Consider the following 72,089-nt stretch of genomic DNA (forward strand, 5'->3'; position numbering starts at 1 on the left):
ATAATAAACACACTCTCTCATTTGGCTAATGACAGGCATATTGTTCTTGACACTGCCGCATGAATATTGACTCTGTTCCATCTTTGTATTTTGAACCCTTGCTCCTCTTTCACCGCGAGCTCGACCGGCGTCTCCCGTTTGCAATGGTTGGGTAGCTTTCTCTGTAGGAGGGGAAATGAGGACAGTTTGTCATTATCAGAGCGGGCTTGAGAGGAATTTAATCACAACTGCGCATTCAGCAAGTCTCTGACATTATTGAAAGGGAAAAAAAAATGTTTTAAAAAAAGAAAGCAGGAGAAATATTAATACGGAGAAGCTGACAGATCACTCTCATTAATCAGAGAGCAGTGTGCCTTCCTCCAAATGCATGCTGTGCACAGGCCTGTACTGCTGTTAGTGTCCTTCCCATTCAGCGAGGTGAGACCAGCCACATGAAAATAGCTTGTGGATTTAGGACTGCTGCCATCCTTGGACTTGTGACATATTCCCTGTTTCGGATAATGAATTGGATTCAATTTGTTCCAATTTACCGAGAACAGATCAAAAGGTGCACAGTAAGTAGGAGAATTAATAAATAAGGATGGATTCGTGAGAGGAAATGTGCATGCAGAGGGATGATATGTGACTCAGAGACAAAGATAAGCAGTTTTAGTCCTTATAATCATTTAACAGCAGCTGTTTAATAATGTTTGACTTTTTTTATCTGGATTTGATTTCAGGCAATTGCCTGGGCTTAAATGTGCTATCAAACTGGGACAAGCCCTTCCTTGTAGGAAGAATAGAGGATATTTCTAATGCCAGTAAATCCATCTTGAAGTGTTACTCTGCCACACCTTGTTCTTTTTTTTTTTTTTTTTTTTTTACTCAGAACGTGAGATACTGAAACACAGCGTTCTGATATTTTTATTTAATCTTTCTCTTCCTCTGAGTGTGAAGTAAGCATTAAATCCTCCAGTAGCTCCTCCAATCCATTACCTTCTATAAAAGCGATGTTCATGAGGTCAATGGGATGTGTTTCCAACATATAATTCAAAAGGATGTGTGTGCTACGTTCCTCATAACTACCTTAAGCCACTTTTACTTAGTAAGTCTTTTTTTTTTTATTAATAATCCTTATGAATGTGTCCTGAGTTCAAATGATAAATACTGGTATAGAACCTGTTATTACTGTCACTTAGGATGTTTTTTGACAGTGGCTTGTTGGTTGTTAGATATTCCTAATAATTACTGTATATTTACTCCCTAGTTTGGTCACTGACTCTCAAAAGCTTCTATTTTGTTAGTTTTGTTAATCCAAATGTATATAAGAAAGCTTATTTTGCTTCTGCATATTCTGTAACATCCTTCTGTATGCTCATTGGCCAATCCCTGTTCATGAGCCCCATCAAACAACAAAACAGGTGCAGTTGCACGGTGTACAGTGAAACATGAAATAGCAGCCAAGAATCCTGATCTAAACCTGATTGATGACAAAGTTAACCCACTACAGTCAGTGCCCCGAGGAAGAGACTAAAGAAGAGCTGATCAAGATCACAGCAAAGCAGTGGGAGAGACTACTGAGGTCCTGTGTCCATCAAATCAAGGGTCTGGATACTTACTTATTTCTGACTGCTGTAACTTTCAAAAAACAAATGAGCATTTTTCTTCATGCTAAAATCATTGCTGTTGTTTTATTTGGATCACTTTGTTTTCTACAGAAAAAAAGTTATTTGTAAGTCTATGGGTTATTTTTTAAACTTTTTTTCTGCATGCACGATACTGTACACTGTAGCCACAAGTAAAATTCTTTAAAATATTAAATGATGAAGATTTAATTTATTTAGTAAAAAATAAAGAACATTGTTTATGCATTATTTTCTGATTTTGATCACCGCTGAGGCCATATTTTACTTGAAGGGGGTGTTCATAAGGCTGCCATTGAAACCTTTATAATCATATGAAGAAGATTTGTTCTAATGATAAGTGCGGTTATTTCAAGTATTTTAAAGTTATTTCATGAACAAAGTTATTTCAAGAGGATCACGTGCTTATGATAGATCATGACTGGTCCCGCATCAGCTACACATATTGGGCAATCGGATGAATCCTAACTTAATATAAATAACCAGATTTTCTCACCTCAGTCATCTTCGTCTTAAAGAATACCCCCTTCCACCCCTACTTCTCCTCCCTTTTCCTAGACACAGTGGCCCAGTGGTTAGCACTGTTGCCTCACAGCAAGAACGTCCCTGGTTCGAGTCCTTACCAGGCCAGTCAACGTTTCTGAGTTAAAGATTTTTCCTGTGCTTTCTTGGGTTTCCCCTGGTTTCCTCCCACTGTCCAAAGACATGCATAATTGCTTACAAATCCACACCATCCAAAGTGGTACCATAGATGAACTCGTCACTTATCTCTCATAGCAATTCCTAACTCATTTTTCATAACAAGCAGGGGAGTTCTCGAGATCTACCTGAGCTCAAACTCTCCTCTCGCCCATCAAACGGGAGGTAGCCCCAGGCTCAAGGATCTTCTGTGCTCAGGGCTCTCTCCCGAGACAGCATGCCAAACATGCTTTATTATCAATGTGAAATCTCAAAGAGTCATTAAGTGTTATTTGCTCAGTTAAGCCCATTTAAATGTGAATGTGACATTGTTTTAAATGTCTTTGTTATGACAACTTGACATAAACAAATACATTATAAAACGTCTTTGTCATGGCAACTTGACATTATGAAGACAACTTAACAACAAAAAACCCTATAAATGTGTCATGTGTTTTATTATGAGTTATGCTGTCTTAATAATGTGAAGTTGCCATGACAAAGCCACTGACAGTTTATGATGCCAAAGATATCTCAAACCTGTGCATTTAAAATGAAAACTGAGCTAATGACTGTCAAGTCACAAGCATGCATATACAACCCAGGCTCATTCTAAAAACGTACCTCTATATACATTTCTGGAGAGCTCCAAATACATCCCAGGGGCTACGCTTATTTGCAGTTTTTGTTTTTGTGAATCCAACAGAGGCCACTGTGTAGGCTTTATGAAATCTCAAATTTCTCTCGCGAGTGCCATTCACACCTGCTCTTCTCGCGTAAACTTACCAGAGCCCGCTGTCGACTGACTAATTGACTGACTGAGCGATCGACTGACCCACCCTTCCCTAAACCTAACCAATTATATTCATTGACCCTTCCATAGGGAGGTAAGCATCAGCTGGGAAGCGTGAAAAGGAAGGCATCATACTGCCCTGTATCATTCATTTTAAAGACGGAATGCAGCCATACGTACATCTGGCTACATAATTCCTGATCTCCAGAAACATATATAGGGCTACACTTTCAGAATGAGCCTGTGTTGTGCATATAATATCCTTCATATTCATTACATGCCATGTCAAGTTTAAAAAGGAGTTATTGCCGTCTTATGAACACTCTTTCAAGTAAAGCATTACCATCCACAGTATATGTATGCATAGTTTGTTTTACAGCATAATTAGTTTAAAGTTTTAGTTAGCTAAAAATTCCTTGTGTACACTAATATGGCTTCTTATCAACAAATCAGACAGAATGTCTAATATTTTACAGCATTCTATGCAGTGTTAGGTCATGTTTATTTGCATTGCATTATCCTTATGAAAATACCAACGATGGCTTGAAGAACACATATACTGTAAACCATATGTTACTTGTTTCATCAGTTAAAACATTCCCATCTCGATTTCATTCAGCCACAATGATAAGATGGCCATTTTTATATGTAGGCTATATGGGAAATAAAGCCATAAAACATTAGTTATTGGTATCACGTGAACACTGGGTTAACTACATATGTCCTAGTCCCTTTTCTCAGAGGACTCACTGATCTCAGTCTGTGCTGTAGGACGACAGCTCTAAAGATGCAGCGTCTCTTCCATTGTGCTTCATTTGAGATGTATGGCTGAGGTGAATCGCGCAAACCATGTGCTGGGTCTCTCAGGAACCCCTGGTGCAGAACACTGTTGGATGGCTGCATTGAAAACAAGAAAATCTGTTGCGGAGGAGGATATTTTATAAGGAAAATCCAAACAGTCTCCAACAGTGTGTGTGTGTGTGTTTTTTTTACACTTGTGAAAGTGAATTAATGTCAGTTGCAGATGAAGGGACAGTGAACTCAGGATGACAAGCGGCAGACAAGCCTCACAAATTCTTTTTGCACAATTTCCAGGAACATGAAGGACCTGGTTTAATATTAATGGTTTAGGATTTGGGCTACCTGCATAAAAGCAGCTCAGACTCTCTAATTATAGCTGACACGGTTCCTGTGCTCATAATACACATGCGTGCTCGCCACACACACACACACACATACACACTCCTCCTGCATGAATATTCATTCCTGTGATATTATCATACTCTGAGCGGTGACTCATTGTGCTTCACATCTGACTGACATGAACAAGATTGAAAGTGAGGGGCCTCATGAATATTCATATGGCCCTAACAAAAAAGTAATTATGCATAATGTCAGAGGGAGTATTTCGTAAATTTGAATGTAAAACCAAGAGGAAAAAAAATGAAGTCATATTAACTTCAATTTGCTTCTCTAATGGTGGAGCACACTTACCTCTGAATAACTTTGTAACAAAAATGTACATAAACATGATTATAGACAACGTGTTTGCACATACTGTCACATACATTATCTGGACGTAAACAGGGCTAAGAATAAAAAGCTGTTGCCATGCTAACGCATCAAACAGTATGGCAATATCTGCAGTGCAGCATCTACCCTGCTGTATTAGATTTACAGCAACAGTGTCTGACGTGGAACATGGTGAGACTAGGAAATAACAGTGTTCCATCAAAGCTGTATCTTTGGGGTGCTTAAAAAGCATGTGCCTTACAGAGACCAAAAAAAATAAAAAATGGAGACAGCTTCTGCCCTCCTTTGCCTCGTTTTGTTCACTTTTCTTCTCCTCGTGTCTTTACTCTCTTCCGCATCTATTATTCAAGCAAGTTTTTTAGCTGTAATGATAAAGCCATTATCTGATACCCTGAACAAGCTTTTCAGTTTTGCCTTCAGTGTTTTCTTTATGAACTCTCTCTTTTTCATTCATTATGGATTGAATTTGAACTTTTCTGAGGACAAACAAATTCATTCACTCATGGCCTATTTAGTTGTAGCATAAATGTCTTTATGTTTGAGTGCATGCTAATATATATAGTGAATGCTTTTGATATATTAAAAGGAGTCCATTATCATCCATTGGTGCAACCATACTTTTTTGGATAAAAATCTGGTAATACTTTATTTTAAGGGTCTAAAATAATTAATTGGTTAAACATTAATTAATGGTTAGGTTGTTTACAATTAAGCATTAGTTAAAGGCAAAAGCATTAGTAATTTATGGTTACTAAACATTTATAGGTTCTAAATTATGCATCAGTTAATCTGTCATGCATTGTCAAAATTATATGATCAATTAGTCCTGGCAACTTATGTTTTTAGGTCATTGTAACTTATCTAACTAAGTTAATCATTTTGTAACTTAATTTTATAAGGTAACAAGCTGTTTTAAGTCAGTTTAACATAATATAAGTTCAATGGACTTATTAGGTTAATTGGATTCGGCTTAAAAAATTAAGGCAACCAAGATTTCTTTACAGTGTGGGATGTGACGCTGACAACAGAAATGCGGATCCAAATGCAAGTTTCAGGCAAGCAATACTCAACACGGGGCAATAGTTAGATACACAGGCAGATGATCGGAAGGCAGGCAGTAGACAGGGATAAACAGACGAACAAGACGAGGGTCAAAATATGGCAAAACAAGACAAAGGAAATGCGTTGTAATGTCACAAATAGTAACAAAGATTCAGCAACTAGAGTGTGTGTCTGTGCTGCTTAAATAGTCCATGTAATCAGCCTTTGACAATCCTCCGGCAGTGTGTATGCAATCAGTCAGGATGAGGAACATCTGTATGTGTGTGTGTGGTGCATGACTGGACCTTGTAGTCCCTGAAATGGATTTGTGGATTTGTAGTCCGTTAGCGATCAGTGTATATACCAGCGATATTCACAGGCTGAATTACTGGTGACTGTGACAGAAGCACGAGTAAACACATGATTTATGATTAACTGAACGTATAGTAAAGGCATTTTAACCGTTATTTATACTTGATAAGCCATGTTATTTCTTTGATTCATTGTGTAAGTTAACTAAACAACAAGCTAGTAATTATGTTGATTTACTGCTGATTTGCAATTATATATGGCTAAAACAGTGTAATAAACACAGTTTAACCTTGTGTCCTAAAGTTAAAGTTATGTCCATGTTTAGCACTTCAGTGATGTTCAGTTCATTGACTAGAACTAGTTGGTAGCTAATTAAGGCTTGAATGTCATTAATCCAGTCCTAATAAAAGAAATCTAACCCCCTATTCTAAAGTGAAAGTTATATCCACACTTTTCTGAAAACAACTCGGCAAATTTGAAGTCACATTTTTTTGATTGAAACAAATTTAATCAAATGAAAAAAGCTGTGATGTGTATATTGATGGAGGATTCTTAAAACTATGCAAGGCTCACGTGATATTTTTAATAGTTGTTCAATCTAAATAAGATATTTAACTAGTTTGCTGACTAGATATGGACCATTTGTCGACATTTATATGGTTTCCTTAAAGATCCTTCTTTTAAAATCAGAGATGTATGACTTTAATAATTAAATCTAAAATTATATAAATAAACCTCTACTCCAATTCACTGTAAACCTTAAAATGTTGCCTATCGAGTTAACTTAAGGTGTAGGATGAGGAGATAATGTGGTCATGCAGACAAATATAATCCATTATAATTTTGATTATAATATACTGTTCAGTGTTATTGCTGTATGCTGTTCATTACTATTTGTATGTACGATTACTCAAGAGATGACACAACACATTACAATGTTGTTTATGATGCATTGTGCAGGCATTGCAATACATTATAATACAGGTTTCGTAGAAAGTGTTACTGAAAGTCTTAGAGAAGTTAACCATTAGCCAGTCTTCTAACTCATTCTCTCAAATTTGGCAGCTTATAAGAAATGCATGCTCCAGCAGAAAACCAATATAAATCTGATCTGCTATTTCTGCATAATATGCAAATATTCATCTGTGTTGATGCTAATGGCAGGCAGTAGAATTTTGCTGCGCTTTATGTGGCTCATTAAAACTAAAACCAGCATGCCGCTAAAAATGTTTATCCATGAATGCTTGCTCAAATGTGGAATAGAGGGCGCCCTAACTTTCATGAATGATGACGTAGGACTGTTTGGGTAAAGTCAAGTTTATAGTCTTCAACAACCATATGAATTTACAGTTGTCACCTGAGTTACTGTGTGACTGGATTGCCATCCATTTGGAATGCTTCTCGGAAAGCATTTATACAGTTCTCAATACCTAGGTTACTTTTCCAGAGCATTAGACACAGTTTGTTCATACCAGCTTTTAAAAATCTAAAATTCAGAATGGACAAAAACACTTTATACATGCCTCAAATCAAATCATTTTATCATAAAACTTAAGGTTTAAACCAAACCAAAACAGTTTCTCAAATATAAGACATTTTCAACTGTAAAATTACTTAACCTTGCTGAAAAATCCAGCTTAAACCAGCTTGGCTGGTTAGCTGGTTGACCAGCCTGGTTTTAAAGGGGTTTTGGCCATTTTCAGGCTGGTAGAACGACCTAACCTTCTGTTTAAAATTCACTACAGTATATACAGTGGTCATAATTACCATGATTTTTAGTGATTTTGCCAACTTAACACGGCTTATATCCTTTGTAGAACTTGTAAACTGGAAATGTTTTAAAAGCTTAAGTTTGTATCATGTGACCACGGTAGCAATTTATGCCAAAGAAAAGCATTAAAGCAAAACCTAATGAGCTAAAAAGCACAAAAGCTAAAGCTAAGGCAATCTCTTGTGAATAGATGTCAATGAAGGAGAGGCTTCACTTTGTTCAATACACTGCTTTTGTTTCTTATTTTAGCAATTAACACCATTGTCTTCAATCCTCAACATGCTTGTCAACCTTATATATTTATCTATTTTTAGATTTTCATTTAAAAAGTCACCGTCACTTTGTTGACAGGCAGGATGAATGGCACTTCTCTTTTGTTTCTATAATCCTCCATTGGCCAGCTCTTGTTTTTCGGGCGCTGTATTTGATAATTGACAAGGTTTCCATAGTAATACACATTTCTAAGTTTGGGGACATGAATAGCTCCAAACTGAATGCCACGTGCTGTCATCTCAAAATTATGGTAATTACAACATGGAAAATTATGCTAAATGCAGCTCATCTTACATGCTCCAAGCTCACAGTACAGTGCAGCACAAAATTATACAAAACAGTCCCAATTTGTAAAGATAGAAATGAAACTGCGAGACAAACAGCTGTGTTCAGATATACCTTTGATACCATTTTTATTCTTTTAGATTGGAAATATGCTTCACAATACTGTATATTAAATATATATGGCACTTTTTCTAAAGCTAACCAGTGAGACAATTCTTGTAACCATTGTTTAAAAAATGTAAAGGTTTCAGTTTTTGAGGTGTTTGTGTTTGAGTGAGAAAACAAAAATAAATGCAATTTGAAAGATACAGCTGCTGAGGTTATTTTGAGTCAGATCAATGATAAATGATGCTGTTGTGCTCATTGTGTGTGGGACATGTTTTAAAAAAAAGTTGACTTAACTATTGAAAATCTGGGTCTAGTGATTGTAATCCTAATATATCTATCTATCTATCTATCTATCTATCTATCTATCTATCTATCTATCTATCTATCTATCTATCTATCTATCTATCTATCTATCTATCTATCTATCTATCTATCTATCTATCTATCTATCTATCTATATATATATATAAAGTTAGTAAGTATCATCAGCAGTACTCTTTCAGTTTTTAAAGACATACCTTAATAAAAATGATTTAGTTCATAAGTTTACAGTAATATGACTACAATATATGGACGGAAATCTTCCAAATCCACACAGCTCTCAGATCCGCTGTTAATGCTACTCTCTGAATCACTGTCTATGTCTCCTGCGTCTGTGTTTGTGATGCTGCTGTGAAACTCCCCTTTTCATGCAAACCCTTTCTTCTTTCACCACTCAACACTCCCACCTAAAGAAAGTTGGACTCACCCACTTTTCTGACTTTTTTTAAAACTAAGGGCATACTCACACTATCTGAACCTTGCCTAGGCCCGTTTCCTGGATCGTTTGAGAAGTGTGAGTGCTCTGAACCAGGCTCAGGCACAGTTCAGTTGGAAGAGGTTTGCCAGAGCGCGGTTCACTTGGGTTTAGGTGCGGTACGCTTGAAGCGTGAGTGCAAAGCGTGCCTGAGCCCGAAACTGAAGCAAGACGTGACTTTTAAGGGACTGTTTCATGTATGTTTATTAATCATTCATACTGTTCAATGAACGCAAACTGTCATAGATTATTAAAGATGCAAACCCCTTACTGCACGACAGCTGCACCTTCAGCAAATTTCCTAGTACCTGCAGCATAAAGACTTTATGATTGTTTATGAGCGTCAAAGGTGTCTGATCTGTTCACCGAAATATTTGACTGCCTGTTACTGCATCCCAGACGACTAAAACAATATAACTAAAGTAATCTCCACTGTGCTGAGTGAGAGCGCTTGTTTAACTGAACAGCGCATCATCAATGATGTAAGTGTGCTCAGGCGCAAATGCAATCTGAGTGCTACCGTCAGGGGAAACGGGAGGGGGACAAGCATGCTTCGGACCGGTTCAAGGCAACTGTAGAGTTAGTACGCCCTTAATGTGCCGTTTCAAAGAGCTAAAAAAAATTTTGTGTGGTATTTTGATCTGAAACTCAGCATATACACTGTAGAGACATCAGATACTTATTTTACATTCTGTAAAAAGGGGCATAATAGGTCCCCTTTAATGAAATTAGGTTAATACGTTATAATAAAGATCGAGTTGACAAATGAAATGTATGAAAAAACAAAGAACCACAGGCCCGTATAATAAACTGCTTGCAATAATTAAACAGATTATGGAAAGCCAATACGGGAAAAAAAAGTTAGATATAGAGCTTAAGAGAATGTATTTTGAATCATATTTAAAAAAATCTATTAATTGTTTGTGTGTGTGTGTGTGTGTGTGTGTGTGTGTGTGTGTGCGTGCGTGCGTGCGTGCGTGTGTGTGTGTGTGTGTGTGCATGCGTGTGTGTGTGTGCTAAGCACTAATAAATATAACCTAATCAACAATGTTAGATAACCAAATACAGTGTACTTTCATAATGAACATAAAGCAATGCAGATACTTAACAACCAAATCATGACTAGTGAAGAAAAACAATTGTCCTTCAAGATTTTTATTTACTGGAGTACTGATAAATGGCTCAATATGTTACGAGCATCAGGCTGGTTAAAAGCATCGTGACAGGCCAAATTATCAAATTCGTATTCATGTAAATCCAAAATCAACTCTATTTTCAGCCAGACTTTAATGAAAAGGTTTTGCTGAGGCAGATGCTGGCAGACTAAAACAGAAAACAAAGGCTGTTGTTAAAATAACTGTGCAAAGAGACGCCAGAAAAAATAGCTGCACACCCTGAAGTCTACCGAACATGCATCTAACAAGAAACCAATTTACAGTGTACTCCTCGCAGCCTCTCCAACAAAATATAGTCCAGGCTCTCTGCACTGTAAAGACAAGGATAAAGAGAATCCATAAACTTTATCATTGTCCAAACAATAAAGCAAGGTCTTTAAATGGCAATTAACTGTAAACAGCTATTAAATGAATGTATTCAATTTTCATAAAACAGATCGAATCTCAGATTTGTTCTGACAAAGTGAACAGCAAATAGTCTTCCACAAAAATTTGTACCATTTTATCTGCAAAATTCTATAAGAACATGGTAGCATTGTAGATTACAGCCTGCAAGCTACATAGTAAGTAAATCAAATCAGCATACTTTCATTTTCTAATTTTAACGTAGCATGTACATGTAAGTATGTGAAGTAAGAGAAGAATATAAAAGCATAGCTAAGTTTTCACATTTTTGCATGGGACGACCATTCAGTACCAACAATACATCTGATCCAGCTAATCAAGATCTGTGAGGATGCTTTCACACTAGCACTTTTGGTCCACAATCGGGTTTTTTTTGACATCAGAGTACGGTATATTTAGCTAGTTTGAACACTGTCTGAACTTTGGGGTGCCCCCACGAACCATACCCAAGTCTGTCTGAAAGAGGTGGCCTGAGGTACGGTTCATGCAAACTCAGGTACAGTTCACTTCTGATATGAATGCAATCGTACCAAATAACAGAAGTGAACCGCCAAGAGTTAAACAAACTTTCGTTTTCATAACATTTGTTCGTGTGTGAATGTCTGTGTATCACCTTAGTAACAATTTCTGCAGACATCACACAATGTTCTGAACATTTTTAATATATTTTTTGCAGCAGATAGAAGCAAGAGGCTCTCTGTATTTTGGTGTTGGTAAGCAGATGACCATGATATGCGGACGTCTCCATTTTGATGCTTTGCTTTCATAGCCGTCACCTAACAACAGCTGTACACAAAACAGCAGCTTGATAATACAAGCATACCAGGGTTCAGAAGGAAAAAAGACAGTGTGAACACAAACCAGATGAAAAGGTGGCAAGTGGGGACAATCGAGCTTGGACTCAGTCCAAACAGTTGAATTAAGTGTGAAAGCACCCTACTAGAAACATCCAAACAGGTGTGATATACATATACCTCTGGACAGAAATTTGCAACAACAAATTTTTTGACCACTAATGCAAACCTTCAACTCGTGCAATTCAAGATACTGCACAGAGTTCAATGGATATGCGGGACATTGATATTTGCTCAGAATGCAAAATGGGAGTCACAGACCACTATCTTCATGGCTTATGGTCACGTCAGCCCGTTTACTCTTTTCGATATCCATCACTCAAACACTTTTTTTCTATATTGGGCAGTAGAATCCCACTCTCAATCACTTTGCTTACTTGGTAACACCACAGACACTAACAATCGTCCAACCAAGCATAATAATCCACTCTCAATCTCCCTCTCTATTGCTAAGAATACAATTTTAATAAACTGGAAAAATAAAAATGGCATTCATATTCAGGGGTGCCATTGGCGGGTACGGGCCCTATATGGCCGTTTCCACTGTCAATAAGCGTACCGAACCAAACCGTACCGTAGCACTTTATCAGCACCCTTTCGAAAGGGTACCAAAAACGAGAAAGGGTACCAAAAGGTGGAGCTACTGTACATTTGCAGCCGAACACTGATTGGTTACAGAGATACGTCACAAGCTCGTGGAGCTGAACAGAATGTAAACAAAGGATCCGCCATGTTCTAATACACAGCCGAGAGATTACATGGATATGCTATATGCATAAAATAAAGAACCATGGATGACCCGAGCTCAAACAAACTGTGTCGTCGTCTTGATGAACAGACACAATGCAAAGAAGAGCAAAATCTGTTGTGTCTTTTTATTGCTTTATGAGCTCGTCTAAAAGTGCGAGTGGTATTCGCTTTCTTCAAGGAGTGTGTGATCACGTCTATATTTGATATAACAAACTTCTTCAGCTGATGATAATAACATGTACATGACTGTTGAAGTGTCTCCGTCATCTGATCCATTCAGAAAGAAAAGGACAAGCGCGAGAGTAAAGCGCAGAAAAAAAGGAGAAACCCTGCAAAACACAGGAGCAAAAGTGTTTAACAACCTGAATCATGAACAAACCGCCATGTTTATCTTTGCCTTTTGGACTATTATGAACTGGGAATGACAAAATTACTCTCTAACAGAGCTTACATGTGCTGGTGAAGATTACAGACACAGATGAGAGTTTTGCGCTGACTGTGGGCTATATTGCGAGTGTTTTTAAACTCAAATAAATACTAAATGTATGATGTGTGTAGTTTTTCTGTAATTCATAATATATCGCAGACCGTAAGGGGCTGTATGTGTTCATAAATGTTGCATTTATGTTTTTATTTTATATAATTACAGACGTTACAATAGCCTATTTTGCACTGTCATTGATCTGGAGTTATAATCAACTCCTGTCCATAGAAAAGTTAGTAATAAACATTTATAAACAAGTATTTATGTGTATAAAGCATCTGTTTTGTGAGAAGTGCTTCTCATATGATATGTAAGCGACCCGTACAGCCTTACTGTAGACATTTATTCGAGCGAGCATGATGTCGACTTAAACTTCATGTCGTACATCACACCCACTAAAAAGGTACCCTTTGTGGTGGAAACGCAAGCCTGATAAAGGTGACCCTTACCGACCCGAACCATACCGTACTGTACCAGTCAGTGGAAACGAGCCATTTGACGATGTTTAGAGGGTGTCGCAGACGAAAGTGAAAGGGGGTGGGGGTATGTAGGGGGCATTTTGGAATATATATATATATATATATATATATATATATATATATATACACTTAGGATTAACATACTGATAATAACATAAAAAAATCATTTTAAACTAAAATGAATTTGATTTGAATGTGTGAAATTGGGAACCGCCACCCCAGTTGCCCAATCCAGAGGTACTGTCCCCGATGTCCATGCAACAGTGTAGAGACATGTCAGCCAAGACAGCCCCACAATATCCTGTGACCTAAGATAAACAGGGTGAATCTCATCCACCCCCCCTGATTTGACAGGGCCCCACCCTGGAACCAGGCCTGAGGTTGGGCTAGTATGCGAGCGCCTGTTGGCTGGGTTTTTTCCCATGGAACCCGACCGGGCTTAGCCAGAAGAAGGGACATGTGGAATGGGTGGTGGTCAAAAGTTAGGACCGACAGAAACTGGCTCTTGGGACATGGAATGTTAGCTCACTGGGAGGAAAGGAGCCTGAGCTTGTGCGGGAGGTGGAACAGCATAAACTAGAGGTAGTTGGGCTCACCTCCATGCACAGTTGGGGCTCTGAAATTCAACTTACAGGGGGATCACACTCCTCAGCCTTCCTGGGAAAGTATATGCCAGGGTACTGGAGAGGAGAATCCGGCCAATGGTTGAACATAGGATCTAGGAGGAACAATGCAGTTTTCGTCCGGGCTGTGGCACACTGGACCAGCTCTATACCCTCACCAGGGTGCTCGAGGGTTCATGGGAGTATGCCCAACCAGTCCACATGTGCTTTGTGAACTTGGAGAAGGCATTCGACCATGTCTCTCATGGCATTCTGAAAGGTGCTGTGGGAGTATAGGGACAGAGGCGCTGTCCCTATATGTTAAGGGCTGTCTTGTCCCTGAACGAACAGTGGAGGAGATTGGTTCGCATTGCCAGCAATAAGTCAGACTTGTTTTAAGTGCATGCTGAGCTCCGGCACAGCTGCCCTTTGACACCAGTTCTGTTCATAATTTTAATGGACAGAATTTCAAAGCACAGCCTTGGGCTGGAGGGGGTCCGGTTCAGGGACCACAGGATTTCATCTCCGTTATTCAAAGACGATGTCGAGGAAAGTCCTTACCCCAGGTGGAGCAGTTCAAGTATCTTGGGGTTATGTTCAAGAGTGAGGAAAGGATGCAGCATGAGATTGACAGGCAGGTCGGTGCAGCGGCAGCAGTAATGCGGTTAATGTACTTGTCCGTTGTGGTAAAAAAGAAGCTGAGCCGAAAGACAAAGCTTTCGATTTACTGGTTAATCTACGTTTCTACTCTCACCTATAGGCATGAGCTTTGAGTCATGACCAAAAGGACAAGATCTCGGATACAAGTGGCTGAAATTAGTTTGCTTTGCAGGGTGGCAGGGTGGCACCCTTATAGACAGGGTGAGGAGCTCTGTCACCCGGGAGGAGCTCGGAGTAGAGTCGCTGCTCCTCCACATCGAGAGAAGTCAGCTGAGGTGGCTCGAGCATCTGTTTGGGATGCCTCCAGGACGCCTACCTATGGAGGTGTTCCAGGCATGTCCCACCGGGTGGAAGCCTCAGGGAAGACCCAGGGCATGCTGGAAGGCCAATGTCTCTCGGCTGACCTTGGAACACCCCGGAGGAGCTGGAAGAATTGTCTGGGGAGAGGGAAGTCTGGAGTTCTCTTATAAGACTGCTGCCCCCAACCCCTGACCCAGGATAAGCGGATGAAAATGATGATGATGATGATGTGTGAAACTGAACTTGTGTGACAAGCAAGTGTTACAACTAAACCCTCTGTCTATTACAACTAGTCCTGCTGATGGGTAAATAGTAACATTTTACTCTTGGTGCTTTGTCAATGCAAAAGTACGACAAACAACTAATTTGTGGGAAAGGCTTGTGTGTTGTTAGTAGAAAATTATGCTTGCCTAACCCCACTACTTGGCCAAAACTAAAAAATGTCACTTTGTGCCTCGCTCAATAACATTAACATGCATCAGAAATCAAAATCAGTGATGTCATCAAAAAGCTCCCAGCTGGCGAATGTTACTCTCATTATACTCTGTTGTAAAAGTTCATGACTCGCAGACATGCATCAAAGAATTTGCTCTCTTTACTCTCTCCCCCAGCCCTCTCTTTTAATTATCAGTTAATGAGACAAATGCTTTGTCAGATGTAGTTGGGATCAAATCCTGACATAGGGCGTAGTGCACAAGTGACCGTCTTAGACAGCATGATACCTGCTTAACCCCAAGACAAACAGGCTGTGCTCCTCTCTGCTGGCTTGCTGAGTGGATTATCCTTCAGACAAGCTCCTAAAATTAGCCCTCTGTCCAGTCCATCAGCCATTGGATAAACAGGTTTACTTTTGTTTGGCAACATAATCCAAAACATAGCTTTAATTAATGGAAAATGAAGACAGCTTAGCAGAGGGTGGGTTTTTATGAATACAGCATGGTGAGGGTGGTAGTGTTGCATAAATAAATGTTTATCTTGAAATGTTTCTATTGTGCTTTTAGGGTGTCGCAGTATAGAGATGTTTATTTTTTATGTTGTATAAATTTGCACAATCTGTCTTAAAATCTTCCACGTTATACAAGTATAGACGTCTACTGTGATTTTTTTTGGAAAGAAACATTTAATAAAAATATGATTTCAAACAGCATGAGATGAAGCTCAAAGATCAATTAAAACAGGCAAACTAAATGAAAAATGAAACATTAGTCTTAGCAACTAAAGCTCACTGTACATAAATAGAGTTACAAAAAAAAAAAACTCTAAAAGCATATAATTCATACTACAATGAGTTTTATTTTTTATGTTGTGTAAATTTGCACAATCTGTCTTCAAATCTGCCACATTATACCAGTACAGGCATTTACTGTGATGTTTTTGGAAAGAAACTCATTGTAATATTGATATGTTTTTTTTTTTTGTTTTTTTTTTGTAACTCATTTTATGTACAGTTAGCTTTAGATTTGTTATGTGCTTGTCAGCATATGATATTTTATTTAACTTTTAATATTTTTCTTTTAGTCAATTTTGTGCACAGTTTTGGTGCTAATTCTAATTAGTTGCTAAGACAATGTTTCATATTTTCATTTGGTAATGTTAGTGTTTTTTTTTTCAACCATTTTCTATGAACAATGTTTTATATATATATACAGGTATATATATATATATGTTATATATATGTTATATATATGTTATATATATATATATATATATATATATATATATATATATATATATATATATATATATATATATGTTATATATATGTTATATATATATATATATATATATATATATATATATATATATATATATATATATATATATATATATATATATATATATATATATATATATATATATATATATATATATATGTATATGTATATATATATATATATATATATATATATATATATATATATATATGTATATGTATATATATTTATATATATATATATATATATATATATATATATATATATATATATATAGCTCCCTAGGAAACCCATACGAACACAGGGAAAACATGCCAACTCCACACAATAACGCAAACTGAACTCAGCCGAGGCTCGAACCAGTGACCTTTTTGCTGTGAGGCGACAGCACTATACTGTGCCATATATATAAATTACATATATATATATATATATATATATATATATATATATATACGTATGTATACGTAAACATATATATATATATATATATATATATATATATATATATATATGTGTGTGTGTGTGTGTGTGTGTGTGTAAACAGTTTGTCTCAATTGCTTTGGCTTAATTCTCGATTGAAATTTTTTTAATTTTCAAAACAATTAGCAAATGCTTACAAACAGTAAGTACAATTGTCTGTAGTTCAGACAAAACCTAATTGCATATGGCTTGTTGATCAAAACCAATGAGTCCATTCCCATTTAAACTTTCAAACTCTTCACTACTTCTCAATCATTTTTCATCGTGTAAGCCATCCCACTCAAAACTCTTAATTCAGTTAGTCAAACATTAGTATATGCACATGTTTACACCATAAATATGTGACATTGACATTGTTTGTGATGTCTGAATTGGCAAATTACCTTTAGTTTCAATACAAGAGCTATGTACAATACAAGAATGTGTGTGTGTGTGTGTGTGTTGCCCACATCACAATCACTACATTCACATTCCTGAACTGCAGTAACATGCTTGTGGAAGAGCAACTAGAAGAAGTGTAATCTCTGGCTTATAAAAGTGACAAGATATCCACCAAGAATCTTTTTTTTCATCGATATTTTGTACTATTTTGCTTGTTTATTTGCGTCAACATAAAAAATAAAAAATATACAGTATGGTAATTGAACAAGCAAGACTGCACTATAAATAAATGTACCGTATAAATACAAATGTTAATTCATTTTTTTCTATGTACTATTGACTCTTCATAACAAATATCAGATATTTGAAACCTTAATTTCCATGGTTGACTGTCATGGTGAAAAAAAAATAGAAAACAAAATGCTTATCGTTTTGAGCAGTGTGGCCCACACATTGACAAATACACTTTATGTTTTGGTGGTCTTGGCCGAATTACTGACTCAATATCTAGGTTTTGAAGCATGAATGATATGTTTTTGGTGAGTAACTACATTTTGCAGACATGCAATAAAGTTCTGAAGTTACAGCATACAGTTCTGTTTGTTAAATTTTAAGACTGTTTGAATGTGCCAAAGCAATTGAGAAAAATGTTAGGCTATATTTGTCACGATCGGTGAGGGAAAAAAAGGAGTGCAGACCCAATTGCAGAAAAGATGTAGAAATATTTATTATAAACTACAAATAAAAATAAAAGGCAAAACAAAACTACCCCGAAGGGGAAAACATGAATTAAAAAGGCAAAAACAAACTTGACAGGGCTGGCAGGACAAAACAGGACTAGAGACAACACGACAGGGTAATATTGACGACGAACTGACAAAGGACTGAAAACATGAGGGGGATTATAAAGCAAAAAAGTAAATTGAAACACAGGTGAACACAATTAACTAAATATGGGTTAACAAGGAGGGTGGGACTAGACAATAGACGGGAGAGCGCATGACACAGAGAGACAATACAAGCCATGCTCACATAACACAACACTGAAGCACACGACAAAAGCACGTGACCAATGTAAACACCGAGCCATGTGCTTTGACAAAAGACGCAAGACACGAGCACACGATGAATGAAAACACTCACCATGCGCTCACATATGCAGCATGCATGCTTCATCCCAGCGCCGACCAAAACCGAAACCAACAAGACTGAGACGCTGGGAATGAAACACCATGCTGCTGACAGACGAAAACACAAACACGAGTACAAGAGCGCACGCGTCTGAGGGATGCAGAGCGCGCGCGCGGCCGCGTCAAGCAGGAGCGCGCACACTCTACGTACACCCACGACGGCGCGCGCTCACACAGAGACAGAAACAGGACCAGACATGAGAAGTGTCAGAGCTCTGCCACCAAAACAAGAATTTTCAAGACCAAAGTGGCAGAACCCTGACAATATTAAGCATTTTGAAGGGATAACATAAAAGGACTTTGACCCATCACATTATTCAGGTGCACATAAAATAAACATGATATTTTATTAGTCTACATAAAAGACACAAAAAGTCTATACAAAAATGACTGAAAATCTGTTATTAAGACAGCCCAGTCATAAAAAAGGTATTTAAATTAAGCTAGTAGTCCACCCAAAAAATAAAATGTAGAGTTAATATACTTCAGCATGCACTAAGAGTGTGACGCAGCTGGGATGAAAATCAGCACCTCCAAGGCCATGGTGCTCTATAAGAAAAAGGTGGTTTTCCATCACCAGGTTGGAAGAAAGTCCTTACTCCAGGTGGAGGAGTTCAAGCATCTCGGGGTTTTGTTCACAAGGGAGGGAAGGATGGAGCGTGAGATTGACAGGCGGATTGGTGTAGCGGGAGCAGTAATGCGGTCAATGTACTGGTCCATTGTGGTAAAGAAGGAACTGGGCCAAAAGGCAAAACTCTCGATTTACCGGTCAATCTACATCGTACTCTCACCTAGGGTCATTAGCTTTGAGTCATGACTGAAAGGACAAGATCTTGAATACAAGTAGTTGAAATGAGTTTTCTTCACAGGATGGCAGGGCGCACCCTTATAGATAGGGTGAGGAGCTCTGTCACTTAGGAGGAACTCAGAGTAGAGCCACTGATCCTCCACATTGAGAGAAGTCAACTAAGGTGGCTTAAGCATCTGTTTCGGATGCCTCCTGGATGCCTCCCAAGGGAGGTGTTTCAGGCATGTCCCACTGGGAAAAGGCCTTGGGGAAGACCCAGGACAGGCTGGAGGGACTATGTCTTTGTCTTTTGGACTATGTCTTTCGGCTGGCCACCCAACATAAACCCCCCATGGGGTTCTCTGCTACGACTGCTGCCCCCGCGACCCAGCCCTGGAAAAGCGGATGAAATGAATGACTGAATAATTTACTTACGCTGCAATATGTAATGGAGTTCTTTATATGAATCACAAAAGACCACAGTTTCATTGGGAAACTTTGAATACACGACAGTGCAAACCACTGAGCCACCGTGCCACCCTGTGCCTTGTCAACATATGCAGTATTCTTCAATTTCTTCCATTGGGACAAAAATGACTTGAGCTCAAAGTTCAGGGAAGCTCAGCTCAGGCCAGGAAAATGGTTAACATCAGCCATTGGAACTGACCCAGTGTGTTTTACATATTTAATTCAGTCGAGCCCTGCAGGCATAACATGCTCTCCAGACAGCAGCGGCTATTGTGCATCCTCTAAAAATGCAGTGCTTCTGTGAGCAACAACTGTACTGCTCATGAAAAACACTTGCAAGACATCTTGATACACACCATCGAACTTGGACTCATCACTGTAATTTGTATTCATAGGCAGCACACACAATCCACTACTATCCATCTCTGTGTGGCTCTTGCCAGGCAGGGGATATTTCTGTGTTGTCTTCATCGCTGAGGTCTGTCAATGCTGCTGTGTGATTCGCTGGAAATCCTTCTGTGCTCTTGCTGTTTGGGTACTGTGAAACTCTCCAGTCTGTCAAGCTATGACTTCAAGCTGGCTCTTAACGCAATTGTCTTCTCAAAGACAAAAGGTTCTTGTCACAGCCGTGAGATGCAGTCACATCATAATTCAGTCACAGAGGCGCAGTTGGATCCACAGCCCGATCGGTGCCTTCAACAGCTTGTGTCCTTTAGAGGCGGATGTGCTTTTCTTTTTTAGCTCCTTTCTATTTAAGACTACCATTTTGCCAACCCTCAGCAATTCAGAGATCTCCTGTTTACTGTTTTTGTTGCTCTATTTTGATATGTTGGCTAGCAGTCACTTTGCACAATCTGCATTTTGGTTTGTCTTTCGTTATCTTTTTCCAAATACCAAACACACATGCACTTGTCAGAACATCAGCACAGAAGCTGGATGACTGGGAGTTTTTTGCAGGCGCGGTAAATGTGAGTAAACAGATCAACGGTGGTACTGGAAATGGCTTGATGAATAACCTTGTCTCATCGCAGGATAGTCAGCAAAAACACACATAGGAGAAGATTAAATGTGCTGTATGGGAGTCCCTGTCCACACGAACCGCTGCTTTTTCTGCACGATTTGGCTGTTTGTCCACATGAAAAAGCAGTTCATGTGGACAAAAAGCCAGTGACTAAAACTGAGGCCATGTCCACACGGACACAGGTGGTTTTATAAACTGAGTTTTAATTTTTAAAGAATCTCCATCAAACATGAAGTAATTCTGCATACAAGTCAATAGCTAAGTTTCCATCCAAAGATGCAAATTAAATTTTTGCACAAAACAGAAATATTGCATTAAAGACGTACGAATAAAGCAGTGTTTCCATCCAACGAGTCAAAGAGAACAAAATCGTCACTTCCTGATTAACTGACGCCAAATATCAAAAATAAAAACAGAATTTGCTGGGGAAGGAGAAGCTGCGTGAATCTGTTCTTTATTTAATAAATTACTTGTGCCTGAGAAGACAATGCTGACATGCAACAAATGTGTGGTGGCATTTGAAGGCATGAGACACAGAGCACAGATGCTCTTGACTATTTTGAAGATCATTAATAATAAGTGGTGGGCCATTATCAGTGTTAACGTGCTGAGTTAAAGCGAGACTCTCATCGCTATTAGGCTCTGCGTGCCTCGAACGCACACGCTCTTGTACTCGTGTTTGTGTTTTCGTCTGTCTGCAGTGTGGTGTTTCATTCCTAGTGTCTCAGTCTAGTTGGTTTCGGTTTTGGTCGGCGCTGGGATAAAACATGCATGCTGCGTGTGTAAGTGCACGGTGAGTATTTTCATTCATCGTGTACTCGTGTCTAGCATTCAGTCTTCTGTTGGTGTTGTGTTTAGCACATGGTGCGGTTTTACATGCACCACGTGCTTGTGTTGTCATGAACACGCGGTTAATGAGTTCTCATTGGCTGAGTGTTCTAGTCTTGTTTTATGTGAGCACATGGCTTGTGTTGTTTCTTTGTGTCATGTGCTCTCCCGTCTATTGTCTATTCCCACCCTCCTTGTTAACCCATTATTAGTTATTTTGTGTTCACCTGTTTGTGTGTTAATTTTCTACAGCTTATAAACCCCTCATGTCTGCTGTCCTGTGACAGTTCGTCATCAGATTTCATAGTTTCCTGTCTTGTCCTGTTTTCCAGTTTGCAAGTCTACCCAGTCTAGTTTGTTTGTTTGTTTATTTGTTTTATTAATAACTACCCTTTGGGTAGTTTGTTTTGCTGTTCTTGCCTTTTATTTTTATCAATAAATACCCATATTTCCCTGCACTTGAGTCCTCGCTCTTTTTCCCCTCACCGACCATGACAGTTTCACTTTAAAGCATGAACATTTCATTCATGCCGCATTGACAAACTGGGGTATTAGACGCAAATATGGAGTAAGGACTGGTGAGAGTGTTATGGAATTTAATAACGTACGCCAAATGGAAAGAAAAAAAACTTCCACATTTCGCGATCTGTGTGTGCGGTCCTTTACTTAAACCTGTGTGTGTGGATCTTGTCAGAAAATATTGTGAAAAGTCCTACATGACGGTAATAGTTTGATCGCGATGTTTACTTTAACAATTCCATTAATATATGCATACTCCACACTTCTTAATTTCATTTCTGTTTAGTTCAGTTATGACTTCAGTCAGATTAAGGTGATCAAAGATCGCTGTTTGAAGCTTATGTAAGCCTACAGTTCAAAAATTTTGTTTAACTGAATAAACAGTTAGTAATCACAAGTACATCTTTCTGGACATAATTTATTTTCATCATCACCAATTATCATAGTAGAACAGTTTCTCAAGCAGTTTCTGATGGATTTTGGAAACAGGAGATGAGCCCCTCGTCTAATGCGCCACCTGGCTTGAGAAACGTATTCTCAAAGACTTATTATTTGGGTAGCACACATATTCTGTATGCCTTTGGCAGAACTCAAATAAACCATTTTAATCTAGATTAATCTAAATTAATTCCGAGATTAATCTAGATTAAAAAAAATAATAATCTATGCCCCCCTATATTAATAACATAATAACACTAATACTGAAAGAGTTACTGCATTTTAGAATGACCAAAACAACATTTCAGATGTTTTACAAAATGCTCAGCCTGCTGGTTTGTCCATTCACACACATTCACTTGGGTTTTTTTTTCTGCATATCCAAAATGCGCATAAAAATAGGTGGATGAAAACATAGCTAATGTAAACGTGAGAACAGAGACAGATTACCAAAATATGTGATGTGTTTGTCAGAAATTTGCATTTGCATCTTTAGCGTTTGGTTTAAACCCAGCCATCTTAGACAATCAGAAAGGAGAAAGCAGCATGCTGACATCATGAGGAGAAAACTCTGTTTGTAGTTACCGCATAACCACACTGTACCCAGTGATTAAGAAAATCTTTTTAGAAAAGTTTGTTTTTGTGTGGACAAATAGCCGAACCGCGTAAAAAACAGCAGTTTCCATGTTCATGAATATCTGTGTTCATGTGCACTTTTTTTTGCATTGGCCAATAAATATGCCAAACGCAGAAGACACAATTTGAGACAAATTCCATATGTTTTTGGCAAATGTATCGCCCATTCTCTGACGTTCACATCATGGCACAGTAGTTGACCTCTGGTCTCATTTTTTGCTTTGAACGTATGCAATATTGTCATGCACTTATTTCAGCTTTGTACATTTTAAATTGTCCGTAGTGTATGTGTGTGAATGAGTGTGTACAGTAAAGGGCATCTGCTGTGTAAAACACATGCTAGATAAGTTGGCGGTTTATTCCCCTGTGGCGACCCCTGATTAATAAAGGGACTAAGCCGAAGGAAAATAAATGAGTAGATGAGTTTATAAAAATACCAAGGTACGTGTGGACATGGCAAGTTCTTGGCCATTATATATTTTCAGATATTTAAGAAACCTGCTAAGTGAACATGTTTATCTGCAACGACAACAAAAAAATGTCAGTGTTAGATTTTATTTTTGTTTTGGTCTGTGTAACTCCGCCCACTGCCAGTTTAACCAATTATATTTTGACACTTTTTGTTTGCCTTGGCAGAAAACAGCATATTTAAGGTTAGTCATAAAGGCTGCATCGGTATATGCGGGTGACATCCAGAGGACAGTCTGAAATGAGATGCAGATTCAAAGTCATAAAAATCCACATGATGTGGTTTTTAATTAGCAAATAGTAAAAACATTGCAAAGGAAAATATTAGCTGGACAGCATGCATTGTATGGCTTGATCATCAGTGTTACACCTGGCTCAAAGATGTAACATTGAGGGAGACGACACGGCGAAATAAAGTCAAACATAATATTTATTTTAAAAATAACAATTAAAACATCAGTATCAGTGGGTTGTCAGTGTGAATGGATGCAGTAAAGGTTGTCAGTGCTAGTACATGGACAGAAACAAAACATAAAGCTCAAATTGGAGCGCAGCTCTGGTCAACTGCCCAAAAATGAAGGAACAGTTCAGACAAACTCTCCCACTGTTTAAATAAGAGCGATGTTGAAACCTATAACAGACAAAAAGATTTTTTTTAAAAACACAAACCAAAACAACACTGTCCTAACAATCAGGCACGCTCGGTACCGTTGTGCTCGTCCTGATTTTGCCAAGTGCTAGTTGTCCTGAGACCAACATATTTTATGATGACCCAGGGACAACATCTCTATCAGCCAATCAAACGTTATTACGTCATCATTATGAGCCTCCTGCAGAGTCCGCCAAAAACGCAAATTCAAAAAAGAAAACACACCCACCCACACACAGGCAACTGCCATTTTCACCAGTGAAGAGGACAGGTGAAGAGGACAAGTGAAGAGGTGAGATCACCGGTTTTCTTCTATAAGTTTACAGAAGGAGTAATGATTGTAAAATTAATATGTGTTTATGGATTTGTCCCTTTTTTCCAGCGAAGTGAACGAGCAACGTTTAACTTTTGTTTGCATTAAGTTAGCCTAATTAGCCGTCCCTACCTAACGTTAGATTAGCGTGCTGCTGTACCGTTACTGTGATTTACTTTCTGGTATTAATTAAAACAAGCTAACAGTATTTTTTTGAATATTTAAATCTAGCAAACGTTATTAAACGCGACTAAACTTGCCCTCTTGCTAATTTAGCGACCTTTTTTCTAATAATTCGGTTTTTAGCATGTATTATGTCAATTTCATTTAAAGACACGCCAGAAATGTGGACCAAAACAGCACTAGTTTAAACACAAGACAGTAGGTTATTTGAGGTGTTAACTTAACTACTGTGAATCGCTGCAAAATTCAACTAACGTTAGTGATTTCATAATTTATTCTGTTAAATATGTTGGCATCATCACAGGTTTATTAATATCATTTATATTTTAACCTCAGGTCATCATCACTAATTTATTAATATATTTAATATGTTAAACTCAGGTCATCATCACTGATTTATTAATATTATTAATATGTTAACCTAAGGTCATCATCACTGATTTATTAAAATTATGAGTATGTTAACCTCAGGTCATAATCACTGATTTATTAATATTATTAATATGTTAAACTCAGGTCATCATCACTGATTTATTAATATGTTAACCTCAGGTCATCATCACTAATTTATTAATATATTTAATATGTTAAACTCAGGTCATCATTACTGATTTATAAATATATTTAATATGTTAACCTCAGGTCATCATCACTGATTTAATAATATTATTAATATGTTAACCTAAGGTCATCATCACTGATTTATTAAAATTATGAGTATGTTAACCTCAGGTCATAATCACTGATTTATTAATATTATTAATATGTTAAACTCAGGTCATCATCACTGATTTATTAATATGTTAACCTCAGGTCATCATCACTAATTTATTAATATATTTAATATGTTAAACTCAGGTCATCATCACTGATTTATAAATATATTTAATATGTTAACCTCAGGTCATCATCACTAATTTATTAATATATTTAATATGTTAACCTATATAATATATGTTAATATATTATATTTAATATATTTAACCTGATTTATTAATATTATTAATATGTTAACCTCAGGTCATCATGACTGATTTATTAAAATTATTAATATGTTATCCTCAGGTCATCATCGCTGATTTATTAATATTATTAAAGTGTTAACCTCAGGTCATCATCACTGATTTATTAATATGTTAACCTCAAGTTAATTTCACTGATTTATTATTAATAATAATAATATGTTAACCTCAGGTCATCATCACTGATTTATTAATATTATTAATACGTTAACCACAGGTCATAATCACTGATTTATTAATGATAACATGTTAACCACAGGTCATCATCACTGATTTCTTAATATGTTAACCTCAGGTCATCATCACTCATTTATTAATATATTTAATATGTTAAACTCAGGTCATCATCACTGATTTATAAATATATTTAATATGTTAACATCAGGTCATCATCACTAATTTATTAATATCTTTAATATGTTAACCTCAGGTCATCATGACTGATTTATTAAAATTATGAATATGTTAACCTCAGGTCATCATCACTGATTTATTAATATTAATAATATGTTAACCTCAGGTCATCATCACTGATTTATTAATATTAATAATATCTTAACCTCAGGTCATCATCACTGATTTATTAATAGGTTAACCTCAGGTTATCATCACTGATTTATTAATAATAATAATATGTTAACCTCAGGTCATCATCACTGATTTATTAATATTATTAATACGTTAACCACAGGTCATAATCACTGATTTACTAATGTTAACATGTTAACCACAGGTCATCATCACTGATTTATTAATATGTTAACCTCAGGTCATCCTCACTGATTTATTAATATTATTAATATGTTAACCTCAGGTCATCATCACTGATTTATTCATATTATTAATATGTTAACCTCAGGTCATCCTCACTGATTTATTAATATTATTATTATGTTAGCCTCAGGTCATCATCTCTGATTTATTAATATTATAAACATGTTTACCTCAGGTCATCATCACTGATTTATAATTATTATTAACACGTCATCATCACTGATTTATTAATATGTTAACCTCAGGTCATCATCACTGATTTATTAATATTATTAATACGTTAACCACAGGTCATAATCACTGATTTACTAATGTTAACATGTTAACCACAGGTCATCATCACTGATTTATTAATATTATTAATTTGTTAACCTCAGGTCATCCTCACTGATTTATTTATATTATTAATATGTTAACCTCAGGTCATCATCACTGATTTATTCATATTATTAATATGTTAACCTCAGGTCATCCTCACTGATTTATTAATATTATTATTATGTTAGCCTCAGGTCATCATCTCTGATTTATTAATATTATAAACATGTTAACCTCAGGTCATCATCACTGATTTATAATTATTATTAACACGTCATCATCACTGATTTATTAATATGTTAACCTCAGGTCATCATCACTGATTTATTAATATTATAAATATGTTATCCTCAGGTCATCATCACTGATTTATTAATATTATTAATATCTTAACCTCAGGTCATCATCACTGATTTATTAATATTATTAATATGTTAACCTCAGGTCATCATCACTGATTTAATAATATTAATAATATCTTAACCTCAGGTCATCATCAAGGATTTATTAATATATTTAATGTGAACCTCACTGTAACCTCATCATCACTGATTTGTAATATTATTAGTACGTTAACTTCAAGTCATCATCCTGGATTTATTAAAATCATCTTTTAAAAATCATATATATACACACACATATATATGTGTGTGTGTGTTTTTACATAAAAACAAGCAATAAATATTTTGTTCAGACTTCCTTAACTCTTTAAAACCTAATAAACTCTTTAAGTCTGTTTAAAGCTGAAATTTTAAACACATTTTAAGGATTGAGCTTCTAGATTTTAGTTTTGTGTAAAACCATTTCAGATTTACTAGGCCCAGCAGCACAAACTCTCTTATGGCATGGAAAAGTAGCAGTTTTTGGAGATGTTATAGTGTTTTATTAAACGTGATGTGTTTTATTGTAATATTAACATAGTACAAACTTTTCAGCCTGTTGTCTAGTCCCTTTATCAAGAAGTCAATTTATCAACTAGAAAATGAAAATCTAGCATCTTTTGTAATTTTGTATAACAGGCAACTTGTGATTGCAAGTAACATTATTGTTTGTTTGTTTTTCAGGAGGAGCATTGAACAAGATAAATGTGCAAAACCTGGGCCCTGAATCATGCTTTGATTTGGCAACTTATTTCTTGGAACCTCTCGCAGTTTATGTTTTCTTCTTCCTTTCTAGAGGACTGCCTGAAATAAGCTTAGTACACAACTAAGGTGGTAAACAAAAACAAAACTCAGATTACGTTTTTACAATTAGAATTTTATTTCATTTTAGACAGTTGTTCTATTGTAAATGTTATGTTCTAAACTGATATCAGATATACTGTACAAAATAAAAAAAATAAAAAAACTTTTGTTTTCTTCTTGGTTTAATAGCAAAACTGACATCTAGGGTCAGTTCTTCGTACGTGGATTACTCAGTTAGCTGGGTTTGGATAATGACGATTTGACACGATCCAGGATCGTTTCGTTCTTCAAAACTGATTCGAGTACTGGTAGCTCAAACCTGGTCGGGAGCAGGTTCAATTAATATAAACAGGATTAGATCGGGTCAGTTCAAGCAAAGATAATACAGAAAGAATGTACCAGATTCTGACATTTTCTTACAGTAGTGGTTATATACACTTGGGAAAATAGTAAATATTTTTTAACTATATATATATATATATATATATATATACACACACACACACACATATACATACACATACAACAGTTCTGTCTGGATTTTGAATTGGCTGATAGCCGTGATATATTTAAGTAATGTAAGCATCCGTACTACCTTTTTACCCTTTGTGTATAACTCCGCCCACATACAGCAGACACTACAGTTTGACAAATATTATTGCTGTTACACAACAAAATATACTTTTGAGGCTTTTTTAGTCGAGAATGTAGTTGTTTTGATTGCAGCTATGCAGTTAATTTGCAAGAATAGTGCTTATTTTAAAATATTTACAATTTCTGAGAGACAGCTCGTCGGCGACAGTTGACGTTTTCTATCCACAAGATGGCGACAGAACCGCATAATAAGTCCTTACGGCTGTTTCACACCGCAAGCGAAAGCAGTGCGTGAGCAGCGCGTATGTCGAGCAGAAGCAGCACGCAGGTGTTTGCCTTTCACACCAGCTGCGTCTGCAACGCGCAGCTCTTCGGCAGCTGCTGCAGAGATCAACATGTCGCTGTCTATTCTATCTAGTTACTTATGTCTCTCTATATACAAATACACTTTTCAAACTTTTTATCTGCAACAAGACCAACGGCAACCTCCTCCTTTGCTGTTTCTTTAACCTGCAAATCTTTATTTTACAAATTTTATAGATCAAACAGTACTGTATGCTTCTCAAACTCTATGAGGAGTACGTCAGAAGACAATCGCCAGTGATATTTGGTTTTTGATTGACAGGATGTTGTAAGCCTATAGTTATAATATCTATACAGTAGTTATAATGATATTTATACATAATCCACTTCAGTAATGTCCAGCGGCAGAGTAACTGCATGTTAATTTATGCTCGTGCAAAGGATGAAACGGATAAAAGTGATCAATGCATGCCCTTCTTTTACTTATTTTCGTGTTGTCAGGTTCACAATGCAAACAGCTCCCAGGTGAAATAACTTGAGCAAACATAAAGCAAAGCCGAATAAAGCTTTCTTCCTCTGCTTAAGCAGCACAGCACACAGCGAGTTCACATCTTCCAGCATGCGTGTCGAACTACACTACCCACAATACACTTTGCTATGGACTACAATTCCCGTAAATAACTTCCCCTCTCCAACAAAACTGATACTAAAACTGTTTTACTATTGGTTTTGTAGTTCGAGCCGAAATAAAGGTTTGTTGCAGTTTTTATTAGTTTAAGTTCATTTGATTGACTATATGTAAATCAGTTTATATTATTGACATTTATTGGGTAAAATTGTTACTTTTTACTGTTATTCAATGTATTTAGGTCCTTATCAATGCACTGTCACTTTAATTGAGCGTGAGCAGCGCTATTGCTGCACTGCTGCTTCAGCGATGCTCACGGCTCGCTGACGCGCTGCTGCTGCGTGCGGTATGAAAGTTCTAATCTGTTAACATGGATGCCAAAAAAACACGCGCCGCTGACACTTGCGGTGTGAAACAGGCATTACGTTTAAAAGATATAATAGTCTAATTTCTAACTATAGCAGATCAACACTTCCGTTTTTCATGGGGGTATCGCGTATTTCAGACCAGTCACCCTGTTTGTGTCAGAGTCTCTGTTTATAGCATCTTCCAAAGTTAGACCACAGATGACCAATTGTCTCCCAGTTGTTCCTGAAGTACTTGCAGACATATTTGAAGTTCCTAAACTGGCAGTGAAACATCTCAGCCTTTTCCTTAAATTCTTGTGCCTGTAAAAATTGACAAGGAAAATCATGTTTCATGATGTTAGCATAAGAACTGCTGTAGATTTTTAGGTCATTAAATAATCCTTCACACAGACATATACCCCAGTGCGTATGGTAAATCTACTGAGAATCTTTATTGTTCTTATACTGTCTAAATCACAGTAGGTCTATGACTGGATAAAACAACATAACATAATACTATTTGCAGTAACTAAAACAGACCCACCAAACAATCCATGTTTATAACAAAAAAGAAAAGTTGCAAAGTTATCATAAATTATAAAATCATAGTTTCACATTTAATCAAATTATTATAAATTTAATCAATTCCTTTTGGACTATGTAAGATCCATGATCTGAAATGTTATTCAGAACAGAATTAAAATATATCTTTATTTAAAACAAAAACATTTAGCTCATGCTGTAAAATGTACTTTAAACTGACCTAAAAAGGTATTAATTAAGGTTGTTAATATAAATGGAATGCTTACAAATGTTTGTAAAATATGTAAAGTTAATCTATGAAACTCTGCACACCTAGCCTAGTTTATATCTGAACACAGTTGATAAGCAGCATAAATTCATTTTTGAAGGAGAGTAATTGTGTGTGAGTGAGAAGAGGCCAGATGCAAGTGTTATCTGAAAATTTCTCTTAAAATTAGAATTTTTTTTCTACAGCTCCTGTGTGTAGGTTCTGTAATTGAACTTTTATGGTAAGGTGTGTTTTTTTTCATTGCCTTTAAAGTTAAATAACAGCATAAATAATAAAGGCTGGAAAATATGCAAATTTTCAGCGTACGACAGTAGAATGTAGTTTGGGTAACTTTATTGACGTTGCTGGCAATCGTCTCTTTCAATATCATTCTTTTTGGTAAAAATAAAATAAAGAGGGGATAAGGATGTACATATTCATATTTACTTTAACATGTTCAATACAGCCAACAGTAAAATTTTACTAATGCACATTTATCCAAATCTTAATATGTATATGAGGAAAATCTATTCATGAGACCATTTGAATCGAATATTAGCAAAACTATCATATTTACACAAACATGTGTAAGCCATAAAGAGGTGTTTGTACAACAAAGTACAGGGGGTATAAAACGGATTATAATCAAATGACCCTTGAATATTTACAAAAACAGAGCGCTTGCGGACATATTTTTCAATATTTAAATCAGCCCCGGAAATAATCTGCATGTGTTACTCTTGACCGCACACTGAGAGAAATCGAAAGTAATCCTGTCACTTAAAATGTAACTTTAAATGTCCAGTAGGTGGGGAGTCAAAACCAGAAGTATGTGATAGCACAACAATGATAGCGATTCAAAAATATATGTTTTGATGGGCTAAATATCATTATATTTTTGATGTCAGTTGTGGGCCGGATGGAGGAGGCAGGGCCGCAAATGGTTTGAGGGTCGGCAGTTTGAGACCTGACTTAGAGGCTTTTGCATCTGAACTCTTCATACTGTATGTGGGTTACCATTTTATATTAGCTGTCATTAACATAATTTTTTCACATATTAATAATGCATGTTACAAGCTTGTTACCAAAGTAGAATGACACATTAGAACATACAATTGTACTATAAGGGTGCTTTCACACCTGTCAATTGATTTAGTTGTTCCGAAAAAGAGATTAAAAATGTTAACATTGTTGCTCTTTGCTCTTGGAGCGGTTCGTTTTCACACTGCAAAATTTCTAATCGGACCAAAAGAGCTAATACAAGTCACGTGCGAGTAAACTCTCCTCACATTGGTCAAAGTGCCAGGGTTTATTTTGTAGCGTTCTGCTCAGCTGTCAGGAGAGGTGGTGGTTTGGTGGTGATTGACAAGGCGCGCACGCGCGACGTATCTGAGGAGAGATGCGGTGGGGAGGGGTGAGAAGGGTGCGCGACGATGCCTATTTGAGGACCGGGAGGGTGATGCGAGATTACGGGGAGGTCATCACTCGTTTTCGGGCATCCGGAGACTCGCGAAACTTCCCACCCTACTCATAATTCTCTCTTCATATAGCCGTATGCCTATTACATATCCATAAAACACTGTGATATAACCGCGCTCGGATCGGATCGCTTTCTCACTGCAATCGAACCGCTCCAGGGTTCGTTTCAATCGAGCCGAGACTACCTCACTCAGGCGGTCTCGGAGCGATTACTTTGGCGTGGAATAGAGCGCAATTGCCTTGTTCACATATGCCAAACGAACCGCGCTAACTGGCCAAACAAGACAGGTTCTGAAACAAAAGTGTAGGTGTGAAAGCACCCTAAAACAAATAGCAACACACCTTTGAACAGCATTTCATCTCTGACATAAACTGTATGATGTGCGCTCTTGAATCTGCCTTTTCAGGTCCACTCACACCAGATTCAGATATTGACAGCCAACGAGTTACTGCCTGTGTGTAAAAAATGGTGGAAAAACGTAACACAACATATTTAATACGGTCAGAACTTCCATGACACATTCGACATTATTAGGATCAAGTATTATAAGCTTCAAGTTAAGGGGTACTTAAATCAAAGTAAAAACAATATATGTTATTGCTATAGCTCAGCAAAAGTTTGAACTTTTTTTTTTTGCTTAAGTGCATCGATGACTGACATAAACACACAATAATACCCAGATAATGTCAATTAATATTACAGTATGTTGTGTGACATGTTGCAATGTGAAATAAGCTTAAGCTCAATCCACTGATTCATTAGCAACTGAAGATAAAAAAAAAATTTGAATGGTAATACTGTTAGAGATTTACATAAAAAATATATTAATATGACAGTTGATAAAAATAGAATATGAATCTATAAAATGAGGAAAAACAAAAGCAGTATCTTAACTTAGTACTTACTTGCATTACATGGTACCAACAAAGGAGAATGTCTGACTCGTTGAACACCTTACGGATGGCATTGACTTCAGCCTGGTCTTTATCAACCATAAAACACCTAAAAAATAAATACTATAAACTTTAAGATAGAGAAAACAAATACAAAATATTACAAATGTTTGCTCTCCAAAGAATGCATTTTGTTGTTTACTGTTATTTACCTTCTCTAGAAAAAACTATTTATGCAATGCATGAAATCAACATCTAGCAAATACCAATTTTGACCCGAATTTGCTAATATAAAGTAAAAATCCACAATATTAACATTGATGACCTGATGTTAACGTATTATTAATAAATCAGTGATGATGACCTGAGGTTAGCATATTAATAATATTAATAAATCAGTGATGATGACCAGTATATTAATAAATCAATGATGATGACCTGAGTTTATTGTATTAATGATATTAATAAATCAGCGATGATAACCTGAGGTTAACGTATTATTAAAATGAATAAATCAGTGATGATGACCTGAGGTTAACGTATTAATAATATTAATAAATCAGTGATGATGACCTGAGGTTAACAAATGAATAATATTAATAAATCGACGAGCTGAGGTTAACGTATTAATAATATTAATAAATCAGAGATTAAGACCTGTGGTTAACGTAGTAATAATATTAATAAATCAGTGATGATGACCTGAGGTTAACATATGAATAATATTAATAAATCCGTGATGATGACCTGAGGTTAACAAATTAAAATTAATAAATCAGTGATGTTGACCAGAGGTAAACACATTAATAATATTAATAAATCAGTGATGATGACCTGAGGTTAACATGTTAATTATATTAATAAATCAGTGATGACCTCAGGTTAACATGTTAACTATATTAATAAATCAGTGATGACCTGAGGTCAAAATATTAATAATATAAATAAATCAGTGATGATGACCTGTGGTTAACATATTAATAATATTAATAAATCAGTGATGATGACCTGAGGTTAACATATTAATAATATTAATAAATCAGTGATGATGACCTGAGGTTAACATATTAATAATATTAATAAATCAGTGATGACCTCAGGTTAACATGTTAACTATATTAATAAATCAGTGATGACCTGAGGTCAACATATTAATAATATAAATAAATCAGTGATGATGACCTGTGGTTAACATATTAATAATATCAATAAATCAGTGATGATGACCTGAGGTTAACATATTAATAATATTAATAAATCAATGATGACCTGAGGTTAACATATTAATATTAATTAATCAATCAGTGATGATGACCTGAGGTTAATGTATTATTAATAAGTCAGTGATGATGACCTGGAGTTAACATATTAATAATATTAATAAATCGACGACCTGAGGTTAACGTATTAATAAATCAGTGATGATGACCTAAGGTTAACATATAAATAATATTAATAAATCCTTGATGATGACCTGAGGTTAACAAATTATAATTAATGAATCAGTGATGATGACCTGAGGTTAACACATTAATAATATTAATAAATCAGTGATGATGACCTGAGGTTAACATATTAATAATATTAATAAATCAGTGATGACCTGAGGTTAACATGTTAACTATATTAATAAATCAGTGATGACCTGAGGTCAACATATTAATAATATAAATAAATCAATGCTGATGACCTGTGGTTAACATAATAATAATATTAATAAATCAATGATGACCTGATGTTAATGTATTAACAATATTAATAAATCAGTGATGATGACCTGAGGTTAACATATTATTAATATTAATAAATCAGTGATGATGACCTGTGGTTAACGTATTAATATTATTAATAAATCAGTGATGATGACCTGAGGTTAACATATTAATAATATTAATAAATCAGTGATGATGACCTGAGGTTAACATATTAATAATATTAATAAATCAATGATGACCTGAGGTTAACATATTAATATTAATTAATCAATCAGTGATGATGACCTGAGGTTAATTTATTAATAATATTAATAAGTCAGTGATGATGACCTGGGGTTAACATATTAATAATATTAATAAATCGACGACCTGAGGTTAACGTATTAATAAATCAGTGATGATGACCTGAGGTTAAAGGGGTGGTCCACTACGATCTCATATTTTAAACTTTAGTTGATGTGTAATGTAGCTGTGTGAAAATAAACAGCATCTCTGAATGTAAAAAGTTCTAAGTTCAATGCTAAGGGAGACCTTGGTTTTTACAGAGTTAGCTTAGCAAAGCCTACAATGAACGAATTTTGGGGACTACAAAAAAATACTTCCGCCCCCTGTGACATCACAAGTTCGTTTACTGCGCATCCCACACTGCGCATGCAGGTAAGGTCCGTGGCCAGAGGTGCTGTAACGTTATAGCAGAGATGAAGCTAAAAATGCATCTAAACACGGCTGTTTCCACAGAGCTTCGTCTGTTTCTGTATTTGGGCTTCCAAAGGACACGACACAAAGACAGAAGTGCCTTTAGTTCAATATTAATTAACTTCCAGAGAATTATAAAATACTCAGCAAGCATGATTTGACAAAACAGCTCCAGAATCTCTCCCAGTTCAGTGCTGGATTCGGCTAAAATCTCCTCAAAGCAGAAGTTGTGATCTACAAGTAAGTGTTTTTATTTTTTAAAATTGATCATGACATGTACAGTGTCTAGCGTTAACTGTATGCTGTAGCAATGATGTAAACAATGCGAAATGCTGCTTTGCGGGCAAACGATTTAGCTACAAACTCACATTTATCAGCCAAACTCCTGTAAACACACACTCACTCCACCAGCACGATCTCTTATGTGTGTGCGCGACTGCACTGATTGTCTTGGCTTTTTCATGTGTTTCACATCTCAGATAATGAAGTCGCAAAAGATATGTGGATGATTTATATTACTTACACCTGCATATTCCGGATACTCGTGAAAGACGTCATGACGCATAGAGTTAAAAAAACACAGATTAGCTTACCTGACTAGTGGTAGCAGCAGAATAATAAATCAAGGCTCAACAGGTAGCATCTCACATCTTGTGCTTTATTCTTCTGTCACGATATATTACAGAAAATAACTTAATCCGAGCATCAGAGAAAAAGAAAGTCCCGCGCTCTTGCGCTTGTTACAGAAAGTTCACACCACACAAACACACACATAGACGCACACACAGACGCTGTTAAAGGAGCCGCACCCCTTTTTCACTCGTTAGTTACAGACACTTGTCAGATGTTATTTTAGAGAGTGGGCGCGAGGTTGACTTCATGTTTACACAGCAGAAAAGCGTGTGCTTTTACGGGCGTGACGTGGAGCCGATCCGCCAATAGCAGCACATTATGTCGATGACCAATCAGAGTCACTTAAGGGCGGGCCTTTTAGAGGAACTAGGAAATATGACAGTCGTTTTCATGTTAGCTGAGTAGCTGTGTATAATCAAAGTGAGATATATGAAAAAATTACGCGATTTCCGTCAAGTGAAACATAAGCACACATTGCTTTGCATCTTATAAACACAACCAAGCCTTAAAATTACATTCTGGACCACCCCTTTAACATATTAATAATATTAATAAATATGTGCTGATGACCTGAGGTTAACAATTTATAATTAATAAATCAGTGATGATGACCTGAGGTTAACACATTAATATTATTAATAAATCAGTGATGATGACCTGAGGTTAACATGTTAATAATATTAATAAATCAGTGATGATGACCTGAGGTTAACATATTAATAATATTAATAAATCAGTGATGATGACCTGAGGTTAACATATTAATAAATCAGTGATGATAACCTGGGGTTAACAAATTACTAATAATAATAAATCAGTGATGATGACCTAAAGTTAACATATTAATAATATAAAAAATCAGTGATGATGACCTAAGGTTAACATCATAATATTAATAAATTAATGATGACCTGAGGTTACATATTAATAATATAAATAAATAAGTGATGATGACTTGAGGTTAACATATTAATATTAATTATTCAATCAGTGATGATGACCTGTAACGTATTAGTAATATTAATAAATCAGTGATGATGATGTATTAATATTAATAAATCAGTGATGATGACCTGTGGTTAAAGTATTAATAATAATAATAATAAATCAGTGATGATGACCTGAGGTTAACATATTATTAATATTAATAAATCAGTGATGATGACCTGAGATTAACGCATTAATAATATTAATAAATCAGTGATGATGACCTGTGGTTAACGTATTAATAATATTAATAAATCAGTGATGATGACCTCAGGTTAACATATTAATAATATTAATAAATCGACGACCTGAGGTTAACGTATTAATAATATTAATAAATCAGAGATTAAGACCTGTGGTTAACGTAGTAATAATATTAATAAATCAGTGATGATGACCTGAGGTTAACAAATTAAAATTAATAAATCAGTGATGATGACCTGAGGTTAACACATTAATAATATTAATAAATCAGTGATGATGACCTGAGGTTAACTTATTAATAATATTAATAAATCAGTGATGACCTGAGGTTAACATGTTAATTATATTAATAAATCAGTGATGACCTGAGGTTAACATGTTAATAATATGAATAAATCAGTGATGACCTGAGGTCAACATGTTAATAATATTAATAAATCAGTGATGATGACCTGTGGTTAACATATTAATAATATTAATAAATCAGTGATGATGACCTGAGGTTAACATATTAATAATATTAATAAATCAATGATGACCTGAGGTTAACCAGGGCTCTACAGTAAGGACTTCCCGATGGCCCGGGGCCAGTGTGAGAGATGCTCGGGACAGTAGACAGAATTGTTACTGGCCCGATCGGGGCAGTGCTGCCTTGTCACAAAATTTTAATAGACGGCAACATGACCGCGACATTAAATTATGAGGCTAAAGGAAATGTCTGTTTCTAACTTTGTGGAAACATTTAAATGGGTACAGCATGACGAAAAAAATGTGATGTTTTGCTTAGTTTGCCGTCACTTTTAAGTCAGCCACCTTTTGTTTTGCAATAAAATACGTGCACGTTTTCCATACTGCTATATTTTACTGCTAAATATTTTTCAAATATTTAAATTCTACAACTACTGACATTAATTTCATTCATTCATTCATTTTCTTTTCGGTTTTGTCCCTTTATTAATCTGGGGTCGCCACAGTGGAATGAACCGCCTGACATTATTTCGTGAAACATTATTTAATATATGTGGCTAACTTTTTTATTTCTTTTATTGGGCCAGTGAAAATTTTGGCAGGGCAAGTAAAATCTGAACCACTGGTCCAATCGGGCCAGTAGAAAAAATCCTTAGCGTTGAACCCTGTTAACATATTAATATTAATTAATCAATCAGTGACGATGACTTGAGGTTAATGTATTAATAATATTAATAAGTCAGTGATGATGACCTGGGGTTAACATATTAATAATATTAATAAATCGACGACCTGAGGTTAACAAATTATAATTAATAAATCAGTGATGATGACCTGAGGTTAACACATTAATAATATTAATAAATCAGTGATGATGACCTGAGGTTAACATATTAATAATATTAATAAATCAGTGATGACCTCAGGTTAACATGTTAACTATATTAATAAATCAGTGATGACCTGAGGTCAACATATTAATAATATAAATAAATCAATGCTGATGACCTGTGGTTAACATAATAATAATATTAATAAATCAGCGATGATGACCTGAGGTTAACATATTAATATTAATTAATCAGTCAGTGATGATGACCTGAGGTTAACATATTAATAATATTAATAAATCAGTGATGATGACCTGAGATTAATGCATTAATAATATAAATAAATCAGTGATGATGACCTGTGGTTAATGTATAAATAATATTAATAAATCAGTGATGATGACCTGAGGTTAACATATTAATAATATTAATAAATCAGTGATGATGACCTGAGATTAATGCATTAATAATATAAATAAATCAGTGATGATGACCTGTGGTTAATGTATTAATAATATTAATAAATCAGTGATGATGACCTGAGGTTAACATATTATTAATATTAATAAATCAGTGATGATAACCTGAGATTAACGCATTATTAATATAAATAAATCAGTGATGATGACCTGTGGTTAACGTAGTAATAATATTAATAAATCAGTGATGATGACCTGAGGTTAACATATTAATAATATTAATAATTCAGTGATGATGACCTGAGGTTAACATATTAATAATATTAATAAATCAGTGATGATGACCTGAGGTTAACATATTAATAATATTAATAAATCAGTGATGATGACCTGAAGTTAACATATTATTATTAATAAATCAGTGATGATGACCTCTAACGAATTAATAAATCAGTGATGATGACCTGAGATTAACGTATTAATAATATTAATAAATCAGTGATGATGGCCTGAGATTAATATATATATATATATATATATATATATATATATATATATATATATATATATATATATATATATATAAATAAGCGATCATGACCTGAGGTCAACATAATTAACAGAATAATTAAATTATATCACTAACGTTAGTTGAATTTTGCAGCGATTCACAGTAGATAAGTTAACACCTCAAATAACGTTACTGTACTAACGTTACTGTCTTGTGTTTAAACTAGTGCTGTTTTGGTCCACATTTCTGGCGTGTCTTTAAATGAAATTGGCATAATACATGCTAAAAACCAAATTATTAGAAAAAAAAGATCGCTAAATCAGCCAGAGGGCAAGTTTAGTCCCGTTTAATAACGTTTCCTAGATTTAAATATTCAAAAATACTGTTAGCTTGTTTTAATTAATACCTGAAAGTAAATCACAGTAACGGTAGAGCAGCACGCTAATCTAACGTTTGGTAGGGACGGCTAATTAGGCTAACTTAATGCAAACAAAAGTTAAACGTTGCTCGTTCACTTCGCTGGAAAAAAGGGACAAATCCATAAACACATATGAATTTTACAATCATTACTGCTTCTGTAAACTTACAGAAGAAAACCGGTGATCTCACCTCTTCACTTGTCCTCTTCACCTGTCCTCTTCACTGGTAAAATGGCAGTTGCCTGTGTGTGGGTGGGTGTGTTTTCTTTTTTGAATTTGCGTTTTTGGCGGACTCTGCAGGAGGCTCATAATGATGACGTAATAACGTTTGATTGGCTGATAGAGATGTTGTCCCTGGGTCATCATAAAATATGTTGGTCTCAGGACAACTAGCACTTGGCAAAATCAGGACGAGCTACAGGTGCTTGTCATCAATCTGGCAACCTGCATTTGCATGGAGTCATTAGATTAGACTGGTAGAAAAAAAAAGTAAAATTATGTAAAATTAAAGTAATAGATTGTAATTACTTGCTCTGTAAATAAAAAGAAAAAGGTCAAATGACTAGCAGCTACGGCTGCCAAAAAATCCCATAAAATTTCAGTAAAATTTCTTTAAATAAAGTGCAAAAATTAATAAATCTACAAATATTTTCTTTAAAATTTTTACCAAAAACACTGTTATTTTACTTTTCATAGATTATTATGATCAAATCCGTTTAATAAAGTTACACGCTAAGAGTTTTACAAAGAAACACGGTTAAACTTGTAGTACATTTCAACCTACACCAACCATGACCCTAACCTAACAGTCTACTTATAATCTAATGAGAATTAGTTGGCATGTAGATGCAAAGTACAGTAACTTTAATTATACAAACGGGCCATCAAAATAAAGTGTGACCCAGTTCACAGCTGGTAAGGTAAGATAATAGGCTGATCTCGGTAAACTGACATCAGCACCATGCATTTGCTAGATATGCTTTATGCTTGGTGAGCTAATAAAATATTAAAATTCATATTTTGCATATAGTATTACCATCTAAGATTCAGAATTGCCCTCTCTTTTTTAAACACAAATGCAGCGACTGTCATCTTGCATCTTTTTTTATAGTTATTAATTATATTAAAATCAGTCTTTAGCGGACAAAAGGGTTGCTTATTTGATCTTCTTGCCAGGATGTTTATTTTGTACAATGCAATCTATTTATATTTACTTTTTAACTTACAATTCAAATATTTTTTTGTATATTTCTGTATTTAGCAGACACTTTATCCAAAGCAATATTGGGTATAAAGTAGTTATATTTTTATGTGATGAAAAAACTAGACACATTCCTTCTTTAGATGCTTTGTGTTCAGTAAATTAAAGTCATATTTAGGGTCAAATCAATGTTTGTATTCAATTATTTACTGAGTGGGATTACATCCAGCTGGTTGTTACTGCACAATAATTCAGTTAAGGGTGATACAAGGCCATCTAATCACCCTGCCAGTGTTTATTTTCATAAAGACGGATTTACATTATACTTGATGCAGTAAAAAATGACTAAAGGATTTTAATTGTGTGCCACAATTTCAGGAATTTTAAAATGAATAATATGAAGACATAAACAGATATAACATTTGTAGCCCTGAAATGAAGAATCCTCCTGCAGCATTTATTGTTTTATTTTTTTTATTATCTCAACAGGCTTGACTCTAACGTTAACTTATGTACCGTTTCATTATCATTGTTGAATTTCTTTCTTCTGTTCTTCTGATTTTCTGACAAGAATGAGGCAGGATGCAACAGAGATCAGCTGTTGTCCCCTCACAGCCTTGAGATTGTTTTTATTACTTATTATTGTTTTAAATTTGAACATCTAAATTAATGCTACCTCACAAAATCAAAGAGACAGCAACACCAAGTATTTAAACTGGCTTATATTGTTGCAGACGAAAGGTATATACAGTCTAATCTTTCATGTGAGGGAAATATTATTTTATTATTAAAAAAAAAATGAAGAACTTTTCCTTCATTTTTTCATCATGGAAAAAATACACTTTTGCTTTAAGTACTAATTCTATTAACCACTGTCTTTACCCACCTATTATTAAGATATTGGCTGTTTATTAGGACTAAAGTATGATATTATTTTACATCTTTAACTTTACACAATATGACCCAAATAAATTAATTCATTCATTTTCTTTTCGGCTTAGTCTCTTTATTAATCTGGGGTCGTCGAAGTGGAATGAATCGCCAACTTATCAAGCATATACAACCCATCACCGGAAACACCCATAGATCTCATTCACACATACACACGGCCAATTTAGCTTACCCAATTCACCATTACGCATGTCTAATATTCACACAGGGCTTCAACGTCTAACTTCCCATTCACTTTGAATGGGTGACGTCAGGCGTTGCCGAACTGCATTGTGAATCCGTCTGCGTCGCTTCAGAGGCGTTGCTCGCTGCAGAAGATGGGACCAGCTCAACTTTTCAAGCGCCAACAGAAGCATCAGCAAATCAGATTGCTGTATGCAAATACACCAGCTAGACAGTGGCCTAATGCTGACTGAATTTCATTGCCTGACGCTTCTATGACGATCACTTCAGCCCCAACTTCAGACACACCTTCGGTCAAGCGTTGACGCTGAAGCCCTGTGTAAATGGGGTGTTAGGACTTGTGGGGAAAACCGGAGCACCTGGAGGAAACCCACACCAACATGGGGAAAACAAACTCTTCACAGAAATGCCAACTGACCCAGCCAAGGCTCAAACCAGCAACCTTCTTGCTGTGAGGCGAACGTGCTACCCTCTGTGCCACCGTGATACCCCCCAATTATATCTTACTAACTATTAATAGGAGGGAAATTAGTAGCTTTTCTAACTAAATGTCTTAGGTAATTGTTTATTAATAGTGAAAACTGTACCTTAAAATAAATCATGACTAAAAAATGGTCGTTCCCAAAGTGGGGGTTGGGACCCCCTGGGGGGTTGTGGGAAAATGACAGGGGGTCACTTTTTCATTTACAAAAGTCATATAAATTTGATTAAAGAACTAGAATTGCCATATTTGATCCATAACACACAGAAGAAATAAAAAAGCACCAACGTGCAAATGAAAAGCCATCAGCCTTTTAATTTATTTTATAGGATTGTGCTTACGTTAGATAAACAATACAGCAATAACGTCAGCTGCAGCAGATTGAATTTATAGCACCAGGTTAAACTTTGACACCTTTATGGTCATCAAATACATTAAAAATGAATACAGGCCACAACTGAACATAGAGGATGATCTCTGAGTTGGGGTCTCCAAAATTAAACCAAGAATAGACTTGTGCTGGAAACATTGCCCATGTCATTAGATGAGATTAATATTAAATTAAACAACTGAATAAAATTCAAAAACTATCAAATTAAAGCCAATGTTTTTTAGATTGTTAAACTTTTTTTGTGTTGTCAATATGCTCATGTTTTTACACTGTAGATCTATTGTTGTATATGTGCAACATTTGTATATTTATAACCACCTCTGAGGAATGTGGGGTTGCAAGTCACTGGCGTTGTTATTTTGGGAATCGTGGGCTGAAAAGTTTGAGAACCCCATGTTATATGTAATTTCTGCAACAATTTTCTTTTTAAATTTTGCTAACACTTTAAATTAAGGATCTATTTACATCGGGTTTATAAAGATATTCATTAATGATTAACAACTCATTTACAAAAACAATATAAATCATTACTAAGCAGTTATAACTGCTTAAATGAAAGGGTGAACTAATTCAACACCTGCCAAATAGCCATTTTAACTCACATACATTAATTCGTTCATTCATTCATTTTCCTTCAGCTTAGTCGTTTTTATTCATCAGGGGTCACCACTGTAGAATGAACCGCCAACTTATCCAGCATATCTTTTACACAGCAGATGCCCTTCCAGCTGCAACCCAGCACTGGGACACATCCATACAGACAATTTAGTTTATTCAGTTTACCTATACCACATGTCTTTGGACTGTGGGGAAACCGGAGCACCTTTAGGAAACATTCAGTTTTCAAAAATATAGAAAATTTCCATTACATTTTAAGTTCCAGACATTTAAGCATTTTTATCGGTTTAATATAGATCCATAGATCAATAATTAAGAGTTCTGATGAAAGAGATAAAAAACACAATATTATAGAGCTTAAATAAACTTTACAACGCAAAAACAACATATTAATACAGCAGTTTTGTTTCAGTTAAATCAGTTGAAATTTCTTTTTTTTATCCAACTGGTTGAGTTGTTAAATAAATAATCCAATAAAGGTTTAAAATAACACAACAACCCTGCTAAAAAAAAAAAACAGCTTAAACCATCATAGGCTGGTTGGCTAGTTTTAGCTGGTCGACCAGCCTGGTTTTAGAGGGATTTTGGCCATTGGCCATGGTTTCTGGCCAATTCCAGCCTGGTCTTAGCTGGTCATCCAGCTGGGAGTCCAGGCAAAACCAGCTATGTCCAGCTTAAACCAGGTTGATCGAGATGATTTTAACTGGTTATTTTCCATTCCAACCAGCTAAGATCAGGCTGGAACGCTCCAAAAGCACCAAATATTCAGCAGGAAAAGCACCACATATTTAACCTAACAGTTTGAGTTATTAATAAATAACCCAATAAAGGTTAACAATAACTCAACCAAATATTTTTACTCAATTATTGAATTGAATAAATAAAATATTAAGTTTTTATAGCGTACTTGTTATTTCACTAATTAATTTTTTTATTTATTTCATTATGCAGCCAAACGGATTATTACTGTAAGACTGTCAATGAATAAATCCATTATATTGTGATATGCAATGCAATATGCATATTCAACTTGGCAATAAAGGTACTGTAAATACCAACTAGGCCATTCCAGTTTTGTAACCCGTTTTATACACTGTAAATAATGCTGGGTTCCACACAATCCATTTGTAAGAAATTAAGTTCACTTATTAGTTTGTACAAATTCAAGTGAATTAAAAAAATATATAAAAAATTGTGTAGTTTCAGCTCATTTTATATAAATATTTGCAAATGTTTTTAATTCCTTTTTTTAATTTACACTCACAAAACACACATTTTGCCATGAATATGAAATAGCAAAATAGAAAATAAAAACTGGACTTTAATTTAACCTGAATTTCCAACACAATCTCATGACAATTTGTAACTTTTTCATTTAGTGGCTAATTCATATGAATTCGTACGATCTAATTTGTTCAATTTAATACAATTTGCTCATTCCTCAATGACTGTTGGGTTTAGGGATGGGGATAGGTGCCACGCCTCCTTTTTAAAACCATACAATTTTGTACGTCTAAACTCGTACGAATTAGCCACTAAACTGGCAAAACGTAAAATACTTACGTTTTCTCGTGAGATTAGGCTGGAATTTTTTCAGATTGGAGCAGCATGAGAACTTTACAATGAATTTCAGGATCATATTTGGATATTATATTTGACTTGATCTCATTGTGTATTTTGGAGTGTGAGCAAAAAGTCAGAACAAATTAGACAAAATAATGCAAAGAATTGCAAAAATGGATATAATTCAGCATTTGTCTAAAGCTTGCATAATTATCTGATAGTTGTCTGTTATCGTCAGTCTGGCTGAGCTCAAGCTTTGTGTAAATTCATGGCTCAGTTTGAATCTTTCTTCAACTCTCAGGTGAAGATTCCTGATGGGCTCCTTCAGTGCCTTATTTAGAAGTTTTATCACTGCTTTAGGGTAAAGAAACAGAGACAGAGATAAAGCGAGAAAGACACGTCTCCGTTTCTCCACCTCAGAGACATGTTGTCTTTAAAGAAAAAGCCTTTTTTTTTAGTTTTATCTAACTGCATTCATTGGAATTCTTACTAACACTATTCTTACTAACACTATGATAGAAAAAAAAAATTATATATATATATATATATATATATATATATATATATATATATATATATATATATATATATATATAGTGCTCAGCATAAATGAGTCCACGCCTCACATATCTCTCTTTTACATATTTATTTCCTATAAGATACTTTATGATAATATATTTGTGTATATACATTAGATTAAACCAAAAATGGAACTAATTAAATGTATTATATGTCTATTCTTAAAGATGTTGATCACACAATTATTTAATAGATATAATTAAAAGCTACATAAATTGTGTGTGTTTCCAATTGATTTTTCTTGTTTATAATTTTTTTTTCTAAAAACATAATAATTAGGGTGTACATTTGGGTGTATTTTTGTATTTACTTATTTTTTATTATTATTTTAAGATTACAGTTTTGTCTTTGGAATTAATATAAAGTATATGCACAAATACATTGCATCCTGAGTGACAATTACTCCGTTAATATATATATATATATATATATATATATATATATATATATATATATATATATATATATATATATATATATATATATATATATAGTGCTGTCAATCGATTAAAAAAATGTACTAATTAATCGCACCTTTTTAAAAAAAATTAATCGCGATTAATCCCATTTAAAATACTGAAACTTGTAATTTTGGCTATTTAAATGTAAAATTTATGTAATTGCAAGACAAAAAATATTTAAATTCAAAATATTATTGTTTAATAGAATTTTTGTTTAACTTGTAACACAGATTTCTTCATGTAAACAACATACCCACAATAAACCATCAAGATCCTGGCTTGACAGCCATATTTATTAAAGAAATTAAAACACAGGCATGTAAATGACATTTAAATTTCAAAACAATCAATGCCAATAAAGAAAATATTGATTTCCATGTTGGATTCTAAGTGGACTGCAAAAAAATGCCAAAATACAGGAATTGCAGATATGGAAAATGAAAAATTATAATAATAAACTATAGAATACGAACTGTTGCACTCATTGTAAAGTTTTATTGCTGTGAGTTAAGAACATTAATTATAGAGTAGAAATAATTTTGCTTCATCCTCCTTTACATTTATCCAGTTGCTAAGACTAGGAGTATCCCGCAAGTGCACAGAGACTCCCAAATGCCCTCTGATAAATGATCATTTCTTGCAAACCGGTCGTTAAATACATTACACACCCTTCTCGCCCCTACTCAGATATGTTGCTCACTCCACCCCTGACACCCCTCAACAGGCCTGACACAGACACACACACACAGACAGACAGACACACACAACGCGCTGCAGAAGTTTTGGCCCCAACATCCTTCTATACTGGAGTGACTCCCCTCAGATTCAACACGCATCATCATGTTCATCAAATTTGCTTAAACTAAGCGTCCTAAAGTATTACTGTATTTCACAAGGATTCTGACACAACAACGCGAAGCAGACGCTTTCGTTGCGTTTAATGAGGAAACACGCTAAACTTGGAGGGCTCATGCTGAAATGCAGAGTAATGCCCTGTCTTTGACAGCTCGCGACTACACCAGACGTTCTGAGTACATTTACATAAGACACCAATACTCCGATTTTAACATGATTAAGATAATACTCTTATTAAAATTCTACCGTGTAGCCTTAAAAGCAACCTTACCTTACAGGAACGTCGAGTCACGAAATGAGGAGGATTTTCTTTCTGTTCGCCATACGGTATCAACTTACAACAGATGTCGAAAGTTAAAAATGAAATTGCATGAAACTCTGGATAACCTGTGATGGAACTAATTGTTTTATACTGGAACTTGCCTTCAAAAAGTGCTTCCTTGGTCTTATCCACATTTATTGCATGTTGAACACACGTCCACCACAACAGGAAGTAAAAAAACCTGAACTGCGTTGATTGCGCAAATTTTTTTAACGCGTTAATTAATTAAAATTAATCGCATGCGTTAACGTGTTAATTTTGACAGCGCTAATATATATATATATATATATATATATATATATATATATATATATATATATATATATATATATATATATATATATACTAGGGGTGTCAAAATAATCGTTTCCTTGATGCACCGCGATGAAGATGTGGACAATTTGATATTTGATATCGGTTTGATATCTGTAATAGATCATAATCGGTTATTACAGTATGTACTGACGTCATTTATCTCCTACACGTGGTGTAGTGGGAGAATACTATGGCGAAGGACATGAGGGCGAGTAAGTAAATAGTTCCTAATACTTATTAAAAAGCAGATAAATGTGCACAATTCACTGCTTGTGAGTTTGCTGGACAGTATTCACTGACACTGAATTAGATATACAGCATGAGCCGCTATTTCACTACTAGGGAGAAATGCTGTAAAACTCTGCCTCTCTCTCTTTCACTTTGGACATTTAACCCGATGGCGTGTTCATGAGGTAACTTTTCCTCTCCTCTCGGCTGATCCAGACACATGCGAGCCTGTGGTGCGAGTCCACTGCATCTATTACAGATTACCTGTGATATCCGCGCATTATGCACATATAGACTGTAATCGCGGCTCTTCTTCCCGCGTCAATAATCAGTAAACATGGATTTAATTTGTAAAACGAATCGCAGCTCTTTCTGTTGACAATAACCATAGGGGGTTTAAGAAGTCGCTTGACTGCACTCTAAAAGCAAGCAAAATAATATTTACATTCGTTTATTTACTATAAATGCTCATGCTGTCTTTTGTGGATGTATTTGTATTTTGATTAAAACATTAAAAAAGAGTGTTATCTTTGAGCAGGTCAAATTAAAGGTTAAGTTAATAAATCTGACTGCTTTTTGCAGGCAAAATTGTATTACAAATATTATATAAATATATTTATAGATTTTAATAGTTTTTGTGTGTGTGTGTGTGTGTGTGTGTGTGTGTGTGTGTGTGTGTGTGTGTGTGTGTGTGTGTGTGTGTGTGTGTGTGTGTGTGTGTGTGTGTGTGTGTGTTGTGAAGAAAAAAAATCTAACTATGTATGGAAAGCATCGTCAATGCACCGTGATGCACCGAGATACCGAATTGATGGCTTGATAATCGTAACCAAACTGAACCGTGAGACCAGTGTAGGTTCACACCCCTAATATATACATATACATTCATTTTCTTTTCAGCTTAGTCCCTTTACTAATCTGAGGTCATCACAGTGGAATGAACCGCAAACTTATCTAGCATATGTTTTACACTGCAGATGCCCTTCCAGCCACAACACAATCTCTGCGAAACATCGATACACACTCATTCACACTCATACACTACGGACAATTTAGGTAACCCAATTCACCTGTACCGCATGTCTTTGGACTGTGGGGGAAACCGGAGCACCCAGAGGAAATCCACGCGAACGCAGAGAGAACATGCAAACTCCACACAGAAACACCAACTCACCCAGCCATCATCGAACCAGTGTTTCCTTGCTGTGAGGTAATAGCACTACCTGCGCCACTGCGTCGCATATATATATATATATATATATATATATATATATATATATATATATATATATATATATATATATATATATATTCATTTTCTTATCGGCTTACATACTGTGGCATTACAGACATACTGTGAACATTTTCTTGCTCTGTTAAACATCATTTTATTATTATTATTATTATTATTATTATTACTATTATCATAGTAATCAAATTAATGGACTGCTTATTATTTGCCATTTTATGTCATAAGCTGCCTTTGATCAAATCTGAAAGGTTTCCTTTTTTATTATTGCTATATCAAGCATAACACTGACAAGATGGTCAGAGCCTCAAAAGTAGTCCATTTGGTTGATGCAATCATTCATTAAAGATTGCTTTACACATCATTTCACTCAGGAATAGCAGGAAACAATTACAGAGAACTGGCAAGTAACCTATTCAAATAAACATGCAATTTCGAAGAAACAATCATGAAACAGAGAGCTATTTTTGTAAAATAGACTCCAATAGTCTTCTTATATTTACATTGCTTGGTTTAAATGCAAGTTGGAGCATGTCTGCATAAACAAAGAGAGCAAAATCTCTGGTTTACATGTAATGTGTATATATATAGTGCATTTATTGTGTATGGCCATACACCCAAAGCGCTTCACAATCATGAGAAGGTGGCGGGGGTCTCTCCACACCACCACTAGCGTGCAGCATCCACTTGGATGATGTGACGGCTGCCACAGGACAACGGCGCCAGTGCGCTCACCACACACTAGCTATTGGTGGAGTGAAGTGACAGTGAGACAATTCGGTGGATGGGGATGATTGGGAGGCCATGATCTTAAGGACTGATATAGGGACTTTGGCCAGGACACCGGGGTTACACCCCTGCTCTTTTACGAGAAGTGCCATGGGATTTTTAATGACCACAGAGAGTCAGGACCTCGGTTTTACGTCTTATCCGAAAGACGGCGCCCACTGACAGTGTAGTGTCCCCTTCACTTTTACTGGGGCATTAGGACTCACGCAGACCACAGGTTGAGTGCCCCATGCTGGCCTCACAAACACCACTTCCAACAGCAACCTAGTGTTCCCTAGTTGTCTCCCATCCAAGTACTGACCAGGCTCAGCCCTGCTTAGCATCAGTGAATAACCGGTCTTGGGATGCAGGGTGACATGCCTGTGGAAATGATAATTCTGCAGTGTGTTAACACTGGTCCTTAAAAGTTGGTCATCAGATGATTTTATTTTCCTCATCTAAAGCTGCATTTAAACATGACTGAATCTTTTTTTTTCTTTTTTTTTTTTTTTTACATGATTGAATCCTATAATTACTGGTTTTACTACTTTGCTTGTCAAACAAGTTGTGTTAAATATTTCATATCGGACTGTTCTCCAGCCAAATCTTTGAGGCTGCTTTTTTATTTTTCACTTTTTTTGGACACCTCACAGATATATAATTTGTGATGTTACTCTTGAAAGAGTAACTGAGTAATTGTCTGGCACATTTTCCATCGGTTTTAGTGCTAATTATTTCTGCATGAAGAATGGAGCTCCAGAGGATAAGTACAAGCACAACGAGCAAATGTTGGTGAAAAACAGAAAATGTCTGCATTTATAATACGGCGAGCAGGGTCGCAATCGCTCAGCTAAACTCATTTGTGCTTTATGCACGGCGCTTGTAATGGGAAACGAGCTGAGATAGTGCAAACATATTGCATAAATCTTATGAACCAGACATTTCGTGCAGCACATTGTCTCAGGGGTGATTTCCCTCTAATGTTTGATTTCCCTTAAAGTGCAGTTTTGTCCAAATGAAAATCCAATTGCTTAAACCTAACGGGTTCCTAAGTGCCATTTGGGACTAAATGTGATCTACGTAGGGAGTAAAGATGCATTGTGTGTCGACAAGCCTCTGAGTAAAAACCCTGTCGATTTCATGCTGTCCAAAGATGATCTATTAGTCAAGGTGGAGCCAAGGTCAAGACAGCACACATGTTCGCAGGAGGTTGAGCAAACAAGAGAGGACCAAGGGGAATTTCCATTATTGGTCTGAATGTGATGAAACAGAGTATCGTGCCCCGAGAGCCATCATGTTCATCTGTGACACACAGACCTTCGCTTGGCAACTTCCTTTCACACTCTTGTATCTCTGAACAACAGCCAGAGGAGTTGGACGGGTTAGCTGTGATTGGGATACTTTCAAAATTCAACTTGACCCTTTACTTACAGTAAAGTGCCCCTACTATGCTGTTGTAAGTTTTTCAGTTTTGTTATAGATGCCTTATAGAATACTGGAATAGAATGAAAAGCATCCATCAAGGTCCAAAACACCTCTTTTGTAACAGTACTTTCCATTAACCTTGAAAATTGCACCAAATTAAAACTCACTCACTCACTCGCTCACTATTCTTCTGATTTATCAGGGTTCGCTACAGTGGAATCAACCCCCAACTACTCTGACATATGTTTTACATGGCAGATATGCTTCCAGGCACTAAAAGTGCACTATTTTTTTAATCCCTGGTCCTGGGAAACACCCATACACTCTGTCATTCACATACATTCATTCACTATGGTCATTTTAGTTTACCCAATTCACCTATTCCGCATGCAGCAGGCAGTAAAGTGTCAACAAATATGAATAACATGCCCGTTTTGGACTGGTAAAGTGGAAACCACAGCCTAAACTTGCCTGTTATTCATGCTTGTTAATCATTTATTAATATAATTTATGATTAATAAATCATGGTAGAGTGTACACTGTTTCATCGGTATCTGATGTGTTACTAACATTTGTTCATTATTTGTTCATGTTAACTAACACATTAACTATTGTGTTAACTAATTAACTAATTAACACTAATACACTCACCAGCCACTTGTAGTACCGGGTTGGACCCCCTTTTTCCTACAGAACTGCCTTAATCCATCATGACATTCAATAAGATACTGGAAATTTTCCCTCAGATATTTTGTTCCGTACTGAGATGATAGCATCACGCAGTTGCTGCAGATTTGTCGGCATTTGTGAGATGATTCACGCTTTATGGCATGGTGCGTTATCCTGCTGGAAGTAGCCATCAGAAGATGGGTACACTGTAGTCATATAGGGATACACTGTAGTCATATAGGGATGGACATGGTCAGCAACAATACTCAGGTAGTCTGTGGCGTTAACGCGATGCTAAATTGGTACTAATGGGCCCAAAGTGTGCCATGAAAATATCCCCCACACCAATACACCATTACACCACCAGCCTAACCGTTGACACAAGGCAGGATGGATCCATGCTTTCATGTTGTTCATGCCAAATTCTGACCCTACCATCGAAATGTTGCTGCAGAAATCGACACTCATCAGACCACGCAATGTTTTTCAAATATTTTATAGTCCAATTTTGGTGAGCCTGTGTAAATTGTAGCCTCAGTTTCTTGTTCTTAGCTGACGGAAGTGGCACCCGGTGTGGTCATCTGCTGCTGTAGCTCATCTGCCTCAAGGTTGGATGTGTTGTGCGTTCAGAGATGCTCTTCTGCATACCTTAGTTGTAACAAGTGGTTATTTGAGTTACTGTTGCCTTTCCATCAGCTAGAAACAGTCTGGTCATTCTCCTCTGACCTCTGGCATCAACAAAGCATTTGTGCCCACAGAACTGCCGCTCACTGAATATTTTCTAATTTCTGGACCATTCTCTGTGAACCCTAGAGATGGTTGTGCGTGAAAATCCTAGCAGATCAACCATGTCACATTTAAAGTCACTTAAATCACTTTTCTTCCCCATTCTGATGCTCAGTTTAAACTGCAGCGGACCGTCTTGACGATGTCTGCATGCTTAAATGCACTGAGTAGCTGCCATGTGATGCTGATTAAAACTTTGTGTTAACGAGCAGTTGGACAAGTGTACCTAATAAAGTGTACTTATAGTTTACAAATCAGATTTAGCATTGCTAAAGAAATGTGTTGTTTATTTTTAAGTGATCTTTTCTAATCCATGAACAAATGCATTAATATATGTACTGTAAACATAAATTAATTAGACTGTTATAGTAAAGAGGTGTAATAGAATATAAGTTAACCAAGATTATGTAAATGCCGAATAATAGTCACTGTTCACCATTAGTTTGTTAACTAATGTTTTAAATAACACAATAATATATGTTTAGTTGACATCACCAAAGACTAAGCAATGCTTAATTTATGTGTTGTTCACTGTTGATTCTTGTTAACTAATGCATTTACTTACATTAAAACCATATAAAGTATTACCTCTCCCACACCTAATACCGTTTATTAGCTTGTTAGAAGGGAGTTGCATGAACTGATCTGAGTGTGTGAGATAAAGGCTGACTCACATTGGTTGTGTTTGCATGCAACCAAATAATCCTTTAGTAATCGGATTGACAGCTCAATCAGACTGAAAAGCCCACATGTAAACATTTTTTTTCTTCATCTGACTGGGCTCAACCTGAATGAAATTTCAATCGGATTGTAAGGAAAGGTTTAAAACTTTTGTAATCCGATGGAGAACATATGTAAACGTGGAGTGAAAACAAACTAAAAAGTTGGGTGCATGTTCAGTGATGGAGAACTGCCAGAATAATGTGGTGCATGGAACATACTGTTTTATTGTTTGGGATGCAGGGCAGTTTTACTTTTTATTGTATGTTAGAAGTGTGGCTGTTTATGTCTGCTAACAGATAAATATTATGTTTTTTTTTTTTTGTAAAACAAAGAAAATAGACATGAGGATTGACTAGTATGCACACATTGAAGGACTGGGAACTCTAATTTAATGCAATGTGAATGTCAAAACATCAGGTGTCATTTGTGACATGGCATGAATCAATCCAATCACTTCATTTAGTGTTCATGTAATTATATTTGGATACATTAATTAAATGATTTAATTCCTACTGAAACTAGGAGTTTTCATGTACAGTACACATATACATAGCCACTAAAATATTTTTTTAATAATAATAATAATATAATTTTTTGTAATATTTATATTGTGCTTTTCTAGGCACTCAAAGCACTTTAAAGATTTGTGGGAATCTTCTCAACCAGTATCAGTGTGCAGCATGCACTTGAATGATGCAACGACAGCCATTCTGTGCCACAGTGCACATTAATTTAATTCAATTCAATTTATTTTTATTTCTGTTGCGATTTACAATGTAAATTCTGTAAAAGCCGCTTAACAACAACGTTCTAGTAAATTAAAACTGTGTCAGTGCAGATTTCAGAGTTTTTGTTCAGTTCAGTGTGGTTTAAATTTCACTGCTGGAAGTCCAAACACTGTAGAGCAAACCCCTCGATGCGCAGCTCCACAAGTCCCAAACCAAGCAAGCTTCACAAATTGACAAAAGTGAAGGAAAAAAGGCTTGAGGGAAACCAGGTTCAGTTGGGCACGATCATTTCTCCTTTGGCCAAACTTCTTGTGTAGAGCTGCTGTATAGGTGCCTGAGGCTGGAGAACCCTGGACGTCCATCGTGGAGAAACACACCAGCTGATTGGTGAAGAGAAGGCAGAGTGATGAAGTCATTTATATAATATGGTCCTGATTAGGAGGCCATGATTGACAGAGGCAACTTTGGTCCTTTTCACTGGACATCCTGGGATTTTCAATGACCACAGAAAGTGCTTCTCTGCTATGATTCGTGAATTGTTTCCTATCCCTGCTTCCTTTTCTTGTGTCTTAGCTCCTCTCCTTAAGAAATTTAGGTAAGGACGTAAAAAAAAAATACTTAATCAAGTGAAATAATATATATCCTTGTTCCTTTCCCGTCATTTCAAAGCATTATTTATCTACCTGCTAACACTGCCATTTTTTCCAGGAGTCTCTTGTATTTCACACCCGTCTCCCACCACCCTCCCGTTTTGTTATTTCTCCCGGGAAACTCTCGTAAATGGTATGGTCCAATCGAGTTATGAAAAATAACTTTTTTGTGCATGTTACACCTGCTTTCTGGAACCATTCTTCATCGGACTCGAAGCCCATTGTGGCGATCAACTCCGCTCTGCATCTCAAGTCCGCCGGCATATGTGTCCATCTACCGGACAAACTGGTAACAGCGGGAAAGCCATCCACATGGAGATATGCAGTCAGCTGATTGGCGAGAAAAGAAAAACGGCATCATACCAACCCGTAGCATTCGTTTTAAAGATGATATGCAGCCATACGTGGCAACATAATTTGCGATCTCCAGAAACATATATAGGGCTACATTTTCAGATTGAGCCTATGTTGATTTAATTTCTCATCCAAAAGTGGGTGCTCAATGACAGTAAAGTGTCCCCATCACGTTATTGGGGTGTTAGGATCCACACAGACTGAAGAGTGAGCACCCCCTGCTGGCTTTAATACAGCACCTCGCAGCCTACTTTTCCCATGTGGTCTACCACATTAATTACATTCAGTGGGTGACCATGTGAAAGCCGCAGAGAGCTAGCTGCTTTTAAACTCAGATTTACACAGACATGACCATAAATAATTACCAGTTTTGTTTTAGTGGTGTGTGCACTGCTGTGATGCAACCAAGACAAAAAACACACTTCCATTCCATTCAACACATTGCCATTCACAAACATCCATGGAGAACCTTGCAAAATCTGAGTAAACATCTACTTAGAAATGTCAATAATGGCATTTGGAATGGTTTTAATAAGTTGAGGTGAAAAAAGTAGAGGGCAAGGCAGTGGCACAGTAGGTAGTGCTGTCGCCTTACAGCAAGAAGGTCGCTTGGCTCAGTTGGCGTTTCTGTGTGGAGTTTGCATGTTCTCCCTGCCTTCGTGTGGGTTTCCTCCGGGTGCTCCGGTTTCCCCCACAGTCCAAAGACATGCAGTACAGGTGAATTGGGTAAGCTAAATTGTCCGTAGTGTATGAGTGTGTGTGTGAATGTGTGTGTGGATGTTTCCCAGAGATGGGTAGCGGCTGGAAGGGCATCGCTGCGTAAAAACTTGCTGGATAAGTTGGCGGTTCATTCGGCTGTGGCGACCCCGGATTAATAAAGGGACTAAGCCGACAAGAAAATGAATGAATGAATGAATGGAAAAAGTAGAAAAAAGTTCAGGTGAAATAATAATTGAAGATTGTATGTTACGGTATGTAAAATACTTGTAAGGATTGAAAGTTAATGATGAATGATGTAAATATGATTAATTGAAAAAAGGGGTTGGGGGAGTAATTGGTTTACAAAAAGAGGAATTCATTGAGCTGAAAAATTTGTTTTTGCTTCCCAAAAAATGTCAAATAAAAAAAACATTAAAACAATATTTAAATGAGTGCAAATAGGCTACTTCTTGAAATAAGGTAAACTATCAATGCACAAGATAAATACTTAAACAATGCATTAGCTTCATGAGACAGCATGAAGATAGATTTTACAACACAAGCTGCAGGATAGTCAAATTTGTTAAAAATGTCATACAGTTTCCAATTTTGGTTATTTCCAGGTCAGTTTTACTTCTCACACAAAGGTTATGGAAGTACACCATCAATGGTTCTTTTTTTCCAGCACAACAGGACTAAACACAACTGAATGCATGAAAAACAGTGAACAACCGACCTCAGACAGTAAACTGATGTCGCATTCTATTTGCGGCACTGACACAAAAGGTAAAAAGATCTACAACAGACGCTTCGTGGCATCCCTTGTAAATAATGTCAAACTAGAGTAAAGATGCTGGCTAGCTAAATGGTAGCTGTATCGAATTAGCAATTTTTGCTCAACTGCTCTGTTTGTTGGTTTAATTGTTTGTTTGTTTTTACAGGACACTTTGTATAAACACCTGCCAATTTGGTCCTACATTTCCCACATGACTGCATTTGCTATGTCTTTTATCAGCTTGCTTCTGACACCATTTTGGTTCAAATGATAATCTACAGCATGAAAAGGGTGACCATCACACCTGTCAACCCTCCCGTTTTTCCCGGGATTCACCTGTTTTTTAAAAATCTATCCCACTATCATCCTGTAAAGGTATCAATATGTTAAGATGATGTCATGTTACCACATGGTAGTATTAAATCATGGTAACAGCATGTTAGTAAAATGCTATCCATGGTCCAACATGCCAATAACATGCAAATCATGCTTGAAAATGCTATTGTAACAGAGGCCAGCTAGTAAGTGATGTGCAGGTAAACCTCACTCCTCTAACCTCTAAAGGTGCTCTAGCGACAGAGGCTAGAGGCCATGGTCTTTAGCCTCCTTGTTAGAGCAAACGACTCCCATGCGGAAGGTCGCCGGTTCGATACCAACTCGGAGCAGGTTGGGTGGCATAGGACTGGCGGGGTTACTTTGGTGCCGTGACCCGGATGGGAGTGAGGTTTAGGGGGGGTGAGTGTAACGGAAGCCAGCTAGTAAGTGCTGTGCAGGTAAACCTCACTCCTCTGACCACTAAAGGTGCTCTAGCGACAAACACTGGAGGCCATGGTCTTTAGACTCCGTGTTAGAGCAACCGACTCCCATTCGGAAGGTCGCCGGTTCAATACCAGCTTGGAGCAGGTTTAGGTAGGTTACACTATCGACATCAAAATTATGTTATCGCCATGTTATTGACATGCCAGTCATGTTAGTAACATGTAATCATGCTAGAATCATGTTAACAAAAGGCTATCAATGTACAATTGACATGCTGATGATGCTAGTAACATACTAGTGATATGGCCATAGCCATATCCCTCTCCTGCCCAAGATTACTTACTGAAACACAGTACTTGGATGGGAGACCACATGGGAAAACTAGGTTGCTGTTGGAAGTGGTGTTAGTGAGGCCAGCAGGGGGGTGCTCAACCTGTGATCTGTGTGGGTCCCATAATGCCCTAGTAAAGTGAAGGGGACACAATACTTTCAGTGAATGTTGTCTATCAGATGAGACGTTGACTGACTCCATAAAGTTAACCTCCACTCCACAGCTGCCCTGTCCTGACCTATTCATGCATCTCTAAGGACCGAGCTGTCCCGGGAGAAGCTTGCTAATATACAGAATTGGACTCAAGGCCTTCTGGGCGTTCAAAGCATTTGCAGACCTGGACAGATTTGTCCAGCCCATCACCCCCTTGTGCTGGAAAAGGGATTCATTCTCCCTATGAGCTATCAACCAAGGCTGAACCTGGACGGGGGCGTCCCGCGAGTCACTTTTAACACTCAAGGCAGGGATAGTTTGTCCCAATTGGAACGTAGCCAAGGCAGAACCTGGACGAGGGCATCCCACGTGACACTTTTAACACACAAGTTAGGGCTAATCTGTCCCAATCGGAACGTAGCCAAGGCAGGACCTGGACGCAGCAGGCATACAGCGTTGAACTAAGAAGACAGGGCTCATTTTTGTCCCCACTGAATTTACTTTTACCACACAGATAATAAATAAAAGGAATAATGAAGACACTGAACACCATTTGACCGTTAAGTTGTACAATATTTATTCAGGACGATTCAGAGTCTTCTGTTTGTTCGAGCGGGCGAGCGCCCTGGCTTTTCCCTTTGGCAGGGCGCCATGGCAGCGTCCTCCTGCTGGTTCCCTCCTGGAAAAGAGACACATAAAGGGAAGTTAGCCAATGCCATACGTTCTGCTGTCCACGCCAAAGAGAATGTGATTTTTACCAGGGGAGAGACGGAAGTCTCTGTCCTCTTGCGCCCTTTCCGCGGGGGGCTTTCAGTGCCCGCTGCCTCCCCATCCTCCTCCTCCTCCTCCTCCTCCACCAGGGCCCTTTCAAAGAGTCTGCGGCGCTCGCGTGCTTGGAGAGGTCCGAGGTGAAGTGCGTAGAACTTATCTGAGGTTGAAGTGTCATGGCACATGAATTGCGCCACCTTGCGGCGATCCTCTGAAGAGTGTGCATTCTTTGCCTGCGTCGGAGAGAGACAGAAGCTTGATTAGGATAGAAGCCGCCGCTGGTAGTTACAGGGGCGTCACAATGCCTACTCACATGAGTCGCGATCGCAGTGCGTACGTCAGTAAAGGTGGGTTTGCCTGGAAGGCCCATACTGAGCCAAGCAGACTGAAAGTACTTGTTCAGGGTCCGACAAGGACTGGCTCTGGAAGTGAAAAAGAAATAGGTAGCCTGGCTCCCTCCGGGGAGACCAGCCCGCAGCGCCAAAAACCTGCGGAACCAGCTGTATTCCTCCCTGTTTAGGGACAGCTGAGCCGCCCCAAAGGCTCTGTTTGTTTTGTGAGTGGTAATCTGCCATCAGAGAACAAGCAGTGAGTGAGTGAGTGAGTGAGTGAGTGAGTGAGTGAGTGAGAGAGAGAGCATGCTACTGGTGACCCCCACCTTACTTGCGCCATACTCACGTTAATGACATAAGCAGACTCGTCGGGGCTTCTGGAGGCCTCTTCAACCTCCTGGATTGTGAGATTCTGGAAGACTCCACAGCGGTGCCCAGAGATGGAGGTTAGGTAGCCAGTCAGAAAGCCATAGAAGCGCCACTGTTGCCTAGTGCTTGGGTTGGATTCGAGGCTATCTGGTGAAGGACATTAGACAGATTAGACCACCGACGGTTCTATTTCCTTTCTGGGTCACCAACAGCTCTTGGCTGCTGGTGACTTGTTCTCCGGGGCGCCAGCAGCTCAAACAACAGCTGCTGGTGGCCCGGAGAGGAATTGTGCGTTTCTTCTTCAGGGGCACCAGCAGTCCATGGACTGCTGGTGCCCCTGAAGAAGAAACGCACAATTCCTCTCCGGGCCACCAGCAGCTGTTGGTTCATCCAGCCACGTCGGTCTGCCCCCCTTCCCCCCCGAATGAGTCCCATTCGCGGGGGAGAGGGGCAGACAGACGTGGCTGGATGAACCAAGGGCTGTTGGTGCCCCGGAAGAACGAACAGGGGGAATCGCTGGAACGGCGGAAGGGCTTGCTTACCTAGCAGGGCGGGAATTTTCCTCCCAGCGGTCCGGTGACAGCGCACCAGGCTGGCCTTGGGGATCAGTCGGCTTTCCTTCGCCTGCTTGGTCCTTACCTCGTGCACGACGACACGCCGGCGTATGCCGCGGATGAGGGCTCTGACCTCCCTTCGAATCAGAACCAGAGCCGTGCTGGAGAGCTGACAGGCGGCCGGCGGCGTCTCCGAGAGGTAGTCTAGGAACTGAGCCACGTTCTTCAGGTAGTGCTGCCTGGTGGGCTCGGCCATGCGCGTCTGACCTAGCCGGGCGGCCCACGCTCGGATTCGGGCTGGTTGGTTGAGGAAGAGGAAGTCCCCTGGCTCCGCGGTGCCCCTGGCCATGTAACCAAGGAAGGCTTTGATTCTCCCCAGCTTCGAAGTGACGTTGTTCCGCAGGCGGGGGGTGGGCTCGCTGCCCAGTTGGTACCCTTCGAACTCCCCCAAGAGAAGGTCTGTGGAACGAGCACAACCAAGAGTCAACTTCCCCGAAGCCACACACCCAGCAGAGCGACAGTGACGTGCCTGAAATATACTCAACTCAGCGCGGGGACGTGGTCCGGGAACGGGTAGGGTTCCAAAGCCTCCGGAGGCTCGGGGGGCGTCGGACCTCCGGCCGCGCCTCGCCCGGGAGCCGGTGGTGCAGGAGGCGACCTGGTTCTCCTCGCCCGCTTCCTCCTCCTTCTCCCCCCTTCTCCCTTCCTCAGCTCCCGGTAGAGGCGTGTGATCTGGAGCAGGGTGGACCGCATCTTGGTAACCTGTTTCCCCAGGTCCGTGAGCTGAGCCTGTATGCGCTCGGTGGCGCGCCTGCAGCCGCGGTCGGCGCACGGGCGGCCGGCCTCTGGGTCCTCTGAGTCCCGCTCCCCCTCGGAGGACGATGCTAGCTGGGACACGACAGGGATTGCAGGCTGGGTGGACCGCAGCCACTGCAACTCCCGAGCTACTTTCCGGCGTTTCGCCCTCCCCATAGCCTCTTTCCTTCCCGAGGTCGAGAGCTCCGCGTGCTGCCTCAAGTGCCTGTCTAGGCGGGCTGGCGTCCGGCGACATCCCGGGACCGGGCACGGTGTCTTCCGCGTGTCCACGCGGCCGGCGGCCAGCGCGAGAAGCAGCCGCTTCTCGTCCGAGTTGGCCACCTTGTGAACGGCCGTCAGGTGAGGCGCAAGCCGGCTGTAGACGTTGAAGCATAGGGCACATTCAGCCATGACCGTGCCAGAGCCAATGCAGAGGGGGAAAGGGGCCCGCACGCCACGTGCGGCGGTTAATAAGCGGCCGGAGGCGGCGTCCACTTCCGCGTCATGACGTTGGTGGACCCGTATTTCTTAAAGGGGAAGGACACCCCCCCGCACCAGGAGGTGTAAGCCGATGCCCTACGGAGATCCATTCGGTTCAAGCCTTCTCTTGTTACGACTTCTCAAGTAGGGGGGAGAGGGGTGTCCACCTCACTCCCTTCCCCCCTTTACAAAGGAACCAGAGGGGGTGTCCCGTTAAACAATTCACCCCACCGCCCCTTCATCGTTGCCCCGGTCAGCGGTTCGACACCTCTCTCTCTTGTCACGACTCGAGTTGGGGAAGGGGTGTCCCACCTCACTCCCTATCCCCCCTTCATTTTGCTGTTCTGGCCAGCGGGAGCTTTTCCACAGCCATTCACGTTCACTTTTTCCACCCCAAAAAGGGGATTGATTGTTTGAGCCCCATCGGGGGGGGGGACAGCTCCACACGCGCCAGCCGCGGGAGCTTTTGTGACCTGCTACAACCAACATGGGATACGCACCAACCATCGAAAGGGGAGTCCAGACAGCCCGTAACCCCGGCACCACTGACCCTGGCACGTTTCACCTCGCCGGAGTCCACTAGCTTCCCCTCCCAACCAACCACCCTCACTCCCCCGGGAGCAGGGTAGGCGGGGTGGGGGTCAGCCGGGAGCCAGCAAGGATAAACCCAGGGGGTGGGCGGCGTTGCGGGCGGACGGACGGGATGCAGACGCACACACTCGGGCGGGGGTAGAATCGAAGCCCACACCAGCTCGTTCCCTACGCTGCCCCTGGGGCCTCGATTCACCACGCCGGGTGACTCGACCGAACCCACCGAACATCCCCCAGCCCTCGCAGGGCGAGGGGCGTGGGGCGGGGGCACGGGCCGAGTATCGGCGCGGGGGAAACGGAGTCCAGGGGGGCGGGCTGGCGGGCGGGCTGAGCAGCAGACAAGCTCTGGGTCATTTAGCCAGACGGGCCATCTGGGTCCTTTACCCACAGATCGGGGCGGGAAGGGGGGGCGCTGTGTGCGGAGGGACACCCCCACGCCTCCCTGATACAGCGCCCAGGACGGGGAGGATCTGCCACACCCATAGAGGCCGACCCCATTGGTGCTTTGGGGGGCCTGGGTGGGGGCCTAGCCCCTGGGGCGCCACACTAGCTCCTATCGATCAGTCACCGTGGGGTCTGGCGACTGGACTGTCAGAGACTAAGTCCATATTTTTACGCCTTCCCCGAAACCCTGATGGCAGGTCAGAGATTGTGGGTGTCGGGCAAAAACCTCCAGGCGCGGGACGTCCCGACAAGTAGGCCGGGAAGGGTGGTCTCCCGTCGGGCATGGTTTGGTGGGCTCGGGCCTGGGTCTAACCAACGCCCCGGTGAGCGCCAGGCATAACGTATTCCTGTTGGACCTTTGGCGCTAGATGCGTAAAGATGTGCCGCTGGTGAACCATCGATGGAGCCGCTGGTGAACCATTAATGGGGGCCTCTGAGATCCAGCGTTGGGGAGGCCTGTGCCCCGCGCGCTCTGCCCGGGGCACACACACCCTTCTTGGGGAGCGAGCCCAGCCCCTGGGGCCTCTGAGATCCAGCGTTGGGGAGGCCTGTGCCCCGCGCGCTCTGCCCGGGGCACACGCACCCTTCTTGGGGAGCGAGCCCAACCCCTGGGGCCTCTGAGATCCAGCGTTGGGGAGGCCTGTGCCCCGCGCGCTCTGCCCGGGGCACACGCACCCTTCTTGGGGAGCGAGCCCAGCCCCTGGGGCCTCTGAGATCCAGCGTTGGGGAGGCCTGTGCCCCGCGCGCTCTGCCCGGGGCACACACACCCTTCTTGGGGAGCGAGCCCAGCCCCTGGGGCCTCTGAGATCCAGCGTTGGGGAGGCCTGTGCCCCGCGCGCTCTGCCCGGGGCACACGCACCCTTCTTGGGGAGCGAGCCCAACCCCTGGGGCCTCTGAGATCCAGCGTTGGTGAGGCCTGTGCCCCGCGCGCTCTGCCCGGGGCACACGCACCCTTCTTGGGGAGCGAGCCCAGCCCCTGGGGCCTCTGAGATCCAGCGTTGGGGAGGCCTGTGCCCCGCGCGCTCTGCCCGGGGCACACGCACCCTTCTTGGGGAGCGAGCCCGGCCCCTCTCCCTGGCCTGGGGCCTCTGAGATCCAGCGTTGGGGGGGGGGCCGTGCCCTGCACGCTCTGCCCGAGGTACACGCACTCTCCGGCGGCAAGCGCTGGTTCCAAAGGACCCCCTAGATTTGCACCTAATCACCAGCCGTGCCCGGGCACCCCACTATTAAGCCCGGGGACACTAACTCCTCCAAACCGCATGGATCAGACAGACGTGCTGCTGGTGACCCAACTGGCCAAGACGTACCGCTGGTGACCCAATCGGTCTTTGGGTTTGTGAATGGGTCACCACCGGCCCTGGGCTCCTGTATGGGGCACCAGCCGCACGTCGTTCTAGCCTCCGTCTGCGATGGGGTCTTATGTTTGCTGCGGGGTGACGGACGCTGGGAGACGGGTTAGCAGCTCAGAAATGGACCCTTGACTCCCGTGGACCCCCTAACTCCCATGGTGTTCAGACCACTGGCCTTGCCCGGATTTGAACGCTTGTTTTTGGGTTAGCTTTGCTGGCCAAGAGGCCTGGATCCTTGGAAGGACCAGGGCAGCAGCGCCCACTTGGTTTGCCCGGATTTGAACGCTTGTTTTGGGTTAGCTTTGCTGGCCAAGAGGCCTGGATCCTTGGAAGGACCAGGGCAGCAGTGCCCACTTGGTTTGCCCGGGTTTGAACGCTTGTTTTGGGGCAACGGGGCCCTCGTCAGACCCCTGGTTCGTTCAACCGCGAAATCGAAAATTGCACTAAGTCCTTCTTTTGAGTCTGTTATCGAAACCTCGACGGCAGGTCAGCGAAACCCAGGGACGCGCTACCACCCCCTCCAGGCGCGGGTCATGCCGGAGAGAGTGGTCTCTTTCCGGGCATGGCTTGGTGAGCTCTCCCCTGGTCCAACGAACGCCCCCGGTGAGCGCACTTAGGTCTCAGCTGGTGCGTAAATGGTGCCGCTGGTGAACCATTGGCCTCCGAGGCTTCATGTCACGCGCTCTCTGCCCAATACACCCTCACTTATCCCGGGCAAGCACTGATCACCAAAGACCACCCCCCCCTGGCTCTTTCTGACCCATCGCTTACCGTTGGTGACCCACATAGGCCTTTGCGCGCGGTGGCCTGCCATGGAACCCTGACTCCCATGGTGTTCAGACCACTGGCCTTGCCCGGATTTGAACGCTTGTTTTTGGGTTAGCTTTGCTGGTCAAGAGGCCTGGATCCTTGGTAGAACCAGGGCAGCAGTGCGCATTTGGTTTGCCCGGATTTGAACGCTTGTTTTTGGGTTAGCTTTGCTGGCCAAGAGGCCTGGATCCTTGGAAGGACCAGGGCAGCAGTGCGCATTTGGTTTGCCCGGGTTTGAACGCTTGTTTTTGGGTTAGCTTTGCTGGCCAAGAGGCCTGGATCCTTGGAAGGACCAGGGCAGCAGTGCGCACTTGGTTTGCCCGGATTTGAACGCTTGTTTTGGGGTAGCTTTGCTGGCCATTGAGGCCTGGGTCCTTGGTAGGACCAGGGCAGCAGCGCCCACTTGGTTTGCCCGGATTTGAACGCTTGTTTTTGGGTTAGCTTTGCTGGCCAAGAGGCCTGGATCCTTGGAAGGACCAGGGCAGCAGTGCGCACTTGGTTTGCCCGGATTTGAACGCTTGTTTTGGGGTAGCTTTGCTGGCCATTGAGGCCTGGGTCCTTGGTAGGACCAGGGCAGCAGCGCCCACTTGGTTTGCCCGGATTTGAACGCTTGTTTTTGGGTTAGCTTTGCTGGCCAAGAGGCCTGGATCCTTGGAAGGACCAGGGCAGCAGTGCGCACTTGGTTTGCCCGGATTTGAACGCTTGTTTTGGGGTAGCTTTGCTGGCCATTGAGGCCTGGGTCCTTGGTAGGACCAGGGCAGCAGCGCCCACTTGGTTTGCCCGGATTTGAACGCTTGTTTTTGGGTTAGCTTTGCTGGCCAAGAGGCCTGGATCCTTGGAAGGACCAGGGCAGCAGTGCGCACTTGGTTTGCCCGGGTTTGAACGCTTGTTTTGGGGCAACGGGGCCCTCGTTAGACCCCTGGTTCGTTCAACCGCGAAATCGAAAATTGCACTAAGTCCTTCTTTTGAGTCTGTTATCGAAACCTCGACGGCAGGTCAGCGAAACCCAGGGACGCGCTACCACCCCCTCCAGGCGCGGGTCATGCCGGAGAGAGTGGTCTCTTTCCGGGCATGGCTTGGTGAGCTCTCCCCCTGGTCCAACGAACGCCCCCGGTGAGCGCACTTAGGTCTCAGCTGGTGCGTAAATGGTGCCGCTGGTGAACCATTGGCCTCCGAGGCTTCATGTCACGCGCTCTCTGCCCAATACACCCTCACTTATCCCGGGCAAGCACTGATCACCAAAGACCCCCCCCCCTGGCTCTTTCTGACCCATCGCTTACCGTTGGTGACCCACATAGGCCTTTGCGCGCGGTGGCCTGCCATGGAACCCTGACTCCCATGGTGTTCAGACCACTGGCCTTGCCCGGATTTGAACGCTTGTTTTTGGGTTAGCTTTGCTGGTCAAGAGGCCTGGATCCTTGGTAGAACCAGGGCAGCAGTGCGCATTTGGTTTGCCCGGATTTGAACGCTTGTTTTTGGGTTAGCTTTGCTGGCCAAGAGGCCTGGATCCTTGGAAGGACCAGGGCAGCAGTGCGCACTTGGTTTGCCCGGATTTGAACGCTTGTTTTGGGGTAGCTTTGCTGGCCATTGAGGCCTGGGTCCTTGGTAGGACCAGGGCAGCAGCGCCCACTTGGTTTGCCCGGATTTGAACGCTTGTTTTTGGGTTAGCTTTGCTGGCCAAGAGGCCTGGATCCTTGGAAGGACCAGGGCAGCAGTGCGCACTTGGTTTGCCCGGATTTGAACGCTTGTTTTGGGGTAGCTTTGCTGGCCATTGAGGCCTGGGTCCTTGGTAGGACCAGGGCAGCAGCGCCCACTTGGTTTGCCCGGATTTGAACGCTTGTTTTTGGGTTAGCTTTGCTGGCCAAGAGGCCTGGATCCTTGGAAGGACCAGGGCAGCAGTGCGCACTTGGTTTGCCCGGGTTTGAACGCTTGTTTTGGGGCAACGGGGCCCTCGTTAGACCCCTGGTTCGTTCAACCGCGAAATCGAAAATTGCACTAAGTCCTTCATTTGAGTCTGTTATCGAAAACTCGACGGCAGGTCAGCGAAACCCAGGGACGCGCTACCCCCCCCTCCAGGCGCGGGTCATGCCGGAGAGAGTGGTCTCTATCCGGGCATGGCTTGGTGGGCTCTCCCCCTGGTCCAACCAACGCCCCCGGTGAGCTCATCCATAGCGTTTGCCAGCGGTCGTTCCAAAGACCCCCCCCGCTAGAGACCCACCATCCCCCAAATGAGTGTTAGTTGTTTCAAACAGCAAAAAAATAAAATCAATGCATTTCGTTTTCAAAATGATTTTTTTTTTACTTTCTCACTGTAGTATACTATGGCACTTCTTGTAAGTAGAGGTGTAATCCTGGCCCACTTCCCTCAATTGTCCCTTCATCATCATGGCCTCCCAATTATCCCCATCCACCAAACTGGCTCTATCACTTTCTCTCCACTGTCCCTATAGCTGGTGTGTGGTGAGCGCACTGGCGTCGTTGTTCTGTGGCTGCCGTCGCATCATCCAAGTGGATGCTGCACACTGGTGGTGGTATGGAGAGACCTCCCCTCAGGATTGTGAAGCACTCATACACCCAGTATGGCCATACATGTTAAATGCACTATATAAACACATAAACACACACACACACCTGGCGATCATGCTGGTCACATGCACATGATAATTATATTAGCAATGTAAATCATGCGAAAATCATTGAATCAACATGCTAGTAGCAACTTAATCATGCTAGCAATATGTTAGTAATTACTTGGGAACACCATTTAGTTTACCCTAGTAAAAGCTTAAGGTTTGAAACTTTTTTAATGTGTTTAAAAGGATAAGGCAGTTTTATCTTTTTAAACACATTAAAAAAGTTTCAAACCTTGAGCTTTTACATTAAACTTTCAGGCTAGGTTTCTCAAGCCAACATTAAAGTTTTTCTTCAGCCTTTATTATCTAGGTTATATTAAAGTCATGTTTCAAAGTCATTCCTTAAACTATACATTATTTATGTGTAATTTCTGTCATAGTGCCATTCACCCCATGTGGGCTTCATTTCGTGGTAATAATAAGCTATCTGTTCATTATTCGAATGCACTTATGAGTATGTTTTTAGACTGTTTATTATATATATATATATATATATATATATATATATATATATATATATATATATATATATATATATATATATGTGTGTGTGTGTGTGTGTGTGTGTGTGTGTGTGTGTGTGTGTGTGTGTGTATGTATGAACCAGGGCAGCAGTGCGCATTTGGTTTGCCCGGATTTGAACGCTTGTTTTTGGGTTAGCTTTGCTGGCCAAGAGGCCTGGATCCTTGGAAGGACCAGGGCAGCAGTGCGCATTTGGTTTGCCCGGGTTTGAACGCTTGTTTTTGGGTTAGCTTTGCTGGCCAAGAGGCCTGGATCCTTGGAAGGACCAGGGCAGCAGTGCGCACTTGGTTTGCCCGGATTTGAACGCTTGTTTTGGGGTAGCTTTGCTGGCCATTGAGGCCTGGGTCCTTGGTAGGACCAGGGCAGCAGCGCCCACTTGGTTTGCCCGGATTTGAACGCTTGTTTTTGGGTTAGCTTTGCTGGCCAAGAGGCCTGGATCCTTGGAAGGACCAGGGCAGCAGTGCGCACTTGGTTTGCCCGGATTTGAACGCTTGTTTTGGGGTAGCTTTGCTGGCCATTGAGGCCTGGGTCCTTGGTAGGACCAGGGCAGCAGCGCCCACTTGGTTTGCCCGGATTTGAACGCTTGTTTTTGGGTTAGCTTTGCTGGCCAAGAGGCCTGGATCCTTGGAAGGACCAGGGCAGCAGTGCGCACTTGGTTTGCCCGGATTTGAACGCTTGTTTTGGGGTAGCTTTGCTGGCCATTGAGGCCTGGGTCCTTGGTAGGACCAGGGCAGCAGCGCCCACTTGGTTTGCCCGGATTTGAACGCTTGTTTTTGGGTTAGCTTTGCTGGCCAAGAGGCCTGGATCCTTGGAAGGACCAGGGCAGCAGTGCGCACTTGGTTTGCCCGGGTTTGAACGCTTGTTTTGGGGCAACGGGGCCCTCGTTAGACCCCTGGTTCGTTCAACCGCGAAATCGAAAATTGCACTAAGTCCTTCTTTTGAGTCTGTTATCGAAACCTCGACGGCAGGTCAGCGAAACCCAGGGACGCGCTACCACCCCCTCCAGGCGCGGGTCATGCCGGAGAGAGTGGTCTCTTTCCGGGCATGGCTTGGTGAGCTCTCCCCCTGGTCCAACGAACGCCCCCGGTGAGCGCACTTAGGTCTCAGCTGGTGCGTAAATGGTGCCGCTGGTGAACCATTGGCCTCCGAGGCTTCATGTCACGCGCTCTCTGCCCAATACACCCTCACTTATCCCGGGCAAGCACTGATCACCAAAGACCCCCCCCCCTGGCTCTTTCTGACCCATCGCTTACCGTTGGTGACCCACATAGGCCTTTGCGCGCGGTGGCCTGCCATGGAACCCTGACTCCCATGGTGTTCAGACCACTGGCCTTGCCCGGATTTGAACGCTTGTTTTTGGGTTAGCTTTGCTGGTCAAGAGGCCTGGATCCTTGGTAGAACCAGGGCAGCAGTGCGCATTTGGTTTGCCCGGATTTGAACGCTTGTTTTTGGGTTAGCTTTGCTGGCCAAGAGGCCTGGATCCTTGGAAGGACCAGGGCAGCAGTGCGCACTTGGTTTGCCCGGATTTGAACGCTTGTTTTGGGGTAGCTTTGCTGGCCATTGAGGCCTGGGTCCTTGGTAGGACCAGGGCAGCAGCGCCCACTTGGTTTGCCCGGATTTGAACGCTTGTTTTTGGGTTAGCTTTGCTGGCCAAGAGGCCTGGATCCTTGGAAGGACCAGGGCAGCAGTGCGCACTTGGTTTGCCCGGATTTGAACGCTTGTTTTGGGGTAGCTTTGCTGGCCATTGAGGCCTGGGTCCTTGGTAGGACCAGGGCAGCAGCGCCCACTTGGTTTGCCCGGATTTGAACGCTTGTTTTTGGGTTAGCTTTGCTGGCCAAGAGGCCTGGATCCTTGGAAGGACCAGGGCAGCAGTGCGCACTTGGTTTGCCCGGGTTTGAACGCTTGTTTTGGGGCAACGGGGCCCTCGTTAGACCCCTGGTTCGTTCAACCGCGAAATCGAAAATTGCACTAAGTCCTTCATTTGAGTCTGTTATCGAAAACTCGACGGCAGGTCAGCGAAACCCAGGGACGCGCTACCCCCCCCTCCAGGCGCGGGTCATGCCGGAGAGAGTGGTCTCTATCCGGGCATGGCTTGGTGGGCTCTCCCCCTGGTCCAACCAACGCCCCCGGTGAGCTCATCCATAGCGTTTGCCAGCGGTCGTTCCAAAGACCCCCCCCGCTAGAGACCCACCATCCCCCAAATGAGTGTTAGTTGTTTCAAACAGCAAAAAAATAAAATCAATGCATTTCGTTTTCAAAATGATTTTTTTTTTACTTTCTCACTGTAGTATACTATGGCACTTCTTGTAAGTAGAGGTGTAATCCTGGCCCACTTCCCTCAATTGTCCCTTCATCATCATGGCCTCCCAATTATCCCCATCCACCAAACTGGCTCTATCACTTTCTCTCCACTGTCCCTATAGCTGGTGTGTGGTGAGCGCACTGGCGTCGTTGTTCTGTGGCTGCCGTCGCATCATCCAAGTGGATGCTGCACACTGGTGGTGGTATGGAGAGACCTCCCCTCAGGATTGTGAAGCACTCATACACCCAGTATGGCCATACATGTTAAATGCACTATATAAACACATAAACACACACACACACCTGGCGATCATGCTGGTCACATGCACATGATAATTATATTAGCAATGTAAATCATGCGAAAATCATTGAATCAACATGCTAGTAGCAACTTAATCATGCTAGCAATATGTTAGTAATTACTTGGGAACACCATTTAGTTTACCCTAGTAAAAGCTTAAGGTTTGAAACTTTTTTAATGTGTTTAAAAGGATAAGGCAGTTTTATCTTTTTAAACACATTAAAAAAGTTTCAAACCTTGAGCTTTTACATTAAACTTTCAGGCTAGGTTTCTCAAGCCAACATTAAAGTTTTTCTTCAGCCTTTATTATCTAGGTTATATTAAAGTCATGTTTCAAAGTCATTCCTTAAACTATACATTATTTATGTGTAATTTCTGTCATAGTGCCATTCACCCCATGTGGGCTTCATTTCGTGGTAATAATAAGCTATCTGTTCATTATTCGAATGCACTTATGAGTATGTTTTTAGACTGTTTATTATATATATATATATATATATATATATATATATATATATATATATATATATATATATATATATATATATATGTGTGTGTGTGTGTGTGTGTGTGTGTGTGTGTGTGTGTGTGTGTGTGTGTGTGTATGTATGTATATATACACACACACACACACACACACACACACACACACACACACACACACACACACACACACACACACACACACAACAGTTCTGTCTGGTTCTCGAATCTGATTGGCTGATAGCCATGAGATATTTAAGTAATATTTTATTTTTATATATATATATATATATATATATATATATATATATATATATATATATATATATATATATATATATATATATAAGTAATGTATTACTCCACCCACATACAGCCAGCAACAAGCAGACACTACAGTTTGACAAATATTACTGCTGTAAGACAACAAAATGTACTTTTGAGGCTTTTTAGTCGAGAATGTAGTTGTTTAGGTTGCAACTATGCAGTTATTTTTTTTTTTTTTGCAAGAATATTGTCTATTCTAAAATATTTATAATTTCTGAGAGAGCTCGTCGACGGCCATTAACCTGCCATACTGAGTAGACCAAAGACGGTTGACGTTTTCTATCCACAAGATGGTGACAGAACCGCATAGTAAGCCCTTACGCTTAGAAGTTTATAACAGTCTGATTTCTAGCTACATCAGATCAAATCATTATTAAACTGGTAAGCATACCTGCCAACATTCCTGTTTTTCCTGGGAGTACCACATATTTTATATCATTCTCCCCCAACCATCTCGTTTTTTATTTCTTACGGAAAACTCCCATAGTTTCACCCACCCCCCTCTTTGGCACAGTCTGCAAACACCCCCGGGTTGCCAACTTTGGTACAGTACCCGATTGCACCGGCCGGCCAAAACTCGCTGTATCCTATCCCGGTTCTC

At 39.6% G+C, this 72,089-nt stretch overlaps 2 protein-coding genes and 1 long non-coding RNA gene across 5 annotated transcripts; 1 reads left to right on the forward strand and 2 right to left on the reverse strand.

Moving 5' to 3' along the window:
- Positions 1-24,749: 24,749 nt before the first annotated feature.
- Positions 24,750-28,348, forward strand: LOC147843183 (uncharacterized). The gene is made up of 2 exons (XR_015496234.1): positions 24,750-24,796; positions 28,179-28,348. It is a non-coding gene; the product is annotated as an uncharacterized LOC147843183 (long non-coding RNA).
- Positions 28,349-28,350: 2 nt separating this feature from the next.
- Positions 28,351-40,451, reverse strand: LOC147843184 (uncharacterized). Its single transcript, XM_087261850.1, has 4 exons — positions 40,406-40,451; positions 33,346-33,442; positions 32,782-32,892; positions 28,351-30,491 (listed from the first exon to the last, which is right to left on the reverse strand). The coding sequence occupies exons 2-4, from the start codon at positions 33,433-33,435 to the stop codon at positions 30,348-30,350; spliced, it is 345 nt and encodes a 114-aa protein (XP_087117976.1). The 5' UTR covers positions 33,436-33,442; positions 40,406-40,451; the 3' UTR covers positions 28,351-30,347.
- Positions 40,452-58,981: 18,530 nt separating this feature from the next.
- On the reverse strand, positions 58,982-62,943 carry LOC147843185 (uncharacterized). 3 transcript variants are annotated; one of them, XM_087260141.1, is made up of 6 exons: positions 60,998-62,943; positions 60,441-60,911; positions 59,876-60,045; positions 59,511-59,765; positions 59,188-59,430; positions 58,982-59,108 (listed from the first exon to the last, which is right to left on the reverse strand). In XM_087260141.1, the coding sequence occupies exons 1-6, from the start codon at positions 61,656-61,658 to the stop codon at positions 59,010-59,012; spliced, it is 1,899 nt and encodes a 632-aa protein (XP_087116267.1). In that variant the 5' UTR covers positions 61,659-62,943; the 3' UTR covers positions 58,982-59,009. The 3 variants fall into 3 exon arrangements, with proteins under 3 accessions (XP_087116267.1, XP_087116266.1, XP_087116265.1); XM_087260140.1 differs by having other exon boundaries at positions 58,982-59,430; positions 60,998-61,792; XM_087260139.1 differs by having other exon boundaries at positions 59,188-59,765; positions 60,998-61,792.
- Between the last annotated feature and the right edge of the window lie 9,146 nt (positions 62,944-72,089).

This window comes from Danio rerio, chromosome 7 (assembly GCF_052040795.2).
Source record: "Danio rerio strain M-AB ecotype USA chromosome 7, GRCz13ab, whole genome shotgun sequence".
NCBI lineage: Eukaryota > Metazoa > Chordata > Actinopteri > Cypriniformes > Danionidae > Danio > Danio rerio.

Excerpts from the sequence above, each read along its gene's own strand:
- LOC147843184 (XM_087261850.1), bottom strand. The coding sequence starts at position 33,435 with ATGGTTGATAAAGACCAGGCTGAAGTCAATGCCATCCGTAAGGTGTTC. Across the intron at positions 32,893-33,345 it reads GTTGGTACCATGTAATGCAA|GCAGTAACTCGTTGGCTGTC; the intron begins GTAAGTACTAAG and ends TTTTACACACAG. Across the intron at positions 30,492-32,781 it reads AGATGAAATGCTGTTCAAAG|GCACAAGAATTTAAGGAAAA; the intron begins GTGTGTTGCTAT and ends CAATTTTTACAG.
- LOC147843185 (XM_087260139.1), bottom strand. The coding sequence starts at position 61,658 with ATGGCTGAATGTGCCCTATGCTTCAACGTCTACAGCCGGCTTGCGCCT. Across the intron at positions 60,912-60,997 it reads GGACCACGTCCCCGCGCTGA|ACCTTCTCTTGGGGGAGTTC; the intron begins GTTGAGTATATT and ends CTCGTTCCACAG. Across the intron at positions 59,766-59,875 it reads AGTCTGCTTATGTCATTAAC|ATTACCACTCACAAAACAAA; the intron begins GTGAGTATGGCG and ends CTCTGATGGCAG.